Source organism: Lissotriton vulgaris, chromosome 7, assembly GCF_964263255.1.
Source record: "Lissotriton vulgaris chromosome 7, aLisVul1.2, whole genome shotgun sequence".
Classification (NCBI taxonomy): Eukaryota; Metazoa; Chordata; class Amphibia; order Caudata; family Salamandridae; genus Lissotriton; species Lissotriton vulgaris.
The window spans coordinates 771894403-771966491 of record NC_141695.1 but is presented as its reverse complement, the minus strand read 5'-3'; positions in this window follow the sequence as shown (position 1 = coordinate 771966491).

The following is a 72089-nucleotide window of genomic DNA, read 5'->3' as shown; positions in this document are numbered from 1 at the left end:
TTACCTACTGTTGCACAGACTGGAGTGGAAATAGTAAATTTAACCCCTTCGAAGTCCAACGCTTTCACTAATGTTGCACAGACTGGAGTGGAAATACAAAATGTAATCCCTCCGAAGTCCAAGGCTTTCCCTCATGTTGCACAGACTGGAGTGGGAATAGCAAATACTACCCCTCTGAAATCCAGCGATTTCCCTACTGTTGTACAGACTGGTGTGGGAATAGTGAACCTGACACCTCTGAAGTCCAACAGTTTCTCGACTGTTGTACAGACTGGAGTGGGAATAGAAAATCAAACCACTCCGAAGTCCAACCCTTTCCCTACTCTTGGACAGACTGGAGTAGGAATAGTAAATTTGATCCCTCCTAAGTCCAACACTTTCCCTACTGTTGATCAGACTGGAGTGGGAATAGAAAATTGAACCACTCTGAAATCCAATGCTATTCTATTGTTGCACAGGCGGAAATGGGAATAATACGTGTAACCCCTCCAATGCCCTAAGCATTCATTGTTATTGTACCGATTTGAGTGGAAATAGTAAATTTAATTTTTCTGAAGTCTACTACGTTCCCTACTGCTGCAAAGACTGGAGAGGGAATAGTAAATCTTATTCCTCCGAAGTCTAACGCTTTCTCTACTATTGCACAGACAGGGGTGAGAATAGTAAATTTAACCCCTCCGAAGTCCAACCCTTTCACTACTGTTGCACAAACTGGAGTGAGAATAGAAAATCGAACCACTCCGAAGTCCAACGCTTTCCCTATTGTTTGCATAGGCTGGAATGGGAATAGTAAATGTAACCTCTCCAATTCCCAATGCTTTCATTAGTGTTGCACAGATTTGATTGGAAATAGTAAATTACATTTTTCCGAAGTCCATCACTTTCTCTACTGTTTCACAGACTGGAATGGAAAAAGTAAATCATACCCCTATAAAGTCCAACACTTTCCCTACTGTTGCACAGACTGGAGTGGGAATAGTAAATGGAACCCCTTCGAAGTCCAACGCTTTTACTAATGTTGCATAGACTGGAGTGGGAATACTAAATTTAATCCCTCCGAAGTCCAACTCTTTCCCCACTATTGTACAGTATGGAGTGGGGATGGTACATGTAATCCCTTCAAATCCCAGTGCTTTCCCTACTGCTGCAAAGACTGGAGTGGGAATAGTAAATCTTACCCCTCCGCAGTCCAACGCTTTCCCTGCTACTACACAGACTGGATTGGGAATTTACCTCTCCAAAGTCCAAACCTTTCCCTCCTGTTGCACAGACTGGAGTAGGATTAGCAATCCCTATGAAGTGCAGCATGTTCCCTACTGCTGCACAGATTGGAGTGGGAATAGTACATTTTACCCTTCCGAAGTCCAACACTTTCCCTACTGTTGCACAGACTGGAGTGGGAATAGAAAATCATACCCCTCCGAAGTCCAATGCTATCCCTGTTGTTGCATAGACTGGAATGGGAATAGTAAATGTAACCCCTCCATGCCCAATGCTTTCATTACTGTTGCACAGGCTGGAGTGGAAATAGTCCATTTATTTTTTCCGAAGTTCAACACATTCCCTACTGTTTCACAGACTGGAATAGGAATAGTAAATCTTACCCCTCCGAAGCCCAGCACTTTCCCTACTGTTGCACAGACTGGCGTGGGAATTGAAAATCAAACCACTGAGAAGTCCAACCCTTTTCCTACTGTTGCATAGACTGGAGTAGGAATAGTAAATTTGATCCCTCTGAAATTCAACACTTTCCCTTCTGTTGCACCGACTGGAGTAGGATTAGCAATTCCAACGAAGTGCAGCATGTTCCCTACTGCTGCACAGACTGGAGTGGGAATAGTACATTTTAACCGTCCGAAGTCCAACACTTTCCCTACTGTTGCACAGACTGGAGTGGGAATAGAAAGTCAAACCACTCCGAAATCCAACGCTTTCTCTATTGTTGCATAGTCTGAAATGGGAATAGTATATGCAACGCCTCCAATGTTAAATGCTTTCATTACTGTCGTACAGTTTTGAGTGGAAATACTAAATAAAAATTTTCCGAAGTCCAACACATTCCCTACTGCTGTACAGACTGGAGTGGGAATAGTAAATCTTACCCCTTTGAAGTCTAACACTTTCCCTACTATTGCACAGACTGGAGGGGGAATAGGAAATGTAACCCTTCTGAAGTTCAACACTTTCCCTCCCGTTGCACAGACTGGAGTAGGAATAGCAATCCCTACAAAGTCCAACACTTTCCCTTCTGCTGCACAGACTGGAGTGGGAATAGAAAGTCACACCCCTCCGAAGTCCAAAGCTTTCCCTATTGTTTCACAGACTGGAATAGGAATAGTAAATCTTACCCTTCCGAAGTCCTGCACTTTCTCAGTTGTTGCACAGACTGGCATGGGAATAGTGAATCTTACCCCTCTGAAGTCCAACACCTTCCCTACTGCTGCACCGACTGGAGTTGGAATAGTAAATCTTACCCCTCCGAAGTCTAACTCTCTCCCTACTGTTGTACAGGCTGGAGTAGGAATAGCAAATGTAATCCCTCCGAAGTCCAACACTTTTCCTACTGTTGCACCGACTGGAGTGGGAATAGAAAATCGAACCACTCCGAAGTCCAACTTTTTCCCTAATGTTGCATAGGTTGTAATGGGAATAGTAAATGTAACCCCTCCAATGTCCAATGCTTTCGTTACTATTGCACAGATTTGAGTGGAAATAGTAAATTTAATTTTAGTACATGTAATCCCTTCAAAGCCCAGTGGTTTCCCTATTATTGCAAAGACTGGAGTGGGACTAGTAAATGTATCTCTTCCGAAGTCCAACGCATTCCCTCCTGTTGCCCAGACTGCAGTGGGAATAATAAATCTTACCCCTCCGAAGATCAGCGCTTTCCCTACTGTTGCACAGACTGGCGTGGGAATAGTAAATCCTACCTCTCTGAAGTACAACACTTTCCCTACTGTTGCACAGACTGGAGTAGGAATAGTAAATTGAATCCCTTCGAAGTGCAACACGTTCCATCCTGCTGCACAGACTAGAGTGGAAATAGTAAATCCTGCCCCTCCGAAGTGCAATGCTTTCCCTACTATTGCACAGACTGGAGTGGGAATAGAAAATCGAACCACTCAGAAGTCCTATTTGCAGCAATGCGTCCCTTAGGACGCTGCCCCACTCATATTCTGGCCCCCGGGCTCGCAATTAAAGGTGAGTAGTATTTAAATTATAGAGAAAATACATAAACTTTTTCAGTGCAGAAGGTCCTGGGGAAGCCAATGCAGCAGATGGGTTGGGTTTATATTGACAGACAATATTTGTCAGTTAAATGGGCAGCACGCTGTGCTCACCTGGCCCCAAGTGCGCTTCTCGGTTTGGACGGCTGCCTTTTGCCAGCCAGCTCGACATGCGCACTGGCGGCATCCCCACCTGCACATCAGTGAGCCCTGGGTGATGCAAATCCACATCTCCCTGGCTCAGTAATTAGCGGTGAGGCCTTCCACAGTATCTATACTATCTATGTCTGAGGTAGCACATAGGCTTATTTCATATTCCTGCTAGCCGATGCTCATAAAACAGAAGGTGCACCTGTGCATGGGCAGCAACTGCGCACGGTACTCTTGCGTGAAAGCACTCCTGGGGCCAAGAAAGGCACTTCTGAGTAACCATATTTAAATGATGCTGTGACAGGGCATACAGTTAAGAGTGGCAAATAGTGCAACAAAAGTTTAAGGCACATTGTTGCTGTCATGTTGAATACTGTTTGATAAGCTATTAAGGCCACAGTAAGGAGAGAGGCTTCCTTTCATAGCTCGAAGCAACGTTCCACCAGGTGGCGAGCAGCTGGCTTGGCTCCAGTAAAGAGTAGCTTTTTTTCTTTTTTATTCACTACGTTGTTCTAAAATAGGTTTATCAGGCCCGTCTGGTGGTGGAAAGTTAGTCAATCAATCAATCAATCAATCAATCAATCAATCAATTTACTTTAATCAATTATTTAAAATTATAAAAGAACAAAAGACAAAATACAAAATCCCCATCCCATAAAAACATTTGAACAATCTATATAATACAATGATTGTGTATCTAATTAAAAAGAGCAAAGTATATCATGGTAAAAAATAAACTCATAGAACAATAACATTAAGATTTATACACTGTTACACTAAGACATCTTTTTTTCTTGATTCGGACAGCAGCAACAAGAAAGCAAGCAACATTGAAGATATCCTAGGGGTAACTCAATAAAGGGATTAAAAACTTCCTCCAGATATCGTAGTAGTAATCACAGAACATCATAAAGTGCAAAGTGTCCTGTACGGAGAACTTATCACAATGCCAGGGATCCGCATCCTCTGGTTTACACCACCTGGGAAAATCGCCCATCGAGAAGTGGATCAAGTTGAGTCGGAACCTAGTCAGGAGCCAGCGATGAAATGGCTTAGTCACAGACTAGATAGGGTTCAATTAACAAAGTGAGATTTAGTCAAAAAATGAGCCCTAACAGATTGTTTCTGTAGCTCCAATTCTTCCCGATCCATCATTAATATATTTAGGAAATTCATTTTGACCCACTTCACATCTGCCTTACAGATCCTTTCGGGGGACTCAAATAATTCTTGCCGCCCTATTTTAAAAAAGATATCCTTGACATATGACAACCACTTGATGTTTTTAGCTTTATCCAGTTTGACACTATCTCTCAAGATCAGATGGTTGATGGTCAGATCTGGATTAAGCCAGGTTTTAAGTCAGCACAAAAGTGGAGCTAAGCTCAAAATATCTGAAACATAGCCCTGCCCTAATTCTTAATGAATAGCAAAAGTAGATGTTGATTGAGGGACAGACAGAAGAATGCAGAAAAATCTGTTTTCAACTCTCTGTACCCCCGGCTGTGATTTAAATCCCCATAAAGAGGAGCCATATGCCACTATGGCCAGACATTTTGATCAATATATCTTGAGGATAGCCTCTACGGGCCTAGCCCCCAAACGCTGGGCGAACTCTAATAGGGCTGTAGTGACAGTCATTTTTTTTTGCTTTATCATGAGGAACCCATGAGCCTATGTCATCGAATAATACCCCTAAGTATGTGAAAGAGGTAACCCTGGATCTTCCACCCCATTACAATAAAACGATTTTGCTTTGCTAGGTTTTGTACCAGTCAACATAATATGTGACTTCCCAGTGTTTATAACAAATCCAAAGACTGCACGTAGGCTCCAAAAGCATCCAGAAGGTTCTGGAAACCTACAGCAGTACGTGCTAAAAGGACAGCATTGTCTGCGTATAGGAGGACCGGTATTACACACTCTCCTACACGACGAATGTCCGGGCTTGGCCCCATTAAGGATTTGTCAAGAGCATTGATATAAAGTGTAAGAAGTAGGGGTGCCAATATACACCCTTCGCGAACGCCCCGTTCTGATTTAAAAGACCTGATACTTTTGCCATCCTGGGAAATCCTAACAGATGCGAAAAGGTCTCAATGGCGATCTGCCAAAAAATATACTGAACACGGGTCAATGCCCATTTTTAACAAGATACTCCACAACTTAGACCTGTTGACCAGATGAGGTCAAATCCATGAATGCCATGTGCAAAGAACCTTCTTTCGCCACAGTGTCTTTACTAATAAGAAAATACAGATTAAGTCACTGGTCCATGGTGCTTCTGCCTTGCCTGAAGCCATACTGCAAATCAAATAAAATCTTATTATCACCAGCCCAGTCTGTAACTTTATCTAAGACCACTTTGCCCAATATTTTTACCGCCAAATCAATCAGTGATATAGGTCTATAGCACCCTGGGTCCCCTCTCTGACCTTTTTTAAAAACTGGGATGATAATAGATTTGCTCCAGGATGCCGGAAACACATGCATACCAGAAGCATCAAAAACGTTAGCTAATAATTTTGCCCAGAAATTTGGGGTTTACATTTATATAGATCTGCAGGGACTCCGTCAGGACCAGGAGCTTTATTACTGGAGGCCTCCTTTATTGCTTTCTCAATGTCCATCTCACTAAACACAAAAGGGGCTATTACCTGCCGAGGTGGTAAACTTACAGCGGTGGATGTTATTACAAGGGAGCCATAGATTGCCCCAAAGTGGTCCAGCCACTGTGCCTCTGTAATATTACATTCCTGCACATCATTTTACATAGTGGAGAAAAAGGGGGCGTTAACAATAGACCTAAAATTAGAACTGTCCGTTAAAATCTTTACAGACAAGAAGGCATTCTAGGCCTCTGACTTAATCTCTGTTTTTCGCAAGTGCACTGCTAACTTATACTGGTTCTGGAGACTCGCTACCAGTGCCCTATCACGGGGTACACTTTTCAAAGCTAAAATTAGGGTGCTGTGGGCTCGTGAGCACTTATTATCAAACCACCTTATTCTGCGGTTCTCTTTTATTTTAGTATTAATAGTCAGGTCAACTGCAATCTGTTTACAAATACCCTCAAAGGCTTTAAATACCAGATCCTTTCAGTTAAAGGAGTAGGAACATATTGCAAGATTCCCTTCAGCCTTCAAGCAAAGGTCATTAAAAAAGGAATCAGGCATCACTTTAGCCCACTTGAGCTTCCTCCCTTGATAACACGTTTTCATGCAGTTTACTCCCTGGTTTATATCCCCGAACCCAAGATACCGACACTAATATCCAATATTAGTATAACATGGTTATGATCGCTATAGGGCGACAACCTAGCATTATAAAATACTACTTTGTCTAACCACCCGGAGGACAAAAATATATAATCAATGATAGTGTCTTTACTATTGGATTTAAACGTGGGACATCGCTCTGCTTGACCAAAAAAACCTGGTTCAAAGAGAACGGCTTCAGCCAAAAGGTCCTCTAGGGCCTCTCCTCGACATGAATGTTCAAAATGGGGGGGTCACCGAATAGCTATGTCCTAAATGATCATCCAGAAACTATTCAATTCACACAAGTATATATTACATTCGCCCATTAGTAATATATAATAAGAAGTGGATTGCTTCGACCTATAGTCGTCTAAAAACACTTTAAGAAAACACAAGTGTTGGTTCCTTGAATCAGATTCCTCAGGATTATAAAAGTTTACCAATAATAACTTTGAGTGATTGGGGGAAGTTATTTCTACTACCAAGCAGTTTGAATAATCAACCTCTACCTGTTTTAAAGAGCCCTTTAGTTTAAGGGAAAGGCAGGACGAGCAGGTTGAAAAAATGACCTAAACCCATCCACCCAAAAATCAGCCCCTGTATCCCAGGTTTCCTGTAGCGCTATTATATCATAAGATTTATTAAAATCCAGCCAATTTGGATCATCTCTTTTCGACCTAAGCTCTGCTATATTCCAACTACTTATAATACAGTTCAGTGAAATTTCACCTCCTGTATCGATTATAGCAGAGCCCTTGGGGGATGTTGCAGGAGTACAACCCTCTCTTGTTCAGTCAATCATTCTCATCCAAATGAGCTAGAGGCGAAAATTTATTTGAAAGGGGTAAACCTCCCTCATCAGGACAGGACAAACGGGGTACCAAATTTAACGATGTTCTGCCTCCTTATTTATATTCTGAGACCCTGATATAGTACTTGTTCTGCAAGGGAGCCGTATTAGGGGCTGAAAACAGCCGGTTGAAGCTGCCACCCTTACTCCATCACAGACTCTTTTAATACTTGCCGGTGGGTAAAAAAAGCCCAATGGTAGTGCCCTAATATCTCCCCCAAACACTGTAGAAGCATCCCAAAACAGCTGTAGAAAACATCCCGTTTGTTAAAATTAACTATGATGCAGTCACCAGGTACCTGCTTGGGACTATTTCCAACCCAGGCCACCCTTCTAGCCTTTATAATATGAGCAGAGATCTCAGATTGGCCAATACAATAATGCTCACACCAATGTTTCGTCTTACCTATCAGGGCCGCCGTTGATTCACTGTCAGGGTCCCTAAGAGGTGGAACCCCAACAAGAACCACAACAAAAGGGGTCGCTTCTGGTGTGAGAATAATTCTACCGCTATTATCACTTATTATGTTGGCTTGGGGGACATGATTCTCACTAGCTGTCACCAATGGACCACTGGGTTGCAAATAATCTAGGTTGTGGACACTCTGGCAAGACTTCGCCTCTAATACTCCTAACATTTGATTGTCCACCAATCTAACAACAGGATTTGATATGGGTTTAGATTTTACCTTTCCCCCTGGCAGTTTATTTATTTATTTATTTATTATTGCTATTTATTAAGCGCAAACGATTACCCATAGGCGTCTCGGCGCTAATGACTAACTACGGACTCTCAGGAAGGTACCGCTAGGGAATTATTGGTTGAAGAGCCACGTCTTTAACTGTTTGCGGAAAAGCCTGAGTGTGGGACTTGTCCTGATTGATTGTGGTAATGTATTCCATAACTTGGGAGCGGACATCAAAAAGCGGGGGTCGCCCCAGGAGACTGTTTTTGTGCGGGGGACCACTAGTTGATTCAAAGTAGTGGAACGGAGTTGTCTGGAAGGAATATAGGGAATCAGTTGGTTCTTGAGAAACTGCGGTCCTTGGTTGTGGAGTGCTTTGTAAACTATACATAGAGTCTTGAACTTAATCCGATTATGGATCGTCAGCCAGTGATAGTTCCTTATTATGTCTGAGATGGGTTTGAATTTAGGAGTTCTAGAAAGGAGTCTGGCAGCCGCATTCTGTAAAGTTTGCAGTTTATTAGTCACATGGATCTGAGCATTTACAAAAAGACCGTTACAGTAATCCAGGGAGGATAGAACTAAGGAGCTTACTAGAGTTTTTCCAGCTGTGTCAGGTAAAAAAGGAAGAATTTTTCTTACTAGTTTAAGTTTATGACAGGCTGTAGCTGCCGTTTTATTGGAATGGGCCATAAAATTGAGACCTTCATCAAAGACCACTCCCAGGTTTCTTACTCTGGGAACCGGTTTAGGAGGAACGCCAAAGGATGAGGGCCACCAGACTGATGACCAGACTGGCGAGAGTAGTCCAAAAATGACCACTTCCGTTTTTTCGGAGTTAAGCTTAAGACAGTTGGAAGCCATCCACTCTCCAATTGCTAGCATACCTCCTTGAAAATGTTCTGCCACCCTGTCTCCGTCACTGTTTATGGGTAGGACCAGCTGCGTATCATCTGCGTGGGAGGTTAGGCTCATCCCGTGGGCTATGATGACTTTAGCCAGGTCCGACACATAGATATTAAACAGTGTCGGACTTAGGGATGAGCCTTGAGGAACCCCACACGGCAAGGACAGCTGAGATGATTGAAAAGACCCCAGGGTGACCGCCTGAGTTCGCCCCGCCAAAATGAGGCCAACAGGTCTTTTGCAACCCGTTGGATACCCATTTTTCTGACACGGTCGACCAAGATCTTATGATCGACCGTGTCGAAGGCAGCGGATAAGTTGAGCATCACCAGGACAGCTGTACCTCCCTGATCCCGGATGACTCTGATGTCATCGGCTGCTTTAATTAGCGCTGTTTCTGTACCATAGAATCTACGAAATCCAAATTGGGTACTGTCCAGCTGATGGTGTTTCTCGATGAAATCAGAGAGCTGTTGATTCATGGCTTTTTCAGCTACTTTTGCTAAGAATGGGAGACTCGCTATTGGTCGATAATTTTTTAGTTCGTCCTTATCCAGAAGTGTTTTTAAAAAAAGTAGTTTTAAAAGGGTCTTTTTCAGTATATCGGGGTAAATCCCCGATCTAAACATGGAGTTACAGACTTCTGTAATAACCATAACAAGAGAGTCCATCACCGGGGGCAGTACTTTAAAAGGACAGGGGTCCAGGGCTGATCCGGTTTTAATGGATGTTGGGGTGATTGATTCCCTAGATTTTCCCCCAGATAATTAAACCCACTCTCTATTGAGGGATTAGGTAACAAACCTATTTTTGTAGTAACTTGCTGGGCATACTTTGTATCCCTTAAAAAGGAGTCCAGCCTCTCACATTTCTTCTTTAGGTCCATAACACAAGTGTTAAGAGTGTCAATGATATCTTTAGAAATACCGGTTAGTTTGGACTCAAACGGCTCACTGAAAATCTCTTCTATCAAATTCCGTAAAGTCAATTGAATATTTTCATCCAGTTTAGGTGACGTTTTAGAGGGACCCTTTTTTACTCCTTTTTGCCGTTTACTTGTTTTTCTGTTAATGCCTTTTCTCACCTCAAGATCCCCATTTAGGCCCGTATAGATTTTTTAATAACAAGATTAGTGGTTTCTAGAACAGCAACCTCTGGCAGAACAGTCTCAGGGAACTGGGCTTCACTCCTTGATATTGGGGCACTAATCAGTACCACCGGTTCCAGTGGAACAGGGATATGTGATGGGTGTTCAACTACCACAGGCCCCTCTCCACAAATTTGACTTGGTCCAGGCCCAGCTCCTTTTCAGCATTGGCTATCTCTTTGTTCAGGGCTCCCACAGCCGAAGTCAAATATGATATTATTGATGGGGTCTGGGGATTTTAGCCTTCAAACCCCCCTGTTCCAGATTACCCAAATGTTTGTGCTTACCCATTTGATGGACGTTAGGGGGATGGCCCAGACCAGCCTCTTCCAGGCTCTAACAGGGCGAATGGGCCGGCCCGCGCGCATCCGTGCTGCAGGAGGGCTGCGCTGAATTTGAGCTCCTCTGGCGCCCTGTGGTGACGCCTTCCCCTGGCACCACACAATGCCTGCTGGGGAGTGTAGTTGTTATCCGCTGGCTGTTCCCCTCACGGCTGGAGCCAGTGGCAAAGCAGCACCGGGGAAGGTTGAGTCAGTTGTTCCCCTCACGGCAATGAGAGAACCAGGGTGAATTGGTGTGCAAGGGATGAAACAGCCGTTCCCCTCACGGCGTGAAAGAGCAATTTGTTATGCGTATCCCGTGCTGTGGGATGGCTGCGCTGAATTTCACTACTGCTACCTATATGGATTATGCATGAACTGCCTTACCCAGAATGCATTTGATTCGAAGTCCCATCAGGGCGGGATATGAGGTACAAATTCAGCACAGCTGTGGCAGCTTGTGTACTGAGCCAGTGAGCAAGGGCATGTCGCACGAAACGTGTGGCGTTTTTTGACGGAGGAATAACGTGTCTGCAGCAGAAAATAAAGAAAGGAATTTCCTAAAACTGTGTTGGCATTTCCAAATTAAGGGCAACCTTCTTGTAAGCATATATATACATCTCGTAACCACAATCCTGACGAGAATTCCTCTCCTTGCGGAAAATCAGGTACGGACCACAAAGTACTTCAATTATCCAGTGCTTTATTGTGAATTCGGCAGCATGATGCGTTTCGACCGGGTTTGCCCGGTCTTGATCACATGACGTGCCAGGACCCATAACATCATTATATAGCGACACCTTGAGAGCAGTCCCTCCCACTCGCATAATGAAGCTGAACAACATACTACTGATGTGGCAAGTCTGTATGACTCGGACTACATGGTAACATTTTATCCCTATTCATGTAAATAAATATATGCAGTTAAATATAAATAATTACAATATTGAGTGGAAATAGATACATATAAATACCACCGACAATAAGAATACAAAAAATTGCATTTCATATATAGGGCAAGTGCCCACTAATGCGGTAGTATCAGTTACCATCAATCCAACATGACATGCAGGGCCATACCCAATGTTACCCTGATGGCAAATATATCTGTTGATCGAATAAAGTGCAAATTCTGTCCCAAAAAAGTGCTTGTTCTTGATAAGGTGCTCGTGATAGTAAAGTAAATCAGGGCCAACTATTTCCTCATAGTTGATCCAATTGCTAAAAAATAATGATAATAAACGTGAATGGGTGGCTGGACAGTTTCTCAGACCCTGTTTCTATGCTTGTAAAGTGCTAGTGCAAAATACATAATATACACACATGCATCAAACCTAATCACAGAGACCATCTTCAATTTCGTACTGTAAGTTCATCAATTAGGGAGCAGATTCAGATTTTAATCAATGTGCAAAATGAGCAGTGCAAATACGCATACTTTGATAGGTTTATATGTGGCCACATTACCATGGTATCAGACAATTTTCACAAATCAAATGAATACACCAATATATACAACTCTATAGACTCAACTTAAAATCGCCTGATATAAACCCCCAAAACACTGAGTAAAACCAGTAAAACCGATAAAACAAGGTAAATAAGGTTTAAAATCCGTCCAAAATTCATTGAGCTAAAAAGCTGAAAACTATTAAAAGCCACAGATCCTATACACTGCAGAAAGATGTAGATGCAGTATTACAATGGAGGGATATAAACGCACATCATATATACATAACTTTAAAACAAGTTATAAAAAATTGTTCGAAAATATTTTTAGAAAAATTATGCAAATCCATTCCAGTATTAAGGCCATTTGACATCTTGGTGTCAAGCTGTAAAATGTATTGAGTTTCCAAATGCCGTAACTTCTTTTCCATGTTACCACTTCTTATTGACCTTAGTACTGCATCAATCACAAAGTAGCACAGATCGTTTAGATTGTTTTGATGGACAAGCTTAAAATGCGGAGCAACCCGATTGCTGGGGTCTGAATTTACAATTGCATGCAGGTAATGCAGAATGCAATTGAATACTTGCAGCTTAGTGCTTCCTACGTACTGAAGATCAGAACACAAAACAATAAACCCGGCTCCGTACTACTGTACACTCCTACTAGTCATGGAGTAACGAACAGTCAACTCTTTTATCTGTCCGAATGGAATTTTTATTAGACCATTCCTGTTTCTTTAAAAGGTAATCAAAACAATTTTTTTGGACTAAAAAAGAAACATAGACTTATCAAATTCACACATGAACTTACATGCATATACAATTCACAATAACATACACTTAAAGAAAAAAATGGACTTAGAAACTGTGAAAAAATTATTAGCAACAGCTTGCAACATGACAAAATAAGCAAATGAATTCATACATTAATCTAATGCAAAACAAATTTTTAGGAAAGTTTACATCATATACAAAATTTAGTAATAAACATGAACATATCCAATGTTATGAACCACATATGTTATTCCAGCTCCAGCGTCAAAAGAGTATCTGAATAATGTACCAATCCTTTATCCAATAGTTTCCTTCAACACTCGCCGCATTCAGAATTAACAAAATGCCTCCCAAAATGCCAACGCGTTTCAAGACCCAGGCGAATAGTACTGGGACTATAATCAGGGCTTCATATGAATGGACCGGATATTCCGTTTTCTAGAGTTGGAGCAGCAGCTCCAGCTTGTTTACTCCAAGAGTTTTGGTCTTTTCTGCCACTGGACTCATTTATGTTACTGCCTATGAGGCTCCCTTAACTTTACCAGTATTTATTTCTTTACTGCAGAGTATAGGCAGGACTGAGTTCCTTGTAGATTTTATTTTTACCGCATCTTCACCAATTTAAAAATTCTGGATGCAATGGACTATCCTTTTGCTCAAAACAGGCGTGCTTTCTCTCACGTGTATTTATTTTTCACTCGCAAATGAGAAGGAATATTCAACTTGTGCACCATGCTGGCTGTGACTCAACTCGAGTTGAGTCACAACCAGCATGGTGCATGAGTTGAATATTCCTTTTAGTTTTTGCGTGCACCATGCTGGTTGTGACTCAACTCAACTCAACTTTCTTTCTTTAAGTGTATGTTATTGTGAATTGTATATACGTGTAAGTTCATGTGTGAATTTGATAAGTCTATGTTTCTTTTTCAGTCCCCAAAAAATTGTTTTGATTAACTTTTAAAGAAACAGGAATGGTCTAATAAAAATTCCATTCAGCCAGATAAAAGAGTTGACTGTTCTTTACTCCATGAGTAGTAGGAGTGTACGGTAGTATGCTGCCGGGTTTATTGTTTTGTGTTCTGAATTTCGAATAGCCCTACCTGGTCCTTGTCCTTTGGGCTTAACCCCTATAGGTTTACGTACTGAAGATGGCATGAACATTCAAGTACGTACACTGCATACTCGGTTTTGCAGGTGAACATCCCCTTGATTTTGGATGGGATGAGTGTAAATGCATCGGTGTACTCCTATTTGTTGACCCCAAACTTGCACGCCCTGCAGGAGCTACACTTATAGAATACTGTCCTGTTGGAGAGCCAATGTCCAGTAGTACACACTTCCGGACTAGTTTTGACCAGCGCATCCCTCATAGAGGGTGCCTACCTGAAGGTAATAGCTGGTACTTCATTCAGGATTGAGGAGAGAGTAATGTCAGTTCTAAGTATAAACCAATTCTATTGATAATATTCCTGACTTGTTTCTCATGGCGGCTATAACCGCACTATCCTCATTCTGTGGATTCTCCTCTCTCCTAATTCCTGAATCATGGGTAGTACTGGGCAAGACTGCTTCCCTACTGATCTTATTTACTTTTGTTAAAGCAGTTTGCAGGTCTTTTGTTTAATAGCCCCGAACCTGAAATTTTTGTACTGATTCTGCTAGACATTGTGCGAGATCTGTGTTATTGATGTAAATTCTTTTGACTCGTAAAAACTCCCCATACTGGATGCTTTTAATAAGGTGTCTGAGGTGGGAGCTGCTTGCATGTAATGTCGAGTTCCCTGCTGTTGCCTTTCTGTGAAGTCTAGTTTGAATGGTGTTGTTATCAATATAAACCACAACATCTAGGAACTCAACCCTCTCATTGCATATGGTGGCAGTACACTCAAGATTTAGATTGTTGACATTGATAGCATTGACAAAATCCTGTGCTAATTCCTTCGATCCACACCAGATTCTACACACATCATCAATGAATCTCCACCATTTAATAACATGGGTGGCGCATTGCTCCCAGTGAGTGTGTCTGAGGACATGCTCCTCCCACCAGCCAACATGCAAACACGCATAGCTGAGGGAGAAACATGCCCCCATAGCCACCCCACTTAGTTGCTGATGCACCTCCCTGTTAAATAAAAAGACTTTATTTAGCAAACACAGTTCAATCATTCTTAGTAACATATTGATGTGCTTAGAGATGTATGTTCCGGTTAGATAAAAACTTTTTATCGCATTCAATCCATCAGTGTGTGATGAGTACTATATAAGGAAGATATATCCATGACTATGAAATAATAGCTTTCATTCCAGGCGACTTCTTTCAGTTTACTTATGAACTGGCCTTTATCCTTAATAAAAGATGGAAGATTTTCCACATATTCATGTAGATAAAAGTCCACATACTTCAAGAAGGCTCTTTTGAGCTGAAATGCTCGGTCTGTCAGGCATACATATACACATATATATATATATATATATATAATTAACTATTTTTCAATGTATTTAATTTACAGTATAATGTTATATAATAGAATATTTAAGATTTACTTTTTTGAACTATATAGATATTAATTTATATATGTTTTCACCAATATTAGTGTGAAACTTTATATTTTTTTCAAAATGTTTGTACTTACCATTATAATTATAGGGACACAATATTTTGGTTTCATGATATTGTTGTTTTTAATATTGTGTCAGTGATCCATAAGAGCGTCAATTTTTTTCCAGTGATATTATGCCTTTCTTCAGGGTTTCCTACATTCCATAAGTAATTCCCATGCAAATTCCCCTTATCAATACCTTGAATGCTTCCCATTCTGGGGTCAGGTTCTTGGCTGCGCCTACATACTTGCTAAAAAATATGATTACAGTTCTGAGTGCCTCTCTGTGCTGGGTGTCAATAAAAACTGCTGATACCATATGCCACATGTGGATTTTACTTATGTGTACCCTCCTGCTAACACCAACTTTAGAGGACCATGGTTTTAAAGTGTTTTACTTCCATATTCGGTGTGAAGAATCTCCCCCTAGAATAGAGAATGGCGTATGTAGCATGTGTATAACACAATAAAACACATGAGTCTGAGTAAGAAAGTGAAAAATGAAAACAAGAAACAAATTAACTTAGCTTAGATGGGATATTCCTTTTAAAGGACGATTTACCTCACCCACCATAGGTGGCATGCTTCATCATCAGGAACCTCCTCACACAGTGATGCCTAGTCACAGTGTGGGCTACCACTTCCTCACTGAGAGAGAGGGGCACAGCAGATGTTTTCAGAGGTATATTAAATACCCTTGAATGAGCTGGGGGTAGTGAGGTAACCAGAACATCGCAGAAATATAATGTGATGGTTAAAATTGGCTACAGGTTATGCGTACACCTTTATTTGTGCGACCCTCTGTCATATAGCTACTTCTTTTCTATATACTTTGTTAAGTTAGCATGAGCCTATTAAATGTGTCAGGATTTGGAAACAATATCGCGCCTGCCCAATGTTAAAACTACATCGCCCAGAATTCCCTGTACTTTCTAGTGGGATAAAAGAGGGGGCGTGGCCTTTAGACATTGCACGTAATTTGTTTTCTGGTGTGTTCCTGGAGACGTCCTTGTTGCTGGATCCAGAGAGACTTCAAAGGAACTTAGGAGAAAAGGGTAGGAGTTTCCACAAGCGTTGGGGACGGAGTTCTGCCGGTTGCTGTGAAGAAACACGGGCGGATTGTGAGTAGAACAGTCTGCGCCGTGCAGATAATTGGCGTTTTTGTTCTTCCCCGAACTAGTGGGGAGAAACCTCGAAGGAGAGACACAGCAAGCTCGTTTGGAAAGCACGAGACAAATCAGTTCGAGTCGTGCAGGTGGACACGGTAAGTGTTGCTGTTTAAACGCGATACTCCATGGACTTAGGCTGGAGTTGTTGAACTTTCGAAAAGAAAGCCTGTTTGAACCCTCGAAAAAGAAAGCCTGTTTTTATATCAGAGGCAAGTCCCCTTTTGTTAGACCCGGGGAGTTTGAGATAACAAAAGTGAAATTTGGAGCCTGGACATTTAATCGAAAGCATTACCGTGTAAGCTGCTTTATTTTAGTTGCATCAAAGGAAATGGGGAAGATTCGCTAAGTGCCAGAGCGGAGGATAGTGGGGTAGCTCCCTACATTTTACCGTATCTGGAGGGTTGTTAATTTGTTTGATGCTAAGAGAATATTGTAATATAGCAACTGGATACAGAGCGGAGGATTGTAGTGGGTCGCTACATCACATCGTGTTCAGAGAATTGCAGCTTGGATTGAATACTGAGGTTATCCAAACAGTTTTCTTTGGAGACAGTCGTTTTGGGAGAATCACTTATTAGTTTTGAAGAATGTTTTTATTTCTGGGTGGAACTCAGTTGTGGATATGATAAAGACTCTTCATTTAAAACAGGAGGGTAGGTTCTGTCTAGGTGTGGCCTCTAATATACATATTTCAGTGAATGTTTTTCCTTGGCAATAACCTGTGTCTTTCATTTGTGTAGGGAACAGTTTCCTCGTGATAGTACTTGATGCTAGTCAAAGAGGGGAGCAGTGTTTTCAATAAGACAGGTGAATATTTTACAACGTGATGATAGCGAAAATGAAATGAGAATAGGATTAGGGTATGTGTTATAAACTTGTGTGTTTTCTCGTTTTGTCATGTGCTTATCTAGGTTCCTGATCGATACTGTGACCTTATGCCCCTATTCGGCTATAAATCCATTTATTCCCTATATTGGCATAACCGTTCAAGTACGATTTTCTGAAAAGTCATCTCTGGCCTCACACGAACAGAGCCACATTCCAGCATGACTCTCTGCTACTTCCTTTGCGACCAATTAGTGCAATGACAGAGCAGCAGTCACTATCTGATATTCCTAGATAACACTCCGAGTTCTTCAACAAGATAAAAACTTAGCAAACCTGGAAATCCCCGCTTGCTATGTTTTGATTAGTAATGGAACTCTAATGAGCAACTGATAACTGTCACTTCCTAGTGACATCTTTAATTGACGTCTTATGTCCAGCAAACTTGCGTCAAACCCGGCACCTGTCAGGTATAAATATTACCAACGTTGCCTTAAGCAATGAGCGAACATGTTGCTGATGCCAGCTGCCTGCATGACCCCGTGTTGGTAAAAACTAGCACTCTGTCGCTGCAGCCTGCTATCCTGTGGTGGTGAAGCTACTGATTACCATTATCGCCGCTACAGCGCGAACTATGGTGCAGTACGCTTGAGGAGCCGAGCAGCCGTCCTCTGCGAAGACATCCAGCCCAGCTGCCCGCAGACGCTGTCACCCCTCCTTCCTCGACGCGCTGAGAGAAGCCGCTGCCTTTCTCGTGCAGAGAAATCCAGTCCCGGCGCTTCCAGTTTACCCTCGCAGGTGACTGGGATATCGAGAGAGACCCCTGAAGGAGATACCAATCCTCCATCATTCTATTCAGAGGTATGGTGTTGACTAAACCCTTAGACGAGAATTCTTGAAACAAACCTTGGCAAAACCAACTTAACTTAAGCTACTTACTTACTCCCCTTCTCACGTGTTAGGCTTAGGTCAGGCACACTGGGGTAGGCTTAGTTAGAAGCACCAGTTGAGTATGTTAGCCTAATGTATTTATGACTGTATATATGTTTTATTACTTTTAAACCATTGTATGGCTAAGAAACCATATCAATGCTTTTACAGTTCTATTTCGCAATACTTATCTTACTGTACGTACTTTTTATAATAACAGTTATTGCAATTGTGGCAATTCATTTCTCTTGTACGAGAAGAAAGACTGTTCAATAAATGTTAACCTTTATTGATACACGCCCGTCTCTCTATTCTCTACATACCGTGAAAGTAAACTGCACTAGACTGACTGAGTGAAATCTGTGTCTATTGTTTCACACGACCCTAGAGATCGACTCTTGATCTGAGGAGCAAAGTTGTCATGTTGCACGGTTGTTGGAAAGCTGAATCCCTTCTTGTCTGTGCCAAGGAAGCTGATCACTTCCTATGCAGAGAAGAAAGTTTCCAGTGACCTCTGAGCTAGTTGGTAACACAACCCAATTAAGTTTAGCATAGTCAGTGGAGGCCTGGAATATAAGCAGTTCCACGTCGATACTACTGTTTATGTTATTCCAATGCGCAGGGCCTAGTGGGAAACTAGGAACTACACTACATGGCGCCCAACGTTTGGTAAGGCGATAAACTAACGCAAGACTTGTAGAGTAACTCAGTCGTGCATATTTCACACCCCTTTCTCCCTTAAATACTCCAATAGACGTCTGGAGTGGGTGAAAGGTTAAAATCCGCCCGACCTTAGTAGGAAGAGATTCCTATGTAAAGCTCTGGTTTATTCAACGTTGAAGGATACAGTGTTCCAAAATATTGTGCACCTAATCTTTGTCTCCTTGGAGACCTACTCTGCAAAAACTGCATTTTTAAAATGTCAGACAATGAAGAAGCAGCTAGGCTGGCTTCCATACTAATAGAGGAGGACTCGAGTCTCCTACAGGCAGACCCGGATGCTATTATCATCCCGGTCCAGTTAAGAAGATCTATAACTTTAAAACTTATAGAAAACGGACTGCCACCTCAAGGTGGTACAGTAATTTTCGTGATAGAGGCTCACGAGTATCGGCAGACAGAGGTATTCTATTCATGGATAAACTTTCCAGCGGTAAACGCTATAACACAAGAGTTTCACTATTACAAAATAGAGGAACCTCCGGGAGAGTATGCTCCTTTTGAGGAGATTGAAATCCCACTTAAATTTCAAGAGCACCTGCTCTGGTTTAATGGCGCCCTAAAACACAATGATCACATAACTAGGCTCGGTCCACTAGGTAGACCAGGAGCCACGTGGCCGGTTCTAGCCAGCTACACACCACATCCTGACATTATAAGAATGTCTAGAGAAGAGCTGTTAGCACAGCTAAACACATTAATAAAAATACATAGGCAATTAGTCCAATATGTAATACGGACTGCAACAGTGCAGCCAGCTGTTAATACACCACAGCTGACCCCTCATCAGGGGAACACAAATAAAATTACACCACAGAACATACAGTCATGTCTTGGTAAAACACCCGTAAAACGGGAACAAATTCCTTTCTGGTTAGCCCAGAAAATCACTCAAATAGAGGCAGTATTTCCTGATACTACCCCTATTGAGAAACACAGAATCTTGACCATCTGCCTTCCTATGGGAATCGCACCACACGTGGAGGACTGCGACACTTGGGGTACAGTCTTTGCTTCCATTTACACAAAAACACACGGTGTTCCGTCTATGGCGGTAATACCAGACGTGCTAAAACAGATTCAAAATGAATTCGGTCCAGAACCAGCTTTAAATCTAGGTATGAAATTACTGAAAGACTTCAAGCAGGTCACGGCTATATTATTAGCCAATGTAAAGGGAGAAGCAGCATCTGTGGCGATTCGCCAGAAGTTGAGGGAAACAGATATAAAAGATCCTGTTGAGCTTGCAAAAATCATAGAAAAATGCTATGAAGAATTAGGTAGAGACAGCTTGGGTGGAAAACCGGTAAAGCCCCAACTGCTCGAAAATCCTGAAAAATTATTTATTAAAAATAATTTAAATACTCCTAAAAAGAGCTGGGATGGAAATAAACAATCCACTCCCAAGGAAAAAGTTTTCCAGTCCAGAGGAAGGTCTCCTCGACGGAGGGAAAGAACTCCGACTCGAGAACGCCAGTCTCCCCAACGGGAGCCCTCTGAGAAAAGATATAACCTTAGAAATAGGGATAATATAAAAAAACCTGATAGATATCAAAGTATTGATACACGTCCCTCTCGATCTCTTCCACAGAATTCGGAAAGAAGAGGACGGTCAGACCCAGGAGAGCACACCAAGTCCAAAGACAAGGAACCTGCTCAAAATAAGAAATCTCAATTTCAGAAAAAGAAGGTAGCCAGTATTAGAGTAATCAACCATGCCGAGAATACTGAGGACACAGTTGAAAAACGGGGAGTGGGCATTGACAATGTTGGACAGTGCAGCAGAGATCAGTATAGCGCGCAAGATCTTGATGAGTCATCTGGAGACAGTGGACACGAATGAATACATTCAGGTTGAAACTGCCGACGCCAGACTTAGCGAGCCCCATAAAATATACGAAATAACATTGCGTATGGAGGGTGATAAGACTAGGAAAATTAAGGGTCTATTTTGGGATAAGCTCTCAAAAGGCTATGATATTCTGTTAGCTGAAAAAGATTGGCCCCCGGAGTTTGTCAGGGAGTGCCCTCGTGGCGAAGAAGTGATTATGCCTGCCTTCTCGAATCACATACCGATTCACAAAAAATACACATATGCAAGGAAATGGGCTGTAGCCCAGGCACCTGCATTGTATAAAAATCATGTAGGATGGGATGAGGATTCACCTCCTCACAAAATCCAACTAAAAAGTGAACCAACTGCCCAACGGCAGTATCCCATAAAGCAAGAAGCTAAAAAACAAGTCAGGGAGATCTTAGATCAACTTGAGTACCAGGGGGTGATTGAAACATGCACCTCTCAAATGAACAATCCTTTGTTTCCTGTCTCCAAGCCAGACAATTCATATCGTCTAGTGTTGGACTACAGACATCTTAATACATGTTGCAAAACCTTTGCAGTACAAAACTCGCATAGTGCAGCCCTAATGAATAATATAGTTAGGAAAAAATACAAAACGACATTAGACATTTCTAATGGTTTCTTTTGTCAAAACATTGCACCAGAAAGCAGGTACTTGACCGCTTTCTCCGCATTTGGGTCACAGAAAAAATTCTGTCGACTCCCACAGGGGTTCAAGAACAGCCCAGGACTATTCTCAGCTAGGGTAACAGAGTTACTACAAATCTATGATGATGAGGCATTATCTTACGTAGATGATATTTATCTCACAGACGACGACTTGGATACTCACTTGAAAAGAGTGAACACCATTATACTTGGGTTCGCAGCAGAGGGTTACAAATTCAACTTTAAAAAGTCCCGAATTGCCCATCTGACAGTACTGTTCTTAGGGTACGAATTGTCAAGTGAAGGGAAAAGCCTAGCGGACAACTTCTTAGAGAAGTGCGCTGTACTCCAAGCTCCAAAAACGCTGAAGAATTTACAATCAATACTAGGTTTTCTGAATTTCGGAAGAACTTACATCCTAAATTACGCAGAGAGGGTTAAACCTCTCTACGAACTAATTAAACCTGATTTAAAACAAATCAATTGGACTCAAAAACACACAGAAATTTTGAGATCACTACAAACAGACATGTTAGCAAAAACTAAATTAGATACACGTGACAACACACGTGATCTTGTAATCCGAGTCATCCCAGGAAGATGCGGATTCACGTACCTAACCTCTAATGAGGGAGAAAAGGTACCAATTTCAATTAAATCTCACTTGTACACACAAGCAGAAAAAACATTCAGTCGCACAGAAAAAACTGTGAACGCAGTGCAAATCGCATTAGCAAATGAACGAGAACTAGCACACGGCAAACGGATTAATATCCTTACAGCGGAATCCGCCTTCGAGGCGCTATTCAGCCCAGTAAACCTGCCTACAGTGTCACTGGATCCAAAATGGATCCAGTGCATAGATTCTCTAGGAGCGGAAGACGTGAAATACTATTTCGCCCCGCAATACAAAGAACTGAATGATTTAGAATATGAAGAAGAATATCCTCTGCCAATCGAAATCCTGCCTCTCCCACAATACGCATGTATAATCTATACAGATAGCTTTGTACAGCATTTCAACGTAGAGAGAAAATCCTACGATGCAGCATGTGCGATTATTAAAGGTCGTTGGCTGTGCGGTAAATTCAGACCGAAAGTAACAAAAACTGAATCAGTAAAGTACTGTTCGGTTCAAAGAACTGAAATCAGGTCTTTAAAGATGGCGCTCGAAAATGCAGAACGCGAATTCCCCACACTTATCGTGTGCGATTCTCATTTTTGCGTCAATTCTTACAACAACAAACTGCAGAGTTGGATCGAAAACGACTACAAAGATGACACAGGTGCCACAATAAAGCATAAATTGCTCTGGAACGAGGTAGCTCTTTTACACAAAGAACTACAAAAGACTCACGTGATTCACGCACAGAGTCTTCAGCGTGATGGCGTTCACGTTGCAGGGAATTCATTGGCTAATACAGCCACCGCGGAAGCAACTAACCCGGCTTCCGTAGCCACAAAAAAGCGTACAGATAAGTACATAGACGGGGAAACCATGCTGGCAGTAAAAACGACCGTAAAAGGCGACTGTGCAGCACTACCCGTAAACTATCCACTCAATTATGCATACATCATCGATGCAAACTCCGTTCCTTTTGCTCGAATCCCTGGAGTGGGGGACAGAGTAATTCCAAACATGAACAGGAGAATATTTTTAATAGCAGACGCACACATGGGTTTGGGTCTACGGCACAGAGAGATCAAGGAATCACTAACTGAATTACAATCAGTATTCTGGTGGCCGGGAATGAGTGTAGAACACCAAATATATGCAAACAACTGTGAAAACTGCAATAGGGATCGCAGTAGCGAACCTTGCTACCGGCTACCAGTCAGAAAGAGCGTAACGCTGCCTACACCCCATCCTGCGTCCTATTAATAGTTAAGACGAAATACACTTAAAAAAATGAGGCCTCCAGCACTCGGCTGACGCTAGAACGGTTATAAAAGATTTGCGAGTCCATATCGGCACATACGCAATTACCACGTTCCATTCTGACCAGGGTCCTGCTTTCAGCTCGCGAGCCTATAAGGAGGCCATGGCCAGCATGGGAATTGGGTTGTGGTATTCTTGTCCGTCGCACAAGTGTGATAGAAAGAAAAAACCGGGACATAAAGCAATCTATAACAGCGAAGGTATTAGGTTCAGGCGCTGGGTGGGTCAAACATTTAATAAGTGTCCAGACTAGTCTTAACAACATGCCAAGAAATTCTCTAAAAGGTTTCAGCCCATACGAACTATTGTTCGGAATTAGAATGAACGTTCAGGACCTCGATAGTCAGATGTCAGTGGTACAAGCAGAAACAAAGCAGTTTGAAGTAAAAGACCGTTTGGCTGTTTTACAGGAACTGAATGAAACAAGAAAATCATTAAGCAACATAAAGTTAAAGCAACAGCCAAATACCACTGACGAGGCACCACCCGCAACAGCCCCAGCAAGGCCTGTCTGGATTCCAAAGATTGGGGATCTAGTCAGAGAAAAGATCGCGGTTAAGAAGGAATTTGGGCCTTCTTACAGAAAAGCAGTACCTGTCTTAGCAGTCACCGGAACAAGATCAGTTGTGCTACCGCCCCTTGCTGGTAAAAAGGAGAACAGAGTCGTGTCCATCGACCTGGTAAAACCACAAGCATGTGGCCTATAATCAACAGTAGGCCCAGTGGACTCCCAAGAAACAACAGAATACCCAAACTTGCAACAATCCAAGAGGTTCAAACTGAAAGACTCATCACATTCGATCAGCCTGCAGTGCACAATGAAGGACTATGCAATAATGCCATGGAACTCGTGCCTCTTGAAACACAGATTGAAACAGTTCGTCAAGAAACAACACCAGTCTACAATGATGTGGCATCAGAAAGTGCTACCGAGAGACAGATTGAAAGAACAATCCCATCAATTGACAGAACTGCCTCTGGTTATTTCATCAACTTCGACAACTTCTCTGAAGATTTAAACGACCCCGAAGTGATGCCAGAAACAAAAAAGTCTTTTAAAGAAAAAGCAACGGAACTCTTTCATCAACTGAAGGAAATCTACCTAATTTCCCCTTGGCTAGAGTTCTGGTTCGGTCTAGGTGTATTTTTCCTCTTGCTTTGGCTCATCATGGTACTGTGTTTGGGAAAATTCATTGAAGGAAAATATATTACAATGGACACAGCAAGTCAGAACATCAACCTAGTCCTGAAACCACACAGATCATCCCACGTGAAGCAAAGAGAACTGTCAACAGTAAATGTCACAGCAATTCCAATACCTGGTGGGGTAGTATGGGAGAAAACAGACTATGAGATCTATGGTCCGGTCGAAATCCTGAAGTATCCTCATCAACTGAAGGTTTCCTTAAGTGACTTTGTGACACCAAGTACATTCTCTGATGATTGGGACTTTAACAGTATTAATGACATGATGTCTGATTTAGTAATGTCAGCTAGATTCACAGATCATGATTATTTACAAGGTTCATCTAGTTATGAGCAGTTATTCTGTTATACCCACTATGGGGATCATTACTTGCATAAATCTGCACAGCCTAGAAATGTTTTTATGTATAATCAATGGGAACATTGTTCTACACCACCTAAAAGCAGTTCTAAAGCATTTTTTGAGAAATTCAAATATTTTTCAGGGTTTAACACCAGTGATGCAGAAACGTTTTATTATAAACTGTTAGATAAAACAGGAATGAAAACAATGCTGACAAATTCTAAATTGATATATTCAGAAGCATTTTATGACAAAATGATGACATTTGGTTTTGATTATTGGAAAAATAATATTGAAACGAAAACAATTTGGGGTACAAAAGATTGGCAGGTGCAAGGCATAGAAGCACTATTTAGAACCTGCATGATACCAGAACAAATGTTATTTTTAAATGACACTGTACACCAAACATCTTGTCTTGGCCTAGCCAAGAACAAAGAAATGAAAACACCGTCTATACCAAAGCCAATAGCTGAGAATGCAACTGCAGATAATGAGTTAGACGTGTCACACATTTTACATTTCAACAGAACACATCCTGATTGGAAAAAGTGGTTAATCTGGCCTACAGACACAAATAGCTGTCAAGATAGATTCCTGAATAAAACACAGGGTTTAAAAATGACCAGATTAGACTCGAGATATTCCCAGAGACAACATCCAGGAATTATAACAACATACAGTGTAGGGAAACTCTGCCTAGAATGGCTAACTACATCCACACTGGCTGAAATTAAGCAACACTTGTCTTTATTAAAAGATGGTGCTGATTTGCGCGATTTCATTCTTGGACCACGCAAACAGCGTCAAAAGCGTTTCATAGCGACCAGCATCTATGCTGCTTACAACGAGGCTTGGAAAGTAAAGCAAATTGAAACTGCTGAAAAGATACGAGAAATTGATCGTATTAATTTGGAAAAATCACTTTCTGTGGTAGACAATGGGTTAATGACTCTGTCTTCCAGAATATATTCTTTGGACAATATTGTATCCTCTGCCTTTGATGTGATAGACAGAGATTTGCTAATGTTACAACATGGCCAGTCTCAATTACGCTCTATTATAGAATTAGGCTGGACGCTGCAAAATCTTCGTTCAGGCTATGTGCCTTGGCGTTTAATCAACACAACGTCATTATTTTCCATTTTTAACCTTACTGATAAACAGATCAGTTTGGCACAGAAAGGAGCAGACTATACAATCTTGAGCATCGAGAAACTCGAGAGATTACCATTGACAATGTCAGAGAGCCCTGTCATTGAATGGATAATACACGGAATTATCACAATTCCGATAACAACTTTCCGCTTTAAAAAATGCCTTGAATACATACCTGCTGGCCAGTATGAACAATTGGGTAAGGGATATGTTAAATCCGAATGGAAATTACCATACACTCATTCTTGCTATAGTGACAGCGACAAAAATGTATTTCTTAGTGGTGACAACTGTAAACACTCACTAAGCGGTATACTTTTGTGTCAGGGTATTAATTTACACGGAGCATGTGATGGCAATTCAAACAACCTCTCATGCCACCAGCTAGTCACACCTGCAACTCAGATAGAGCCCTTCTTTATGCAACTCGCAAACGGGAGTTACATTCTAAGAACGGATCACAGGTGCTGTGGCCTCGCGCCCGGAAAAAGTTATCTAGTACAAGTAACGTCCATGGTCAAATGTTGCATGCAAGCATTGTTCCCGAGCGGGCCTCCAGACTTAGTGACTCCCCTCTGGCCTCGTCTGAATCTCTATTCTATACGAATTGATACATTAAGCAAAATGAAATCTGTGCTTTTACAGACAACAGTGCCTATAACGTCATCTAAAGAGACGTATGATCTTCTAGTCGCAAGGACGGCTACTGAGGTCCATGACCTTTTATCAACAAATTGCCCCGTGCATTTCGTACAAATGCTCGACCAACTCCTTAACATGTCTAGTGCAACAAGCATCCCAGGCATATTTAAGACAGTCTTTACGGGACTGCTAACACCCTTCCAGGCAATTTTGGGAATCTTTCCTAATTTTGTGCACTCCATCTTTGGTGGTATTCCACTATTTTTGGGACTCATCGCAGGGATTCTATTTTTGACCATCCTGCTACGTTATGGCAAGCCTCGGCTCAGACATAGCTCCCATGGGAATGGAAGAGACAATCCTAGCAATGCGCTACAGGGACAGGATAACTAACGTCCTCGGATTGGCCAGGCTAAGAGATCTAAACATGACCTGGTTCCTTTCATTCAGACCGATATGGCAAAATTGCATTTTACCTGTGCTACGGTGTATGCTTTGCGGCGAGGAATGCGTGTTGGACATCTGTCTTTCACTTCCATCAGCAGTACCAATGGACGTCGATACTTTGCTAAGTCCAATAACGGCTCACGCATTGTGTTGTCCCCAGCGGCTACCAATCCTGATGACGGCATTCGTGGAGACTCCTGTACTACAGCCAAGTGGTAACAGTGGAGCGAGTGACAAAAGCAACATCATCCAGGTACAACGTTCTGTGAGCATTGCTGGTCCCGACTATGATGACAGCAATCATTCTCACACCTGCCAAGTTACAGCGCTATCTAATTTGGTTGAACTATCACCTGATTTTGTAGACCAATTCTTTGCGAGCCTGTCTGATACGATGTTCTCACCAACAGAGAAACAATAACTTTTGAATAGCTTTCCGACACACGGCGTTCCCATGAACTCTGAATTCGGCCTTCAGTTTTGATCAACATAAAACTGCCAGGAGCTTTGGTAAACTGATTTTTTCTTTGAATTGGACAATTTTTAAAAAAATATTGACCCTCTCCTTTTGGCACGAACAATTCTTTGCTTAACGTAAAAACTATTCTTAGAGAACAGAAGCTTCACACTTCTATTTCTAAAAACACATCTAGAGACATAACAACATAACACCAGCCTCTAGCACACATATTATTACAATGCATTTTTATGTGATGATTTATCTCGCATTTCTACTGTCAGAGATACTTCATGTGTAATTCTTTATGCATAATCGTTCATTGATTTCATATGCAATAATTTTTGAATGATTACTATGCTTTTAAAACTACGTACAGTACCTAAATTCCATGTATTACAAGTACGCCTGTTTCGAATGCATTTATGTATTTTGGGGTGGGCTATGTTACACCATGTTACACATGCATCTAATTGCTTAGTTTTAGTAATTTTGATGGACATGAATTCGTGGAGTGGGTGTCATGTGCTTATCTAGGTTCCTGATCGATACTGTGACCTTATGCCCCTATTCGGCTATAAATCCATTTATTCCCTATATTGGCATAACCGTTCAAGTACGATTTTCTGAAAAGTCATCTCTGGCCTCACACGAACAGAGCCACATTCCAGCATGACTCTCTGCTACTTCCTTTGCGACCAATTAGTGCAATGACAGAGCAGCAGTCACTATCTGATATTCCTAGATAACACTCCGAGTTCTTCAACAAGATAAAAACTTAGCAAACCTGGAAATCCCCGCTTGCTATGTTTTGATTAGTAATGGAACTCTAATGAGCAACTGATAACTGTCACTTCCTAGTGACATCTTTAATTGACGTCTTATGTCCAGCAAACTTGCGTCAAACCCGGCACCTGTCAGGTATAAATATTACCAACGTTGCCTTAAGCAATGAGCGAACATGTTGTTGATGCCAGCTGCCTGCATGACCCCGTGTTGGTAAAAACTAGCACTCTGTCGCTGCAGCCTGCTATCCTGTGGTGGTGAAGCTACTGATTACCATTATCGCCGCTACAGCGCGAACTATGGTGCAGTACGCTTGAGGAGCCGAGCAGCCGTCCTCTGCGAAGACATCCAGCCCAGCTGCCCGCAGACGCTGTCACCCCTCCTTCCTCGACGCGCTGAGAGAAGCCGCTGCCTTTCTCGTGCAGAGAAATCCAGTCCCGGCGCTTCCAGTTTACCCTCGCAGGTGACTGGGATATCGAGAGAGACCCCTGAAGGAGATACCAATCCTCCATCATTCTATTCAGAGGTATGGTGTTGACTAAACCCTTAGACGAGAATTCTTGAAACAAACCTTGGCAAAACCAACTTAACTTAAGCTACTTACTTACTCCCCTTCTCACGTGTTAGGCTTAGGTCAGGCACACTGGGGTAGGCTTAGTTAGAAGCACCAGTTGAGTATGTTAGCCTAATGTATATATGACTGTATATATGTTTTATTACTTTTAAACCATTGTATGGCTAAGAAACCATATCAATGCTTTTACAGTTCTATTTCGCAATACTTATCTTACTGTACGTACTTTTTATAATAACAGTTATTGCAATTGTGGCAATTCATTTCTCTTGTACGAGAAGAAAGACTGTTCAATAAATGTTAACCTTTATTGATACACGCCCGTCTCTCTATTCTCTACATACCGTGAAAGTAAACTGCACTAGACTGACTGAGTGAAATCTGTGTCTATTGTTTCACACGACCCTAGAGATCGACTCTTGATCTGAGGAGCAAAGTTGTCATGTTGCACGGTTGTTGGAAAGCTGAATCCCTTCTTGTCTGTGCCAAGGAAGCTGATCACTTCCTATGCAGAGAAGAAAGTTTCCAGTGACCTCTGAGCTAGTTGGTAACACAACCCAATTAAGTTTAGCATAGTCAGTGGAGGCCTGGAATATAAGCAGTTCCACGTCGATACTACTGTTTATGTTATTCCAATGCGCAGGGCCTAGTGGGAAACTAGGAACTACACTACAGTTTCAGCAATCCCTTCCCAGCTGTCCCCTTCCTTCCCCTCCTGTTTATTATTTTGCTATCTTTTTTTTTCCCTCACTTGATCACTCGAACACCCTGTGTACTAATTAGGGTGTTGGTGCGGTCGGGAGGTGGAATTCATATTGCTTCAGTCGGATTCTGCGGAGCTCAAGTCTGACAAAATGTTTAAACGCCATTTTTCTTTTTGCTTCATTTTGCACACAACACATAATTGTTATTTTAGCTTTCAACCCAGAAGAGGGTTGTGATTTACTTGAGAAATAATATGTTATTGCTCTGATATCAGCTTTGCTTGGTACACTGTCTGCACAGTGAGTGCTGAAGTTTCCAAGGATAATTCGACACAGTGTTGTTGTGAGGTCTGATCTTCGCACCTTCCTAGACATAACACACATGCTGCTGCCAAAATCTGGCTCTAAGCGGGTTTTATATTGCTTTGCTGAAAACACACTACACACACTTGATGGTGCTTCGCATGCAGAGAGCTGGTGGAAGATGATGTGATCCTCTGCCACTAAGATTTTGAGGTATGGGCCCGCCCTGCTAAAACCCAAAAGAGACCTTCATAGATATAATATACTATGCTAATTAGGGAGGGTGAGAAATAGGTGTTGTTAATTCCTATTCATTTCAGCATCTTAGTATGCTGTCAGCGTTTGCTTTTTATGGACTAGTAACTATGCTGATAACTTTGTTTCTTATAATATGTTTGCTTGTATTATATAAAATACTGCGTTTGAGAACCCTGCATTAGTAAATAAATATTTCAAATATGCACGTGTCCTCATTTACTCCACGTTCTGATTTGAAATGATTATGTAGCGAAAGAGTGTTCATGTGTTCTACGATACCTGAGGTAATATAAGTTCATGTTCTGGTTTGTCTAAACATTGGGAGTTTGTTATGACCAATGAGACACTGTAGCTAGCTCGGTAAGGGGATTTTGGGTACTGAGGTGAGTTTTGGGCCATCCTAATTCACTGAGGTTCCAAATCTCTATGCACAGTCTGTAGGAGAACGGAATTCCCGCTACATGGCGCCCATACGTTGTTGGCCTTATATCATGACACTCGATTAGTATATCATTCAATCCTTAACCCCTTCACTGTCGTTTCCGGAAAACGGTGGTGTAGGAACAAACCTACCTATTTGTGAAGTAGGTCTATTCAAGCTTGAATCTTTCTAAAACGGTATCCTTGAATTACTACCCAGTTGTGCTACAAAGTTTCCTTTGTTTTTCTACATTCCTGTGCTGTCATGGCTGCCGTGGACATTCCGCAGCATAGTCGCATTGCGGTGCGCGATCACTTGCGGATTTACAGTGTCCCTTTGGAAGGCTTGGCTGTGATTATGGTGGTGAGTGCGGATGCTGCTTACCCATACGAAGCGTTTCATTTGTGGGTGACATTTCCGGAGGTGGACGCTAATTCAGGTGTGTTCCACACATACATACACTCCCTCTGTTGTACCGAATGAATATACTCCGTACAGGGCACAGGAAGTTCGTATTGACGTTTGGCATCATCGAGTTTGGTTTGGTGGCACCCTACCCCATACTTTGACCGCTCCGAGGTTAGGCCCTTTGTCCATTCCAGGCGCGAGTTGGCCTGTTTTGGCTGGATTTACTCCTCATCCTCTACACGGCAATTGTAACCTAGCGGAACTTCGTAGACTACATGTAGTCTCTATTGCCGTGATTAGAGCCTTAGTGCACCACATTGGCCGTAATCTTCCGGGTGGAGCCCCGGGGGGTGCGGCGCTTCTGGCCGGACAGGGTGGTTTGAAATTCAGTCCCGTCATGGTCAATGCTGTAGTGGGCAAGAAGCCACAGGATAAGGATGATTTTCCTTTCTGGCTTGCCGAGAAATTTGACCAGCTGGGAGCGGTATTTCCTAATACGACTCCTGGTGAAAAACACTGGATTCTAACGCTTAGTTTGCCGAAAGATTTGGCCCCTGAACTCGTTGACTGTGAGACCTGGGGTAGGACTTTGCAGCGGTCTATGCAAGGTGCTACGGCACCCCGTCTATGGAAGTGCTGCCTACGGTCCTTAAACGTGTTCAAGATGATCACGGACCGGAGTCTGCGGTTGAGTTGGGTATGTGCCTGTGTAGCACCTTTGGTGTGGTTTGCGATCTCATCCTTGCTAATGTCAAGGGGGATGCAGTGAACTTTCAGGTTGCAAACGCTTTGGCGGCGCTTCCCGATGCCGAGAAACCCCGTCAGTTAGCGAAAATTATTGTGGCGGCTTATAAAACCGCGGGTCGCAATAGTAAGGGTCTTAAGCCTTTTTCTGTTAAGGAGAAAAAGCAACCCCAGGGACAAGCTTCGGAAACGGAAGTTCAGCCCAAGAAACAGAATTGGCCTAAAAAACAGAAACAGGGAAAGCAACAGCAACAACAACAAATACAGGTTTCTCGTCCTGCGTCTCCGTTGCCTGCGCTATCTGAACGTGTTTATGACTTGCACGATCGCGATATGATTAAATCTCCTGATCGATTTCAGGCTTCTGATAAACGCTCTCCTCGTTCCTTTCAGGACTCATCGGCCTCAACGACCGGTGGTGGAGGGGGCGGCAGGGGTTGGGGTGGCCAACAAGGACGTGACCAGCCCAGCCCGAAAAACCTGGCAGGAAAGCAGGAAGGCTCGACGCCGAAGAGACCGCAGTTTGCCAAGAAGAAAGTCGCGGCCTTAACAGCGCATCGATATGCCACAGATAGTGAGAACGCGGCTTCGGAATCTGGCGTGGGCTCTGACCTTGCTGGACAGCGCGGCAGAGATTACCATAGTGAGAGAGGCCCTGCGTCCACTACTGAAGGTGACAGCGACTGATATTTATGTTGTGATCGAAACAGCTGATAGAAGAGTTGCTCCCCCTGATAGACTTTTTGAAATTGTCCTGTTAATCGAGGGTGACATACAGCGAACCATAAAAGGGGTATTTTGGGAAAATCTTTCTTCTACATATGACATTTTGCTTTCGGAGGCTGACTGGCCCCCACCTTTTGTTCTCACAGCTCCGCAAGGGGAGGAGGTAATCCTCCCCAGTTTCACGAACACAGTCTCGAAAGAGGATGCGCTGCATTTTGCAGAAGAGTGGGCTCTGGCTCTAGCACCGGCTGTGTACCGCAATCAATGTGGTTGGGATAAATTGTCCCAGAGCCACGAGATTCTTTTACGGTCTCAGCCGCAGCCTTAACCTCAATATCCCATACGGCATGAAGCCGTTTGCCTATGGGCTATAAGAATAGTCCTGGGATTTTTACTGCCCGCATAGTCTCTCTTTTGGAGAGAATCGACCCGGATGCTTGTTCATATGTGGATGACATATATCTCACAGACGACGAACTTTGGGAGCATCTGTGTCGAGTCAACGGAATAATTTGTACCTTTACAAATATGGGTTACAAGTTTAACTTTGCAAAATCGCACATTGCAGAGTACACAGTGTTGTTTCTGGGCTACGAGCTCAACAATGAAGGTAAAGGTTTGGCTCCTCACTTCCTGGAGAAATGCGCACAGCTGCGCGCTCCGACAACACTGAAAAAATTACAATCTTTACGGAGCTTCTTGAATTTCGGGAGGACTTACATTCCGGAATATGCCCAGCGTATGCTTTGATATAACCTTCTTTTTCCAAATCATGCTGGCTGCCTGAGCATTCAGCTGTACTGCAATCTTTGCAGGCTGATCTGCCCGCTTCTAAATTCTTACAGACTCGTGATAACCAGACCAACCTGGTGATGAGAATTATCCCTGGGATGGTGGGTTTCACGTACCTATCTTTTAACGAAGGAGATACAGTACCTATTGCTTACAAGTCACACTTGTACACCTCGGCTGAAATGCGATTTTCCAATGTGGAGAAAGTTTTAACAGCTGTGCAGATGGCAATTCTTAAGGAACATGCCCTGTCACAGGGAAAACGCATGTTGGTTGTTACCCCGTGTCCTGCCTTGGAGGCAGTTATGAAAGCCAGTGTACCAAATTCCGAAGCTTTGCACCCTCGGTGGATTCAATGGGCTGCATCCTTCACGTCCCAGGATGTCACGTTTATTTTTGACGACTCATTACGGTCGCAGGAGTACTTACAGTATGAATTTGTTCATCCGGCTCCTTTAGCAATGCGACCCTTGGAGGATTTCCATTGCATCATTTACACTGATGGTTCGGCGCAGGTTGCGTATGGCTCTAAACATGCCTACGTTTCCGATTGCGCCGTTGTGGTCGGTGCCATGGTGAACGATGAGTTCAAGTCCAGTGTCGTGCACACGCAGACACTAGGGGACTGCACCACACAATTAGCAGAACTTCGTGCTCTGATGCTCGCATTGGAGTACGCTGATCCTAGTGAGACGACTTTGGTTGTAAGTGATTCTTACTACTGTGTCCAGTCTTACAATGAGAACTTGTTCTTTTGGATTCATAATGACTTTCGTGATTCCAATGTGATCTGGGTCCGAGTGGCTGAACTTAAGGAGAAGTTGCCACTTGTGTTTGTGATTCATACTCTCGGCCATCAGCGTGTTGGAGTCCACGCTGTCGGTAACTCACTTGCTGATGAGGTGGCGAAGTCAGCGGTGTCAAAATATTTAGTTGCAGCAGTTACATGGTCCAAAAGTAAAATAGATGATGACATCTTGGCGGCTGTAGCTGCCACTGAGAAGGGAGGTAAATATCCTACGGGGTTCCCTTCGAAGTACACATACCACTTAAGTCCCGATAAGGTTCCTTATGTGAAAATTCCTGAAGTTGGAGAACGGTTGATTCCCAACTTGGATCGCAGGGCTACGTTGATTGTAGCGGCGCATGAAGGTGTGGCGTCTGCGCATGCGGGCGTCTCGGCCACTGAAACTCAACTACAACAACGTTTCTGGTGGCGGGGACTGTACAAACAGACCCGCGATTATGTCCTTCAATGTGACATATGCCAGCAGATTAAGCCTTCGACTGCTGCGCGTCCGCCTCAGACACAGTTGTAAATATCTAATAAACCACTGGGTTGCGTTTATTTAGATCACTGCGGTCCTTTTTCTTCTGATACTGCGGATAAGTACATCTTAGTAGCAGTTGATTCATGCACAAGCTTTGTGTGGGTCTGGCCCCATCGCAGTGCTGATTCACGGACTGTCATAAGAGATTTGCGTGTCTTTGTAGGGATTTTTGCCTGTGGTAACTTCCATTCGGATCAGGGTCCGGCTTTCGCCTCTAAGGCGTATAAGGATGCTATGATTTCGTTGGGGGTCCAAGTCAAGTTTTCGTCTCCATACAGACCTGAGGGTAATAATGTAGTGGAACGAATGAACCGTGACTTAAAGCAATCTTTGACAGCACGAGTTATAGGCACTGGCAGAAACTGGTTGGCCCATCTCAATGGCGTGCAGCGTGCTCTTAATAATCTCCCTAGAAGGTCTCTGGGTGGGCGGACCCCGTACGAAATGCTCTTTGGTATCAAGATGTATGTCCCTGACCTTGACGGTCTAGACTGCGTGGCCCACGGCCTTTGACGTAGATGAACATTGCAATGTTTTACAGGATCTACAAAAGACCAGAGACAGTCTTGCAAAGGAATATTTGCCCTCCACATCGGATGATTCGTTGCATATCCCGGTAGTTGGCTGGCTACCCAAAGTTGGAGAACTGGTTTGAGAGAAGATCGATAACAAGAAAGAATTTGGTCCTTCCTATCGAGCACCGGTTCCCATTCTTGGAGTGAAGGGCACAAGAACAGTCATTTTACCACCACTTCCAGGTCGTAAGGAAAACAGGTTTATCTCAATTGACAATGTCAAGATACACAGGGTGGCCGAATCTTTATAGTATGACACCGGCGGTCTCCTGTCCTTCGATTGTGAGAAATTCTGTTTTGGCCACTACTTCTAATGCTGAGCCAGAATGGCCCTCGAGATGCCTGCTGTTTCCAATCCCTTATTAAGTACTTTCCCTATTAATAACATTGATGACCTAGATTACGCCTATCCTGCTGGTTTGTTGATGCCTGATTTACAAGCACGTTTGGCCACGGAATCCAGATTCTCATTTGACTCTGTTTCAGTTAATTAAAAAAAACGCTCACATTTTGCAGTTTATGCCGCTTTATTTAAAAAACATTTTTTGATCCCCCCTTGGACATATATTTGGCTGGTGCTTTTTTCAGTATACCTTTTTATGTCAATTGGTTTTGTGTTTTATTTTTTCCGTCTAATCGATGGACACTATGTCGAGGAGAGAACATGCATTCGGCATCTTAATGGAACTTTGGCCCCCCTTTCCTCGTCACATTCTGCACACAGACTGAAGAGAGACTTGAGTTTTGTTAACATCACTGCTTGGCCTGTTCTTGATGGGATTGTGTGGGATGCGGTTAAATTTCAAATCCATGGCCCTACTGAAGTGGTTAATGTCCCTAATGTACTCAGAGTGAACATGGGGGATGTGGTGAAACAAAACATACATTCTGATGATTGGGATAATCAGGCCGTAGAATCATTATTCTCTGATTTGAAATATTATGCTGCCTTTGATGCTGAAGATTTATATTTAGAATCTGCTAATTATGGGGACTTATTTTGCCTTCAACATTTTGGTAACCATTTTCTGCATAAAACGAGTTCCAGAAGGGGTACTTTGATTACACACAGTGGGAACATTGCCCAGCACCTTTACAAGGCAGCTCCAGTACGTTTTTGAAAAAGTACACTTATTTTACTGACTTTAATCAATCAAGTCCTGAGTCCTTTTATTTTAAAATGACACAAAAGTCCATGTCCAAAGTTAGACTTACCGATACTAAATTGTTGTATTCGAAGTCCTTTCTAGACAAATTAGCTGTAGAGGGCTATGAGCTATGGAAGGAAACCATTGACCTTAAATCGGTTTGGGGTTCTAAAAGTTGGCAGGCACAAGGCGTTGAGGCTTTGCACCGTGCATGTCTCATCCCAAATCATATGTTGTTTCTAAATTCTACAATTTTCCAGACAACATGCTTTGGATTGGCTACTTCCCAAAAAATTAAATACCCCTACTATCCCTGACTTGGAAGAATATTCCGGTTGGAATAATTTCACACAGTTTTCCATTCGAGAATTGCAATCACTGTTGCACAATTCATCCTTTAATATATCCAGTTTGGATCCGAAGGGTAGGCTGATGTGGCACAGGAGTTCTGATTCTTGTCAGCGTTGCTTTTTGGGTTTGGCTGAAGGTTTTACACAAGTCAGACCTGATCCACGACCATACTGTCACCACTTACTCAGTAGGCAAATTGTGTCAGAATTGGCTTCAACATTCTACATTAGCTGCAGTTAAATTACATCTATCCAAGCTGACTGATGATGTGGATTTGAATGATTTCATAAAGGGCCCGGCTAGTGGTAGATCTAAAAGATGGATTTATGCGATTTACAATGAAATCTGGAAAACTTCACATGCTTGCATTTGTCGATAACAGTATTAACATGCTTTCTTCCCGCATTTACACGTTGAATAATATTGTATCTTCTGTTGTTGATATTGTACATGATGAAGTGTCTGTGTTATACCATGGTCAAAATCAATTGCGTTCTATTATGCAATTTGCGTGGGCCTTGCAGATGCTTAAGGCTGGAAGGGTGCCTTGGACTTACATGAACGTGTCCTCTCTCTTTGCCCCATTTAATTTGACAGGCAAACAGGGCATGCTTTCAATGTGTGATGCATCCTTTTCCATGTTGCACATTGAGAGGTTGGAATCTTTACCGTTCTCTGTAGCTGAAGCCACTGCTGCAACATGGCTTATCCACGGATTAATCACATTACCTTTTGCCTTGTACAAATTTACAAATTGAATGCAATATATTGCGATAGGTAGATATGAACCATTAGGTAGCTCGTTTCTCCATGAGACATGGTCGCTTCCATTCACTTATAGGTGCCTGAAAGACGTAAAATAAGTTTATCTTAAGGGGGAGGAATGCACAGAGACACCTGATCATTCATTGATATGCAGACACATCCAGTTGCACCGTTCTTGTAATCAGGACCGGCCGAATTTAGCCTGTGTTTTCAAAGGTACTCCGGTTCCCGCAATCGTTCCAACATTCACATTACTGGTGAACGGTAGTTATTTACTGTTGAATAATGAGGAATGTTGTGGGTTAATTAAAGGTATTGCTTATGTGGTAACAATATCAGAACGTGTGGTCTGTTGCAAAAACGTTCTGTATCCTCCTACACATGAGAATTCACATGTTTCCATCAGGCCACGCATCCCAACCTTGAAAGCAGAGTTCAATGGTATGAGTAGAATAAGAGCCCCTTTGTCTCAAAAAGAGGTGGCCCTTAGTTCGGCCCGAGAAACATTTGTCCTTCACATAGCTAACACGCGCACAGAGGTGCAGGCGCTTTTAAATACTGATTTGCCTTTACATTTCAGCGAGCTGTTTCATCAAATCTTTAATGCCTCCTCCACTTCTGGCCTCGCTCACTTTTTTAAAATAGTTAGCAGTGGTCTCTTGACTTCCTTCGAGAAAATATTTGGAGTCATCCTTGACTTCTTTCATTCTATATTTTCAAGCCTATTTGGTGGAGTCCCTGTTTTGCTAGCGTTGGCTGCAGGGGTTTTGGTGATATTTTGCTTTATTAAACATGGATGCCCGTCCTGTGTTAGAAGCCGCACAGCCCCACCTACCACTGTTTCGCAACCGGATGCTTGAATACTATGGCACCATGCCGCTTGCGACTTTGAGCACGGCATTTGGATTATCGTTTCGGTTTTCCTATTTCACATGTGTCCAGCCTGTGTTTCACTGCCTGAGCTGCGATTTTGACTGGGCCCTTGATTTGTGTCTTTGCAAGACGGTGTCTCCTGACGTCGATTTTAATCATCTGATGAGTCCCGTAGTTGCTCACGAGTTGATTTGTTCTGGCGAAAAGATTATGGCCTTGGCAGCGATGCATGGACTAATGGGTCGTTGGGACATACTCGCCTCAGCGCATGAGTTCTTAGCACAGAGCTTTCTTGAGAACCCACCGAGTTGTCCTCTGATGATGCTAGAGGATCCAGTGCTGGAGGAGCACGTATGTTCTTTCCCACTATTTAATTGGATGGCTGAACTGTTTTCGGATGATGACAGTGATTTCATGCTGGAGGCTGTAGCTGCATATTTTGCATATTCAGTCCTATCCTGAGAAGCCTTCGGAACTTTTGCTAATAGCACGTTCCTGGTTGCAAATTTTTTTTAAGGGTGCTTTTGCGTACAAACATTTTATTCTTCACCCCTGACCTATTGACTTGAGTGTAAATGTGGGCTTTAGGTTGAAAAATGTAGAACTTGGGCCTTAAGTTGAAAAATTTAGAACTTTTTACCTGGGCCGCTGTAAGGCCATCACATCTGCTTTTGAAAATGACCTTAGTTCATTATTTTTGAGCTCTGCTTTCATGTTATGCACCTATTCAGGCCTTATATTACCTTATTTTGACCGTGCTCGGATCATTGGGGGGGTGTCATATAGCTACTTCTTTTCTATATACTGTGTTAAGTTAGCATGAGCTTATTAAATGTTTAAATGCCATTTTTCCTTTTGCTTCATTTTACACACAATACATAATTGTTATTTTAGCTTTCAACCCAGAAGAGCGTTGTGATTTACTTGAAAAATAATATGTTATTGGTCTGATACCAGCTTTGCTTGGTACACTGTCTTCACAGTGAGTGCTGAAGTCTCCAAGGATAACTTGACACAGTGTTGTTGTGAGGTCTGATCTTCGCACCTTCCTAGACATAACACACATGCTGCTGCCAAAATCTGGCTCTAAGCGGGTTTTATATTGCTTTGCTGAAAACACACTACACACACTTGATGGTGCTTTGCATGCAGAGAGCTGGTGGAAGATGATGTGATCCTCTGCCACTGAGATTTTGAGGTATGGGCCCGCTCTGCTAAAACCCAAAAGAGACCTTCATAGATATAATATACTATGCTAATTAGGGAGGGTGAGAAATAGGTGTTGTTAATTCCTATTCATTTCAGCATCTTAGTATGCTGTCACCGTTCGCTTTTTATGGACTAGTAACTATGCTGATAACTTTGTTTCTTATAATATGTTTGCTTGTATTATATAAGATACTGCGTTTGAGAACCCTGCATTAGTAAATAAATATTTCAAATATGCACGTGTCCTCATTTACTCCACGTTCTGGTTTGAAATTATTATATAGCAAAGAGTGTTCATGTGTTCCACGATACCTGAGGTAATCTAAGTTCATGTTATGGTTTGTCTAAACATTGGGAGTTTGTTATGACCAATGAGACACTGTAGCTAGCTCGGTAAGGGGATTTTGGGTACTGAGGTGAGTTTTGGGCCATCCTAATTCACTGAGGTTCCAAATCTCTATGCACAGTTCTGTAGGAGAACGGAATTCCCGCTACACCTCCATCAGTATTAAAATGAAGGACACTGCAGGAAGGATTAAACCTGCTGGGGTTTGTCACCAAAGAAGGTCAACATGTTTCACCCATTAACCCTAAGGCGCTGTGGAATTCATCAAACCTAAAGTTATTGTGCTTATGTTTGAGGTTGTGCTAAAAAAATGACAATATAATGTAATACAAAATCATCCATTGGTCCTCTGTGAATCCAAGAGAGGGATCCACTGGTGGTCACCTGTAAAAAATATATATAAAGATATATATATTAAGCATGGGCGGAAAATCCGTTCCGCTCGCGGATTTTGCGGATTTTCGGGAAATCCGCAATCCGCGAGATTTGCGAATTTCCCGCAAAATCCGCAAATCCGCGAGCAGCTGATTTTGCTCGCACTGCTCGCACTGTTCGCGTGAGTTCGCGCCCCGCGAATAAGTGCAAAATTGCAGAAATACGATCTTAGCAAAACTGAAAGTAACTACTTACCACCAGGTTCAAAAGTTCAGGCTCATCATTAGTAGCCATTTCCTGTAGTGCTTCCTGAGGGGCCCCTCCAGAGTTCAGTTGCCAGTTGAAACTATTATGTGACCCTGCTCTGAACCTCAGAATAGTTACACATATGCCACAAAGGTCCTGAATTACAGCTAAGGGAGACAAGCAGGAGCCAGGCTGGAAGTTAAAATCCATTAATCAGCCCCTAATTCATTATTGTCAGTTGGGGCAGGGCAGGTGTTGTAACTAATTTTGCAACAATGAAAGCACTTAGCAAGTGCAAAAGATCACTAATCAGGGCGCACTAAGGAAGCAGGTGCCAGCTAAAAAAATATTCTGTGACACATTAATCAGCCCCAAATTAATTCAGGTCACTTGAGGCAGGGAAGGTGTGCTTTGCCGAAAATAATGTACACTGGACAACCAGAGGGTGTGGTGATGAAACAGAGGGTGGCATGGGTGGGCCAGAGGGTGGCATGAGTAGTCAGAGAGTGGCAGTGGTGACAGAGAGTGGCAGTGATGAAGAAGAGTGTCCCAAACAGGCTGGACACGTAGAAACAACAAGTTCGCGAAACTTGCGACCCGACAGGTAAGTTCGCAATTTGCGACATTGTACAAAACCCTCGCGAACTGGCAGAAACCCGCGCAAACACAAAAAAAAAAAAATCCGCAAATTCGCGAGAATTCGCAGATTTTGCGGATTGCGAATCCGCAAATCCGCAAAATTCGCGAACGCGAGATCCGCAAAATTCGCTCATGCTTAATATATATATAAAGACAACTAGGTTATGGTTTCAAGAGTACTGGTTGGTGAAGCTAAGCCACTAGGCTAAGCCACTCAATGCCCTAACACAGTGAAGTGTACTTGACCCTTTCTTGACACATATAAAGCAGGCCCACTTAAAACAGTAGAGTGAGAGACAACAGTATAAGCAGAGTACTTTATATATCGAAACAGACTTGCATACAATAAAACCATAAGTAAGGCTTACCCACACTCATCGGGTGTGGTGCCTCAACTTTGCCCCTGCTGTGGGGCTCAGGGTACTCTCTTTCCCATAGAACATTATAGGAGAGAGTAGTAGAGACAAAGGATGGGGGTATAAAAATCTCAGACCAAGGGAGGTATATCAATAGAAAAAATTGATCAGTATAGGTGCTTAGAGTTGGGTCAGTCCATAGATTACGCAGCCACATTGATTGGCTCAGCGATTAGATCCCCATGTCTTTTATTCATTGAATAGACTACTTTTACATTTAGGATGACCTAACACTAAGCTCGTACATGTGTCAAGTTTTTGTACTGATCCTTCGAATGGCAGATATGCACATATGTCCTTGTTGTGGTTTCTGAATACTTTATTGCCTACAGAGACAAGACAGCAATCCTTTTTTTTCTTTATGACTGTCCTGACTGGTTTTGTATACATCATGTAAACAACTGTGCTCATCTCTCTCAGGGAGGGAGTTATAGCCTGCACTGTGACTAGGCATCACTGTGCGAGGAGGTTGTTGATGATGAAGTATGCTACCTATGGTGGGTGAGGGATAGTATCCTTTAAAAGGAATATCCCATCTCAGCTAAGTTATTTGGTTTCTTATTTTCATTTTTCTCTCTCTTACTCACACCCATGATGTGTTGTATTGTGTTATATAGTGTATAATTGGGGAGTCAACTCCTGCTAGTCTTTAAAACTCTCTCGGCCCTCCTTTTGTATTTCAGATATGTAACATGTGCACATTTGAGTAATCGTCAGAATGCATTGTGCACCATACATCAGACAACTCTAGTTACTAATCTACACATTTAGTGGCTGAAAGATCAGACTGAGTCTCTGAAAGTGTTGGCAGGGATCTCTCTGTATCAGTAGTTGGGGCTTAATTGAAATTGCCTCTCCAAATCGTCTTACACTCTGGGTCATTAACAAATAGTCTAGACACTAGTCAAGGAAGTCAGGTTTTGCAGTAACCAATCTAATCAATCATCTATCCAATTTGCCCTCTAATATTGTGAACGCTCCTGAAAGCCCAACCAGATAAGAAAAGCATAGTGCGAGTTTGTAGTGCCAAATAACTGTCCCTTTCCACTTATTAGGCAGCTTCTCTATTTCGTCTCTGATGAGGTGTATCTCCTGCAGGAAGCAATATTAATATCTCTTCTTTTGATGTCGGCATACATTTTACTCCTTTTCATTGGACTTCTCATCCCTTGCATATTACAAAATATCAAGATACCAAATAATACTTATGAGTACTGACTATTGATGGTCATCAAGGAACAAGAGACGAAAATGTTTATCTATGAATGGAAATGGTCTAGGTTAAGGTCTTCTCCCCAAACCTTTATCTGACATTCCTTCATTTACTGTACTGTACCGCTGTATCTACTTCCCTACTGGTGTCTGTTTGTCTGTATTTGGCAACAAATGTTGAAGATGTAACATACTGAACTGTTTCCCCCCCAGGGCCTAGTGTCGGAGCATTGATGCCCATCTAAAACTAAAGATTAATGTGAAACCTCAGCACCTGAGACTCAGGTAAAGTGGTCGTTTGGAGAATGGCCTCAGGTAGAGTCCCGCACCCTCCACAGGCATTCAGCCACAGTGGCTTGTTGCCCTACCCTCTATCCTCCCCTAAGCTTCTTCCATGTGATGGTGACTCACAACCTTCAGCTGCTAGGCTTAACAATAAAAAAAGAATAGAGCCCTTAGCTACAGACATTAATGTAACATCATTCATCTCACTAAGAGTTATTGTTCACATTCAGACCAGTGAATTTCTGAAGCAGGTAACATTGATGAACTAAGGATACAATTTCATCTGCTGTAATAGGCCACGGTTGGCAGTGCAGGGTCCTTGGTCTCAGCATCCTTCTCGTCTGGTCAAAATGTTTAGAGGCATTGCTGCAGGTACACTATGGGCCATTTCTATGTAGAAATGCTGTGGTGGTCCGTCCGATACAGTCTTGTCCAGTATCCAGTTCTCGAACAAGGCCACCATGTTGTGGCCTCCCACCTTTTCAGTTAGTCCTACTATCCTTATATAATTGCAGTGGGATCTTTCCTCTGTGTCTCGGATTTGGCTTCCAGAATACAGATTTTCTTTTTCATTTTAGATCTGCTGACACTGTTGGCTGAAGCTCATCAAGATTTTTTCATTGGCTGAGATTTTCTACTGGCTTCTGCTGATTCGCTCGCAGTAAATTGATGGCTACAGCCCCATGCCTAGATTTGTTTCTCCAGCACTTCTCTGGGTGCCCTCATTGCAGTCAGGCTATTGTCCAGCTTATCATGCTAGCGTCCGGAATTGTGCCCCCAACTAATGGTGAAGTACTGCCAATTAGCTCTTCCTCAGCAGTGGTGCCATCAGGTTTAATAATCTCTGCTTACCCATTTTCTCTTCTTCTCGCAGTGTACTTTACCAACCTAAACCACTATGAACATAACCAGCTCTATTGTTTTCAGGCCATCCCCCGGGCATCAGACACTTGAGTAGCGATATTGGCAATTTTCCTCTTTGCACTGTTAGTGACAGGGTCTCTAGTTGGTAGGGGTTCGCACCCTGTCCAATTAGGGACCCTGGCTCTAGTCAGGGTAATTAAGTTACACTCTAAGTATAACCTATGCTCACCTCCTTTGTAGCTTGGCATGAGCAGTCAGGCTTATCCCCAGAGGCAATGTGTACAGTATTTGTGCACATATACAATAATACAGTGAAAACATCACAACTGTACTCCACACTGGTTTAGAAAAATAGACAATTTTTATCTGAGTAAAACAAGACCAAAGCAACAAAAATAATCCAACATACACAAAACAGAATACGAGTTTTCCAACATTAAATCAAGTATGAATTTTAGAAACAGAATAACTCCAACGTGGCTATCTGGTCACTCTTGACGTTGACTACTCCACAAAGTCATTCCTGCCTTGGGGAGTGAGGACCGGCCTCAGGGGTCACTCAGACCATGGTGCAGTACATTTTAGATGCCAGATATCAAAGACGTTGCAAGAGGCAGGGGAGGTGAGGCATCAGGGTGGTAAGGCGGCGTCAGTTCCTACTGCTATGCAGGTCGTTGGCAATCGAGTACAGTGCATTGCATGAAGAAGGTGGGGAGTCACCGAAGCAGATGAGGCGGCGGTTCCTGGCGGTGGGGCAGAGTCAGGTAGTCGCTGATGCGGGGGGATTATGAAGGTACAGTGGAGTTAATGCAGCAGTTGCTGAGATGGCCCCTGGTTCCTTACTGCAGTTTGGGGTCAATGATGCAGCCTGAGGGCAAGCTGCAAGACTTCGGGTGTATGGCGTCATGATGGAACCACTGGGCATTATCTGTGGTGCTGTAGTTGGGGCAGTGCATCACAGCGTTAATGGTTCGGTGCTCGAAACTTCTACAATGGTGGTTCTTTGGAGGCGCTGCGTAGTTGTCGGAGTGTGCATTGTAAGTCACTTTTGTTGCATCATGTGTGGGCCTTGCCTTCGATTAGGGCAGCGGCATGGTGTCAAAGTTACAGACAACCGCTGGTTCTGAAGGTGCATGCATCCTATGGACAGGCAGTCACCGAATGGTTAGGTAAGAACATGCCAACTTTCTAAAAGTTATATAAACAAGGAGTAGGCCCTTCACTCGGCTAGAATGGGTCGGTAACTACTAGACATGCCATAGTTTCTAGCCGGCTATTTCAAGTGCTGATACTTATTTAAGCAGACTCTGACCAAACTGTTTATTAAGATGGTCATCACCATTTATTCATGATTATTTAACATTTTTCATTTTTTTCATAAATATTTGAATGACAGAAAGCAAAACACTTAAAATAATAATGTGATATCAAAACAAATCATAAGGTAATAGCCAATTTGCAATCAGTTGTACAGATTATACCAGTCAATAGCAACAAACGACAATAACCTCTTATTTTCAATCTGCATTGTTTCTGTCAAAAGAAAGGTAATGTAATGATTTAGCCGGTAGTTAGATTGTGATGCTTTCACTATATGAAATACTAATGGGGTCATACATACTTTGTTCTGAAACCGCTTGGGCGGTTACGAATGAGCCTTTTTTGTTTTCAGAGGAAAGGACAGGCCTGTCATTCAAATATTTATGAAAAAAATGAAAACATTTGAATAATCATGAATAAATGGTGATGACCATCTTATTAAACAGTTTGGTCAGAGTCTGCTTAAATAAGTGGCAGCGCTCGAAATAGCCGGCTAGAAACTATTGCATGTCCAGTAACTTTCTAAAAGTGGCATTTTTAGACCTGCAATTCAAAAACCATCTTTACTGAAAGATGTACTTTTAAATTGTGTGTCCAGAGACAGCAAACACCAATTTCCTATCTGCTCCCGATTGGCAGATACACTTGTAAGATTTTACAAGGCAGCTCCAATGCTAACCTATGGGAGAGATAGGTCTTGCTGTAGTGAAAACTACACCTCTAGCAGTTGTACACTACCAGGACTTGTGAAACCCTTGCGTACATGTCCTACCTTTTAAATACACTGCACCCTGCCCATATAGCTACCTAGTGCCTACCTTACGCGTTCCTTACATGTACTAAAGGGTATGTTTGGGCCATGCAAGTTTTTGGACTTGCTAGTCAGCAGGGCAGTCTGATACTGCACATACAGGCGCTGCTATGGCAGGTTCGAAGGGCTACTCAGGTGGGTGGCACAATCCCGGCTGCAGCCCACTAGAAGCATTTGAGTTACCGGACCGTGCACACATAGTGCACTGTACAAGGGACTTACTAGTAAATCAAATAGGCCAGTCATGGAGAAACCAAATGCCATTTCATTTTAGACATAGGGCACATGCACTTTAGCACTGGTCAGCAGTGGTAAAGTGCCCAAAGTAATAAAAACAGCTAAAACAAAGTTCAACATATAGTCAAAACCGCAGTTCAGAAGCAAAAAACTGGAGAAATCACACCAAGAATGCCATTTCTAACACACCCCAACCACAAAACACAAACTACTGGAGGCTCCCGAGCTCCAACATACAATGAAGAACTTGCAACCATAACATTACTGAAGTCCCCATTATCAAGCAGATTTTCTTTAATTAAGCCTTTTTGAATTAATAGGATTTCAGCAATAATTTCGCAGCATCAGCAAAATCCACCATGAAATCTCTACCAGACATAAATAGATGCTGTGCTAGACATGTGGCCTCTCAAAATATTTTTTAACAAAGCTATGGAGCTTAAAGTCCTATGTACTTCTATGAGTGAATACAAAGCCTCTTCCTGAAAGTAAGCCTGACCCATCTTGCTGTATGTAAAATAACACTTACTGCCACACATGTAGGATGAATAAGTGCTAGGCACTTCTGCTTTCAATTGTTGTTCTTCATTTAATCTTTTCTACCTTTCAAGCTATATACCAAGGACAGCAATGTCTGGAGAAAAAGACTGACAGGTTGATCAGGTAATCTCTGTCCTATACTTTTGTAGGATGGAGAACCACTATCAAGCCACCCAGTCTCTTGATAGGCATGCTCAGTGGTACCTAGCAGTGGTTTGTGTCACCCGCCTGAGCTTTTCTGAGCTTCAACCCTACCTTTGCCCCCTATTTTGCACCCTGTGGTCCTAATGGAGCTGTGCCTTCGGTATACCCGGCAGGAGATGTTGCTGAGGAAGGTGAATGGACCTTTCATATCCTTATCCCTTCTGTAGTCTATTTTTCATCTTTCTTGAAACCCAATTGTCCATCTTTTCTGCCTTCCACTCAGTACTTTGGGATTACTTTAAGGGGTCATAAAGCATTATGCAAATTATCAACATAACATAACTCGGAAGGGAAGTAAGAAAAGACACTCTCCTGCACCTGCCTTTTGTGGCTTATGGAGGGGCAGAAACTGGATGGAGCCGCTGTCTGTTCTAGTCACTCCAATCTGAGAGAACAGTCTGCAGGGCTCTGGTGTAAACTGGTCTGGTGAGTTAAGAGGACCTTTTTTGCATTGAACTTAACTTTGAAGGCCTGTAGGACTGTGGGATGGTAGGGGGTCGAATTAAATAAACCATATCTAAGACTAGCTTCGGAAATACTGTTAGGATTTGTACATCGACAGCCATGTTTTGGGTTTGCCTCTGAAATATCTGGGAAGACTGCATGCGTGTCAGTCACATGCCAAACTCAACTCTGAAACGTTAGTAGGTTTGGGATTGAATCAGATCATCATTAAAAAAGTCATAGGCCTGGGACAGATTTAGTCAAATATCTGGTATATTAATAGGAATGGGGACGAGTCAGTCGCCTCTCAGACCAGCTCTTCTTACACTTGCATCAAAGCCAATTAAAGTTCACATAGAGAGGACTGTTATGTTATTACTTATACATCGCATGGCTGCCCCAGCAATGGGGCGTCCCAGCACTAAAAGAGATAGAAGCGGACAGAGAGAGAGTAAGGCTAAAGGTTGGAGAAAAGCCACATCTGAATCATTTTCCTGAAAGCCCAATGGTCCTGCATGCCACGGGCAGCAAAAGGAATGGAATTCCAGAGGGCAGGCGCCAGTGCCCTGAAAGAGCTCCTCCCTGCTCTTGTCCTGCGCATCCACAGGACACAGGCCATGTGCAGGTCGGCAGAGCACACGGCTCGGACCAGAGCGTACACCAAGCACAGCTCTCTCAAGACTTGCCGACCCAGGCCATGCAGAATCTTGTGTGTGGTGCATAGGGTCTTAAAGTGGACTCTCTGTTCTATTGGCAACCAGTTAAGCCGTGGAAGGAGGCCAAAGGCATGGCACTGCTTAGGTAGTGCAAAGAGCGTACGGGCAACCGCATTCTGTGCTGTTGAAGTCGTTTGGTCATGGCTTTGTTGGCACCCATTAATAGCCCATTGCAGTAGTCAAGTCATGACAAAACAGTGGATTGAACAATCATCTGTCGGATGGGTTCATCAAAGAATCCCAAAATGGGTTTCAGGCCCATTTTGGCTGACTGTAAGGAGGACTGTATGCATGCTCCCACTGCCCACCGCCTCAAGACTCTGCAGTATCTTATCCAGCTACACTGCCCCCTATTCTTTGGAATTTTCAGCCAATCATATGACTTCAAAAACCCAAAATTTGATGGGAGTAATGCTTGCAAATACTATAAGGCAAGCCCGTCTGCGCCCGTCTCACCCGATCGGGACCCAGTGCCAGGAACCCTGCTGTTTTAAATAATGGAAGGCACTGTTATACTACTGAGCAGCTTAAGCTATACAGAGAAGGGCCTAGAAGTAAGTGCATGCACTCCATGCTACCCAATAATAATGTCATCCAGTGTCCGCGCTGTGTTTTTAAACTCTGTCCCTCCTCACAAAGCCCTAACACACTACATGATAAAAAGGAGCTTAAAATATTCTTACTTAATTGTCTCTCCCTCCCTAAGCACGCATTAGAAATCCATCTATTGTTAGAAGATGAGAAACCAGATATATTATTCCTAACAGAAACATGGTTGAACAAAGAGACGTATCACGCCATTGTACAGGCGCTCCCATCCAACTATGCAATTCTGAGGCGTGACTGTGATGCAGGTCGATGAGGGGGTATTGCCATTATTTATAAGAGTGAATTTAAGTGACGTATCACCGCAAACCCTATACCCGACTGTTAAAGCATTTCTTTTTCTATTAGGACATCCCATGTATCTATCTTCTCAGGTATTCAAGTATGTCGGCCTCTAGGCCATCTTGGACAATTCTGTCAGATTATGCCAGATATTGTAGCCAACCTCGCCAGCTCCCTACCCAACTTCACATTATTGGGAGATTTTAATATGCATTTTGATGACACACAACCTTCCACTATGTCAGAACTGGTTGAAGGGCTAGCGGCCTTTCAGCTCCATCAAAAAGTAGTCGGCCCAACCCACTCTAAAAACCTCTTGCTGGACCCTATATTTTCTAACATTCAAAATCTTCTGGTCCCCAAACCTATTCCACTGCCATGATCCGACCATGTTTTACTCCCTTTCACCTGGGTTGGGCAGGATATTAGGACCCCAGCAGTGGGAACTAAAAAGCCAACTCAGACTTGGTCTAAAATTCAGCTGGAATTATGGGTGACAAATCTGCGGAACACAAGACCAATGTCACACCCTAATCCTACTATTGCAAATGACAATCTCAATATATGGCTTGCAACCTCACTCAATATGGTTCTTCCTAAAACAGATACCCACATAAAAACTGGCACCAATAGGAATCCCTGGTATTCCCCTAATGTTCGGAAACTTAAACAAGCATGTAAAATAATGGAAAGAAAATGGTGAAGGGACTTCTCACCCGCTAATTAAGCTGAATACAGGGAAGCTATAAAACTTTACAAATCTGAAATAAAATCTGCCCAAGGCTGTTATTACCAAGACAGGATTACATCTGCCGTAAACCCCCCTCGTGAAACTTTCCACATTGTTAAAACTCTTTCGACCCCTCCGCCCCTCTCCCTATTTCAGATAACGCTCAACAACGGTGCAACCAGATAGAAGAATTTTTACTCTGTCAAGATTCAAACCATCTACAGGACCTTTCCACAGGTCCAACAAATGGGACCACCAACAGATACAAAAAAGGAACAGGACCTGTTGGAGGAATACCCCCCATTAGACCCAACCTCTTTGCGGAAGATTCTGAGTCACCTCAAATCTGGCTCCCCAACAGATCCAGCCGCCCCTACCATTCTAAATAAGATCATCAATACTGTTTCTCCGGTCATACTGGATCTGATTAATGCCTCTCTTCTGACATGAATGATACCCCTGCTTTGGAAACAGGCTATGGTCAAAGCTCTTTTAAAAAAACCTAGTCTGGACTCGGAAGACTGGGCAAACTATTGACCAATATCTCTGCTACCGGGAATAAGTAAAATAGCCTAGAAACATGTGAAATTAGCTCTCTCTGCATTCCTGGAAAAGAACAACCTTCTCCACCCCTCACAGACAGGATTTAGATCACAGCAGCGCACGGAGACCGCATTCCTGTCAGTAGTGGAAGAAACTAGAAAAATCCAGGATGGCGGAGGCGGCACAGCACTTATTTTGTTAGACCTCAGCGCAGTCTTTGAAACAGTGAACCACTCTTTGATGATCAGTAGACCGAAAGATGTAGGAGTGACTGGAATAGCACTGAAATGGCTGCAGTCCTTACTGGAAGACAGATTTTTCTCAGTCTTCAATGAGGAAATCTCCTCAAAACCACAGCCCCTTACATGTGGAGTTCCTCGGGGATCTGCCCTGAGCCCCACTTTATTTAATATTTATATGAGCTCCCTGCCAGAAATAGTTACCCCATTTGAGGTTCAGATTGTCACCTACACCGACGGCACTCAGTTGGTCGTTTCCCTCAATAATTGTGACAGTTCTGGATCGGGCATAGCCTCTTGCCAATAAAAGGTCTCCAAATGGATGGATAGCTCTTGTCTGAAGCTTAATGGGGCTGAGCATATGCTCCTTGGCAATTCCGCCTCAAGAGTCTGGGGGTTTGGCTTGACCGTAACCTTGATTTTAAGGAACAAGCCCGGAAAGTAGCAGCTAGCTGCTATGGCCTCCTGAGGATGATTAGGAATAAGCATGGGCGGAAAATCCATTACGCTCGCGGATTTTGCGGATTTTCGGTAAATTCGCAATCCGCGAGATTCGCAAATTTCCCGCAAAATCCGCAAATTCGCACGCAGCGGATTATTTTTCTTTGCGGTGTAAGTTCGCAATTGCGAACATGTAGGTGCGGCGGGCAGCAACAATCTCGCACTTGCGAAATTACAAAAATTGCAATTCTGCACAAGAAATCTACTAGCAAGCAGCATAGACCTTCTGAACATGATTATTTTTATCAGAATAACTCCTCAGGTTGACATTTGCCTGCACTTTTTTAGATTTGAGGCCTTTTGATTTTCTTTGGATAACTTTTGGATTAGAAATCAACTTTCTCATATAAGCTTGGTGGGGCATTAAAGTTGCTGTAATGCTGCTCTGCAGAAAAACGAGTTTTGCAAAAGTGAAAGCAGGTTCAAAAGTTCAAACTCATCATTAGTAACCGTTCCCTGTAGTGCTTCCTGACAAGGGCCCCTCCAGAGTTCAGTTGCTGGTTGCAACAATTGTATGACCCTGCTCTGACCCTCACAGCAGGCTCATAGAATAGCTACAAGTAGGCCACAAAGGTCCTGGAAAAAAAAATTGCACTGCAACAGAAAGCAAATTACAGATAAGGATGCAGGTGCCAGACTGGAATTTTAAAACAGTGACACATTAATAAATCAACCCCAAATTAATTCATGTCAGTTGAAGCAGGCAGGTGTGCTTGCTTTTCCCCCCATAATCTACAGTGATGATGAACCAGAGGGTGGCATAAGGCATTGATGTACCAGAGGGTGGCATGGGTAAAACAGAGGGTGGCAGGGGTGAAACAGAGGGTGCTGGGAACCTATGATGATGAACCAGACGTAGAAACAACATAATCGTGACCGTTGAGAGCCGACATGTAAGTTCGCGATTGCGAACTGTTACAAAACCCTCGCGAACTGTCAGAAATCCTTGCGAACTGTCAGAAATCCTTGCGAACACAAAAAAAAATCCGCAAATTTGCGAGAATTCGCGGATTTTGCGGATTGCGAGTTCGCAAATTCGCAAAATTCGCGAACGCCAGATTCGCAAAATTCGCCTATGCTTAATTAGGAAGATCCTCCCTCTGTTGCCTTTTATGGCCAGAAAGCTGTTAGTTCAGTCATTGATCTTGTCACGGTTTCATTATGCCAATGCTCTATATCTAGGATCTCCCTACTATACGACCAAAATACTACAGACAGTACAGAACTGTGCAGCTCACCTGCTCTTGAACATCCCTAAACGTCTCTCAGCTAAACCTGCTCTGGCCTCTGCACTGGCTCCCAATCCAGGAGAGAGTCTAGTTTAAGGCCATGTGCATTGCACATAAAGCACTCTCTGGAGAAGCATCCCCGATGATTCATTCCATGACCCATCCCTATCAGCCCAATAGAGCTATGAGATCTGAAAGTAAGCATTTGGTGACAGTCCCAAAAATAAAACGGACGAGAAGTGGAGGTCGTCTTTTTTCACACAACGCTGCTAAGATATGGAACCACCTCTCCCTCCAAATTCACATACAAACCAATTACTCGGATTTCGTAAGCAACTGAAACCCCTCCTTTTCCCTTGATATCTTGGGTTCGGTATCTGCATCACTATCAGCCCTGGGATGCCCTCGGGTAACCAGGCACTTTATAAATGCTACCTTATTCATTCATTCTAACCACTGGCAAACCCTGGGGTATTCCAACCTGTCATTTTTTTGCCCACCATTTCACCTCAGATTACACACAGCCACATGCTCACCAGCTTTAGTCCTGCTCGATTACAAATAATAAAGCCAAAACTTCCAAGCCAGGACATCTCAGAACCAGAACACAAGCAACAGAAGATCAGATTCAGCATATGGACCTCTTCAATTGGTGTAGCTTGGTGCCAGCGGCACAGTGAGCAAGAGACCAATGTCTAGGCACACCTTTGGCCACTTAGGGTGTTACATCAAACACACAAAAGGTGATTGGAGGAATTCTTGTAAATAGTATAACCACTGCTAATTGCTCATTGTAGAATTTCATCATATAGCTTTTGTGTCCACCATGCCACATCAGCCATTTGAAAATCAGTCTTTTTCCTGCGCCAATAGGAACAGTTCTGCCCATACTGCAAACCCAGATCTTCAACCACCCAGTACACAAGAAATCCAAGGCAGGTTTTGGCCTATTTGGGCCTCTTCAGTTGGGTGCAGCTTGGATCCAGTGGCTAAGTGAGCAAGTGAGCTACATCTGGACCTGCCCTTCTGAGTGTTTGAATCATATGACAGCAACATCAATCTACATACAAATGGATCAATGCACTTTGCTCAAGCCATTATGCATTGCAGTATGACTCGTTCTGTGACGGTGGAAGCGGAAGCTTTGTATACTCTGCGTTGTTTCCCCATCGTCCACTACTGTAATATTGATTAAGTACCTTTTACCCTATTGGCAATATTACACCTCCGTGACAAGAAACGGGAGTAGACTTTTGTTTATTTACTAATCACCAAGCCAAGGGGGCGGAGGAATGGGGAATACAGGAGGTCAACAAGTACAGACTTTGAGGGATTCTTTGGGGCTGGTCATTTTAATTGGCATACACTTTGTGCCAAACAGTAGTTATTAACGAATCAAAAAAGAAATGTAATGTAGACCTTGAATTCTTGGATGATTGGTGCTGCTGCTGTAAAATCTGGTTAATAGATATCACCGTCTACATGTCTGGTCTGTCTCGCTGCTGTCGCCCGTCCTTTTATCCCATAGAGCCTTGGACATAGAGGCTCAAGGACAAAGAGTCTCAAGTTCATTGACTGGTCAGTGAACCTAAGGCAAAGAGAGCCTCAGAGAAAATGCTGGTAGAGCATGGAAAACAAGGGGACATAGAGATACAGGGAGAGGATGTGATGTTATGGCCAGAACTGAAGACTGAGTAACGGGGGAACCAGGTTGACTCAACTTCCTGATATTCTGGGCAAATTCCTTAATCTCCTTTAGCCTAATTTTTTTTATGACATTGTGTAATATAATCTAGTGCTTATGTAAAATTCTCCAATGCCATTGGGCTATATAAAATTGCAAAACAATAAAATAAAATACTGGTACTGGAAACACAGGGATAGATGGATGCTCGCAAGTGGTACAGAGCATTGGGGCAGAAAGCAGACACAACAAAAGAGACATGTTGATCCCTTCAACAAGAGAAAGAGTGAAACAATCCCATGTAGGACAGAAAAAACAAGAACCCAGGTCGACTTGTTTCCATTCTCATCTATCTGAGAAATAATACATCCCAGGCAAGAAACAGAAGATTCACAAACATTGCACTAAAAAGACTGACTCGTAGCCATCTGAGTCGTTTGAAGACCCAGTGCCCCAATACACCAGTAGAGCCACAGCTGACACAGGTTTAAGTGGAAGGCCTCAAGACTCAAACTCCCACAGCAAATCACCACACAAACACCCCACTACACACGTTTGTTAGAATGAAGGTTGCAAAATCCATACCTTTTTCCTGGAAACCTCAGTGAAAATAATGCACAGATTCCAAGCCCCCAAACTGTTGTTCTTTAGGATGCGTCATTCAAATATGTGACATATTCTTCCCCAGCCCTACAGGTCTCACAGAGACATCGGTCTGACATGTGATTCACAGTATTTGGCCATATTAGTCTTTCCAGACAAAATTCCATGTCAGCGTCCTATCGTATCCTATATCTTTCCTTGGTGCATTTCATTAAAATGGCCCCTTAAAGATAAAACGAAGACAAAACGAAAATCCAGTCTCAGCAAATATGAGGATTGCATGCGCTCCTTTGTTTGGGTACATCAGGCAAAGTGTTTGAGACATAGTACGACACCATTCACTGGCTGGTCCCTTTAAGGGAGGCAAGAACATATTTGTAATAGTAACCTAATCTGCAGCAAAATTGTGATTCAGATCCTCAAATCCCTCCCTACATAACTACCTCCTCTGTGGTGCACATTTCTGACATACCAGCCAGTCCTGCCAAATGCCAGGGCACATTCCTCCCACCTTTCCCCTACTGCTCTGAATATTACTTCTTTACGAAAAACAACATTCCTATTTAAAGGGGGGCGTGCACGCGCTTAGGAAGGGTCCCCAGAGAAGCTCAATTTAGTCTTTCGGAGTGTGCAATGCTCTTGTGCCCCAGGCACGGGCACCTGTGTCTTGATGAGAGGCGATGAACCGTAGGAAAAAGGCAACCGCTGGGATGTGGTAGAGTCAACAGAGAATGGGAGCAGGGCGGGGCTCTGTAGAGGAAGAAGGAGATGAGAGAGAGAGTCGACAGAGGGCGCTGTGGGTAAGGGCTTGTGAGAGAGGCTGGCAGTCATCAGAGGCGAGTGTGAAACAAATTGAATTATCAGAGAAAAGTGGAAGTAAACTACTCACAGCGAGGCTGTTCTAATTAGGGACTAGGCAGAGGGAGGGGACAGACAGGGGCATAAAAGGGGGCTGTATGAGATGGTTAAGAGCCAGGTGGACGAGTGGGATTCACAGTAGAGAGGTGGAAAATAGGGTATCACAGGAGAGAGGCGGAAGACATGGACTCACCAGAGGGTGGTGGAAAAGAGGGCCTCATAGGACGGAAGTGCGTAGATATGGATTTACCAGAGGGAGGAGGAAAAGAGGATCTTGCAGTATGTAGGCGCCCGGTGCACTTGCTCCCACAGTGGCTTGTAATACTAGTTGGTATTTCATTTGACCACTTAGCTGGCGTTATTGGTCTAATGGGGGAGCAGTGGTGGGTTGAAATACAGTATTTCAGTTTCCTGCTCTTTTCCTGTTGCGCTGTTCTTTCATGCTTGGCCTGTATTGCCTAGACTGAATTAATATGGCCAGCCGTTCTGAACCTGGGCTCAAGCCTGGTGCTAAGATCCCCCTTTCTGTAACCTCTACCAGGCAAGGTGTTGGAGGTCGGACAGTGACCATGACATGTGATCTTGAACCTAAGACTGCTTGGCCTCTTTTAGTGACTTTGAGTTCTTGGAGTCTCAAAACCCTAACAAATATTTGACACAAAAGCAAAACTAACAAAATGATAAACGGAATGCTGAACAATTCAAACATTCACCCCCTGTCACAGATCTGGGTTTAATGAATCATTTTTTTGCGCACCATGTAACCCCAGTTTGGACCCTGCCATGCGCAAATCAGGTTTGACCCTGCTCTCCATGGGAACAGTCTGGTCCAAACTGCCAGGCCAGGTCCTCTCTGGACCAGAAAACAAGCATCCTGGGACCGGTTTTAGGATATTACCCCTCATTAGCCAGGCTACCTTGAATCCAGTGACATAGTGAGCACGGGAGCAATGCCTGGGCATACCCTTCCCACATAAAGCGACTATAGCAACTCAAAAAGATGATGGACGGAATGCTGAACATTGTCAGACATTCACCCCCAGTCACAGATCTGGGTTAAATCCATAGTTTTTTTGCTCTCCATGCCACTCCGGTGTGGACTCATCCACATGCAAATCAGTCTTAACCATGCTCCCCTGGGTAACAGTCCAGCCCAAACTGCCAGGCCAGATCCTCCCTGAATCGGTAACAAGCATCCTGGGACTGATTTTGCTGTATCAGCCCTTACCAGACAGGCTAGCTTGAATCCAGTGGCACAGTGAGCACGAGACCCATGTCTGAGCATACCCTTCCCACTTAGGGTGAATATTTGAACCGGCACGTAAGCACCGACCAGTTAAATAATTTTTCATTTGATGATTCATGAGATATAAGGCTTTTTAATATTTCTCAGAGACCCTAAACTTAACAAACTGGTTGTCAGAGCCCTGTACCTCAGCCCACCAAAATATTTTAGCTGCTACCGATTGATTTTTATGACAAGGGTATGTGAATATCATAGTCACTTGAAAGCATTGCAAATGTCAACTGTGAATGGAAAGTTTAGGATAGTAACACCTACCATGGTAGCTGCAACTGTAAATCAAAAGCCAAGACAGACTTTGAGCATTGAACTGTATACTGCCTTCCATTGTCCAAGAAGAACTAGTTCTCTCGCTAAATTGACTCTTTCCAGTTTTATGATAAACACCTCAGCAGGAGCCAGAACAAACCTGCTGACAAACCTTTCCACATACCCACACCTTTACCAGACTCAGCAGGCGTTTGTAGACAGCAGTTAAGTAAGTGAAGGACCAGAGTGCTCCTGATTTATTTTAGTTTTGACAACACAGTATTGCATTAGGGTGAACTTGTTTTCCATGAGGTTGTGTTTGTGGTCATATCTGAGCAGATGCAAGGGCTACACACCCCAAATGTTCATCATTGTACTCTATTTTTCTATTACTTTATACAATAAACATCTTTCTTTAAATGAATACTGGGCAATGGCTGGACAGAACTATCGTGTGATGTTGTGTCTGAATCCAAATTTCCACATTTCCAAACATCGGCAGCGAAACCCTTGACTGTTCAACCACAGCCACTGCGTCAATTAAACTAAGAATTATTGAGTAACCTTTGCGAACCACACAATCCAGAGATCTTGAACAGTATGCAAAAGATGGTGCCAACATTGATACTGCCAAAAAGCTCTACAAGTCCAGGGTCCGCAGAAGAAGCTTCAGACTCATGTCATGGATACGGATCTAATATTCTGTTGTCATAATATTGAGAAACCAGCAAGTTTGTACCTTTGAAAGGAAATTAGCACACTCTTCTCAACTCCCATCTTTGACTTATGCCCGCAAACCCACTCTAGCAGATTCAAATTCTAACCACCACCCCTCCCTATCAATCCCTGGACATCCACATGAAGCACATGGACCTGGGTCTACTTCGGGTTCAAAAGTCCGAATAGTTGGCATCCATCCTGAAGTGAATACTTTAGCAGAACAAGCCAAGGATAGGTCAATACATGAGGAAGAGGGACAAGGCGGAGAAGTATCAGGATAGTACTTGCCAAGAAAAGAATCCGGTAGCCCTGCTTGAAGAGGCATCCCCTCAGTAAAAGAAATGAGTGTATGAGGTTGAGCTTAATAAATGAAAGTGAAAGTTTGCAAAGTTACCTTCTGAAATGACATCTCTCTCTTCCCGGTTAGTCTCCTCCCCATTTCACCAAGCTAGCAGACAACTGAGCAGCCTGGTTGCATGTGTCCACTTGACTGGTTTCCTTAGGACTAGAATGGTGACACATGAAGAGAAAACAGCAGCTCTACTGAGCCAAGCACCTCTCAGTGGGAATGCGCCACACATGGAGCGTCAAGTGCAAGCTGAAGAGTAAGAATATGGGTTTTGAGTTGAACCCTGCTTTTCCCATGAAGCGCTTAAAGAGACCTAGAAAAATATGTTAATTGGAAAGTCTGGGGACGCTTTGAGAGTAAAGATCTGACTAATGCCCTAATTACGAGTCTGGCAGTCCATGGACCTCAAGACTCACGGGGCTGTGGCATTGGCGGTCCCACTACCACTGCACTGCATGTCCAACCGCCCTATTAGGACTTTGGCAGTCAGACCGCCATTGCACCACCGCAGCCTCCAGGGAACAGCTGTTCCCTGGGGTCCCGCGGTGGTCTGAGGGCCCCAAAATGCCTGGTGGTGCCCTGAGGCCCCGCCAAGCATATTACGACTTTCCTCACCACCAGCGGTGTCATGGAGGTTCTCTCCCCCGCTTGCCCCTGTGCACGGGGGTGCATACAAGGGGGGACATTCTGTGCCCCCCCTGTATTTCAGCACCCCCAGTTCCTGCTCAGAAAGAAATGCATGACCTGGTGCATTTCTTCCTTCACAGGAACATGTGACGGCAGCCTAGCGATGGTGCTGTTTCAGATTTACAATAAGCCTTCCAAACAGCACTGTCACTCACCCACCTGACTACAAAAAAACTTGTACTCTGGCGGGCAGGCAGCAGTGATTCTTGGCAGTGAGGTGCGTGGCGGTGGCGAGCTGTAAAAGGTGAGCAAAAATTACCCTCGATGCCCGGGCTGCTGGCGCAAGACGCCTCTTAGTTCCCATTCTGAATGATTACCAAATAAAGAGACGGGCGCTGGTAGCAGGAATCATGAACAGAGTTTATTACTCATGAGGAGAGCCTGTCATTTCGGACACGAAACACAGTGTCTTTCGGGAGGTGCTCTAACAAGTGAGCTGAGACATCTTCTTTTATACCTTACAAAACACTTGGCATTACAATCAGGACATTGTGACATAAAGAAAAGACATCCCTATAATCCTCGTGTCAATCCTACCCCACATATGTTCACAATAGGGACCCTTGAACTGTAGATAAGGGAGGGGGCAATGACGCAGCTGAGTGTTCCGCTGATTATTAGGAGATGTGCGCCTGATCGTATCCCAAGGGGTGGGGAAGCCAGGATCAATAGTGGGTTCTTTGAAGAGGAGTGACTCCATACCATAAGGGGCAATAAACAGTATCTTCCGGCTTAGGCGATGGCCTCGGACATGTGTGGACAGTCCATCGCGGAGGGAGGGTTTACTAACAGAGGGGTTATTCATAAAAGGAAAGGAGGTGTTGGTCAGGCGCGGCCGGGACTCCCAAGGACAGGGTCTTGCAGAAGAGGAAGGTTTATGACTTGTCCATGTGAGGGAGGAGGGGGGAGCCAGGGTGCGCACAGGGACAGAGTCGCACAGAGAGAAAGGTCTTGTGACCTGTACATGAGAGAACAGGGGCAGTCAGATACAGCTGGGGGTTTGCGTGGGTCAAGCAGGAGGGTTGCCTTTCATAGCAGGGTCGTGCAGAGGGAGAGGGTGTCATGGTCTATGCATGTGAGAGGGGGTTTAAGATACATGCAGGAGGGAAGCCGGGGATTCCAATGGGCAAAAGGCCATGGTGCCTAGAGTGGCTGTCACGTACATATGGGTACGGGCTTTTACTGGCGGAGTGATGCGGTCAATATTTTATGGTATTCATGGTGCTTACAGGGAGAGGAGTGGGAAAAGGGAAATGAACGCTGTTTATGTACATCAATTTTTCTAATTTTCCACAGTCGCCCCTTTTTACATTACAGAGTTCATTTTTGTACTTGATAGGGGTACAAATAAACAGGCGTAGTTGAAGAATTAGCATTTGTCAATACTAACATTTGGCATATAATCATGGACAGTTGATGGGATGGGCAGAGTGCAGCACATAGGAAATTGCACTTGTCGAGTTCCCATCATTTCAAAAGCACTACATAGCATAAATGTTTCTGACTTAAAAAATGTGACCAATGAACATCTTGACCAAGTAGTTGAGGGCGGAACTCAGTTCAATACACAAGATCTCTTCGTCACAGTGTCTTTTTAGCAGTGAGCCATCACTGGTAGGCTCTAGTCTTTTTAGCAGTGAGCCATCACTGGTAGGCTCTAGTCCGTGTCCTTTCGTTGGCACTGTTGAGCACCGGCGGTGGAGCTATAGGTCCAGCTCGGGTCCATCCTTACGCGTTGCAGGGTGCGGTCAGTCCTCTGCTGCTAGACCACAGTCCTGTTCCCTAACCAATCCTTTTAGTGGCGCCTTATGCTCGGCACCCATATTCCTGCGGCGTACCCCATTTCCACTTGGATGCTGTCCTTCCTTTCGACAAGAAGTCATGTGGAAAAGAGGGTGTGTGGTTTCGATAGTCGATGGGAGTGAGAGGGCGGAGTGGGGGCAGATTTTCCTGGGACACACCAAAGGGACCAAGGGAGCAAATGATAACAAGCAAGCAAGCCCATCAACCGGGCTTGAAGAGGGGGACGGAAGCTTCAGGCACCTGTGGGTAGGCGGACAAAAGGCTTCAGGACAACCCTTCATCCTTTCGTTTTACCACATTGGAGAGTGCTGTCTCGTCCCGTATTCCTGTCGTGCTGGGGCTCCACCTTTGGTCGATGTCGCAGGTGTCCCATGATCTGCGGCCAGGCTGTGTGTCACGTCCGACCCTTCTCCTCCGGTGATCGTATATCTTTGAAATAGGTACAAAACAAGCTTTAGAGAACTGGTCAGGGGAAGACATTTATGCACGTGAATTCCTCCCTCAATCCTACGTACTTGGGAGATACGCTCATCGGTCACAGTCAGAGGTTCATTACCAAGCAGTGCATATGTCAGCATTCCTACTGAGTTTATGCCAAGTTTTATTCATCGTCTACACATGTCACATATGGAGGAAAGTCAGACTCTTATCAACTGTGCATTTCATCAAACTCAACATTTCGGAACCTCCAGGGAGACTCGTCTTTCTAACCTGAGCCTTAACAGTCTAACATTTCCCTTCAAGGCTGGCTAACCTTTTCAAACAGGGCGGGGGCGCTATCATCGAGAGTCAGGGTAAAACAGGTTTTTCTCGAGGGACGACAGTTACTCATGGTCATCATGTTTATATCCGGGACAGCAGCTGGGGTCAATCAAGTGGGGCGGGGATGCTTCGGGCATTAGCGCTTGGGTGCAAAGGGGTGGGGCAATCTGGGCGTTGGAGGTCAACCTAGACGTTGGCGTTTGTCTCTAACAACAACAAAAAAAAAAAATAGGGTGCCATTGACATATAGTTCCCTTTTTAAGAGGGCCAGATTAGGGGACCTTAGTCGTCTCACCTGTCCTTTCTTTCTTAGCCAATTCGAGTTCGTTCATTTTGTAGAAAGGAGAGGTAGTAATATGGCAAATCACAATCATTTTATTTTCTGTCAATTTCACTGAACACCTTTGTGCTCACAGAGTATCCAATCAGACTAGTGCCAGCGGGGCACAAAGTATATACACAAAGGAAGATGGAACAGGGGGACTCTCGTAGAGAGTGAGAGTCGTCCGCAACCTAAACGAGCTATTCAGTACACATATGACATGTAGAGAGAGAGAGAGAGAGAGAGAGAGACAGATAGAGGGAGAGAGAGAGATCGAGGGGAGAGAGAGAGAAAGACGTGTACGGTAATAGGTCATTTAGTGCGCTCACAACACAGAACGACAGGGGTCAGGTAACACGCGAACACAGACAGAGGGAAGACATAAATCCGTACATTACATACACACAAACTTAGACAAGGGAAGACAGTACATGTGTTACATATAAAAGCGTTCACGACAAAACACAAAACAGTTGTTGGCCAAACGAAAATCTCCTTGCGCATGCTGCGCATTTTTAATATCCTATTTATCCATGGGCTGAGTTCTTTTTACCTTTCCTCCTTCTCTTCTCGTTGGCTATTTTTGCGAGCGCTCCCAATTGCCAATACTTACACCTCGGTCAGGCGGTCAGAAATTAACCCGGTCACGCTATTTACCCATGGTTGGATCTTAAACCATTTTTCAGTTTCTTCCTTTGGTGGGAAGTTCTCCAGGCTGAGGCAACAGGGGGTATTGGTCAGGAGAACAGTCAGGCAGCTTTTGTTATATCTACAAGAGGGTGAGAAGGAGGTGGTACATTTCGAACATCAACAATATTTCTAACTTCCCAGACGGGTGGTGCCTGGGTACCCTTACCTCAGGACTTTTCCTAGTCCTTTCCCTATCTAATTAAACGTCATAATCGCGTTATCTAGCGTGCTAATTTCGAGTCAATTTCCGTCATACAGTACCCGTCAAGTTTCTATGTCAGTCCATCCTCCCAGTCGTTAGGCTCTAACGGAGGAACAGTCATGTCTACGTCTACGTCTGTCAAAGCTTGTTAGCATAAGTACTATGCTCAGATCCCCTTTTTCTCCTTTTGTCGGTCGCTCGATCGTCGCTTTTCCATACTTCAGCCGACGTTCCGACGGGACCTGCAGAAGGGAGGAGAAGAAGGGGGGGGTGGGGGCAGCATTCAAAACACATCAGCGCGCATAAATCCGAAAATGTTTTTACCTACCACATACTCGACCTATCTCCCCGGGGTGCATTCTCTACCATCTCGGCGTTTAAGCCCAGAGGGACCAGTAGCGTTAGATAGATAATCATCGATGGTCTGCGTATCTACATGAATCACACGATCGTGGCCTTATAGGTCGTGTGCAAGGGTGGCGGTCAGGTGGTATTTCTGTGGTATCGCTCAAGGGCGTCTAAAAACACCTTTTCGGCTGCCTGCGATACATAGTGTAGCTGCTAAATACCGGGCCTTTTTAACCTTCAACCTTAATCATACTGCATGTATTTTGCCTATGTCGATGACAGTAGCCATACATTTCAACAACATTCATAAATATAAACGCTACGATAATATTTGCGTGTTCAAAGATTTTAATGAAAAAGGTTGGCGCACAAATACGGGCCTACAAACCAGTGGGCCGGCTACGGAGAATAAAGTCGGTGGTCTTTCATTTCGTAAAGTGCAGCAGTGAAATAAAATCATATCGAACTTTCCTACACTGCAAGTATAATGCATGCCAATAATTCAATTTTTCAATAATTTTATCTCGCTGTCCAACTATTACTCAAGATCTAATATTTACCAATTCATTGTCAAATGCTCAATCAGTTCCTGTTTCATACCAATTCATTGCTTCCAACACATAATCAATATCCATCTTATATCGCTTTCTTTTCCAAGCACATACTCAATATCCTTCTTATCTACTTTCATTGTCCAAAAACTGCATACATATCTCGGGGCATCAGAGCTGCGCGATCAGGGTGCAACAAGGTTTATTTAAAAGTCTAATTTTGTGTCGGCGCCATTTTGGGCGAGGTCAGGCAAGTCCCTGCATAGTCAGATTGCCTCCACTGACTCGTAGTAGGACCAGAACCTTCCGTTGGTGGTTTCAAAAGTTTTTCGCAATGGGTTAACAGTTTAGCAATATGGACCATCAGTCAAAGAGTGGGGAGGGCGGTAACAATTTTTCCTACCGGGTCATTCTGGTGTCCCTCCGGAACTGAACAAGTCTGTGCCTTGGCTGTATTTTAGCCATTTCCAAACTGAGGCTGGCGCTGGCAGGAGTGCGCCGATGTTGCGGTTCCCAGTGAGGGGGACGGGGGCGCCCATGCGGAGGGATCGGGGTGCCCCCGGCTCTCATAGAATCTTCAAAGTTGAGGAGAGAAGGCATGGGGCGTGTGCCCGTCCTGGGCAAAAGACCGCTTTTCGATGTTGACCCTCTTTAAGCAAGAGCATTGGGGTGTCGCTGGAAGCCTCCACCTGGAGGGAGGTGGGGGAGGGTCGTTCGCGCCGCCTCCCCCTTCCAGCGACCCCGCGCCGTTCTTCGGCTCCAGCGCTTCGGTATTGGCCGTGCCAGTCATTGAAGATGGGGGGGGGTCGGTGGCTGAGGCAAGACATTCCCCCCCCCCTTTGACATGTGGCGGGACTACCTGCAACTGTCCAGGCGTTGCCGTGTGGCTGGACTACCTGTAATCTTCAGGCGTGGTCATGTGGCGGGACTACCTGCAACTTTCAGGGTTGTCCAACCTCGCCTTGGCTCCGGTCCTCGTCGATGGCCAGATCAGGCAAGAGAGAGGGTGTGGGGGGGTGGTCGGTGGCCGAGGCAAGACAGCCCCCCCCCCCTGTGGCCTGCGGGGCAGCAGAAGAGGGAAAGGGGAGACCTCCATGATTCCTTGGGCCGTCCGCCCTACAGCCTCCCCCTTCGACTGCGGCCAGCCGAGCCCTGCACGCATCGAGGCCTCGCCTTCCGGATGGGCGTAACCGCGGACCTGTTGCACTTCGGGAGCTTCTGGAATGGGGGTAGGAACCTATTGAATTGTTTCTATTTCATGTGACCGTTATTTGGGCGTGGTGGGAAATGAGGCAGACATGTTGGGAGCAGGAATAGGCAGTGGAGCCTAGCTACCTCGTGGCTGTCTTGCTGTCGATTTTTCGCCATTTTATATTTCTTATTACGAACTGTTTCTAATGTTTCTTATTTTTTGTGAAGTCGAAAGCTCATCAGGGGGTTACTGACTTAGCCCGAATTCTTTTTATTTTTCCTTCTTTTCCTTAGCGTGTTTCGAGCTAAAGTTTTCTGTTAGTAGGGTACGGTGATCACTTCATTTTTATATGTCCTTTCACTAGGGGTACTCTTGGACGGACCAGGTGAGCTACCTCCAATAAATGGTCCGGGTGGAACTAGATTATCAATCAAAAGGGGAACATATATTCCTTCATTAGGGTATCATCCTGGACAGACCAAAGGATGTACTTCCACTTACTACGGTAGCCTCCTGGACGGACCAGATGATCTACTTCCACTAAATGGCCCGTGAGTGGGGAGCATATGTCCTCCATAAGGGTAGCCTCCTGGACGGACCATGCGAGCTACTTCCACTAAATGGCCCGTGAGTGGGGAGCATATGTCCTCCATAAGGGTAGCCTCCTGGACGGACCATGCGAGCTACCCCCCAAATAAACAATCAGTGGGGAGTGGGTAGGACTGACTAATTCACAAAGGGGCATAACCTACCCTTTACTACTTGCAAAGACTAGATAGAATATTTCTATTCCACGTTGTTTGCAGGTAGAAAATACCTCAAACAAAACAATTCCTGGAACAACAATGTCCAGGCAACCAATCAATCAGTGGGGAGAAAAACAGGCATGACGGATTACAACGGGGACAAATGTCTGCATTACCTGCCCTTCGCTATCTGCAAAGGGAAACAGAATATTCCTATTCGTCTCTGTTTGTGGACAGGGAAGATCTCAAAGAGCAACAATCGATTATTAATCGATTTCAAACAATCAGTGGGGAGAAAAGTAGGCATGACGGATTACAACAGGGACAAAAGTCTGCATTACCTACCCTTCTCTATCTGCAAAGAGGGACGAACGTTCCTATTCGCCGCCATTTGCAAACAGAGAATGTCTCGTTCTCAAGAAGAGAACCAATATTTCAAGTAGCATCCAAAGCTAAATGAACCAATAACAACAATATCAGTATTCAAATACCGATTCCAATACAATCAATCAATCAATCAGATGGATAAAACCATCCTACCAATCAGGCGCAAAACGCCCTACTTAATCTTACCCGGACCGGACCATACGGACAGTTCTTTATCTTCCTCCTCCAGCGCCCGATCGTTCTCTTACTCCGTGTAGCATTCCTGTGGGATTCCAGTCAGGACAATAGGTCGCTCAAGAGAGGTCCGTTCAGAATCGGTGAAGTTCATTCAATCGGCAGCCGGGCGAGGGCCCTCTCAAGGCAGGTATACTCCGATCATTTAGATATTCACCTCATCGTCTGGATCTCTCTTACTGGACCTTATGTCACTGATGGACCCCGCGTTGGGACGCCAATTGTAAAAGGTGAGCCCAAATTACCCTCGATGCCCGGGCTGCTGGCGCAAGACGCCTCTTAGTTCCCATTCTGAATGATTACCAAATAAAGAGACGGGCGCTGGTAGCAGGAATCATGAACAGAGTTTATTACTCATGAGGAGAGCCTGTCATTTCGGACACGAAACACAGTGTCTTTCGGGAGGTGCTCTAACAAGTGAGCTGAGACATCTTCTTTTATACCTTACAAAACACTTGGCATTACAATCAGGACATTGTGACACAAAGAAAAGACATCCCTATAATCCTCGTGTCAATCCTACCCCACATATGTTCACAATAGGGACCCTTGAACTGTAGATAAGGGAGGGGGCAATGACGCAGCTGAGTGTTCCGCTGATTATTAGGAGATGTGCGCCTGATCGTATCCCAAGGGGTGGGGAAGCCAGGATCAATAGTGGGTTCTTTGAAGAGGAGTGACTCCATACCATAAGGGGCAATAAACAGTATCTTCCGGCTTAGGCGATGGCCTCGGACATGTGTGGACAGTCCATCGCGGAGGGAGGGTTTACTAACAGAGGGGTTATTCATAAAAGGAAAGGAGGTGTTGGTCAGGCGCGGCCGGGACTCCCAAGGACAGGGTCTTGCAGAAGAGGAAGGTTTATGACTTGTCCATGTGAGGGAGGAGGGGGGAGCCAGGGTGCGCACAGGGACAGAGTCGCACAGAGAGAAAGGTCTTGTGACCTGTACATGAGAGAACAGGGGCAGTCAGATACAGCTGGGGGTTTGCGTGGGTCAAGCAGGAGGGTTGCCTTTCATAGCAGGGTCGTGCAGAGGGAGAGGGTGTCATGGTCTATGCATGTGAGAGGGGGTTTAAGATACGCGCAGGAGGGAAGCCGGGGATTCCAATGGGCAAAAGGCCATGGTGCCTAGAGTGGCTGTCACGTACATATGGGTACGGGCTTTTACTGGCGGAGTGATGCGGTCAATATTTTCTGGTATTCATGGTGCTTACAGGGAGAGGAGTGGGAAAAGGGAAATGAACGCTGTTTATGTACATCAATTTTTCTAATTTTCCACAGAGCCACCCACCCTCGCACCACCAAAAGTCGTAATTGGGCCCTTAATGGGCAATTTGGGAAATAAGTGTAAACTTCCAAACATCTATTTGACTTCCTGTCAGGGGACCACATTTTGCACACAACTCAAAATACATGCATCTGCACCTGGGTGACTCACTCGTTACGGACGCTTAACTGCTAGAAGTGCCTGCAAATAAAAGAAATGAATGAATGGATTGATGAATGAGTGGCCTACTACTGACAAATAAAAACTGGCAGAAAGAGGACTGGTAATTAAGCAGTGGAAGAAAACAATCAGTATTTCAGCTGCTTACAGAATTGTTGATTATTAAATAGAAAGGAGAGATGGGCTGGAACAGTGTTTAGTAGCAAGGAAGTAGAAAGACTGCCTGTGTAAGATTTCACTGTGTATGCAAGGGCTATGGATGGATGCCGATTGGTGCGGTGGTCAGTGGCGGCTACTCCGCAATGGCGGAGTGTCGCCCCACTGCCTGGCTCAGAGCCAGCATATAACAACTAAAACGATGTTCTTGCATTGTTTAATTTTGCATTGCCAGCTCCGATCCAACGCTGTAGGGAGGCGCGAGGCCGAGGGATGGGGGAGGAGGAATGCTATGTGAGCTCCACTCCCTAAATGCTCAGTGATTTTTGGCCGGCCTTCTCAGTCTGACCAAAATACACATGCGCACTTAGATTTTCTCCTGCGCGGCTGCATTGAGCCGCAGGGTTGGAGAAACCCCACAGACTCCCTGGCCTGAGCGGGCGTATATCTAGCCCGCTCAGGCAGCAAAGGGATTGGATGGGAGTCTTTCCTAGGGGCTACTGGGATCAGGAAGGAAGTGGAGAGGCGGTGCAACGCAATGCTGGGGGCCGGCAGCTAAAGGTACATTAAAAAAAGTATTTCTCACCCCTATCCCCGTGTGACCCCTTCCTCGCGCCCCCACCCACGTTCCCTCCACACGGCCTATTACCCTTTGTTTATTGTGGCCGCTATTGTCAGTGGTGCTGGAAAAATTTTCAGAGTGGGGGTTCTGGCATCAATGTTACATCACAGAAGTCACAGTGATTATCAAAAACCCAAGCGTGACAAAAAGAGCATGCATAGCAAATGAGGCACGCCCATTCAACTGGAGAGTGGTAAGGTTTTAGAATGTAGCCAGCGGTGCGTTTTAGATCCCACTGTTGCAAATAAATTATAAAGACTGGCATGGTAGTACACCGTCATGTATAGACAGCGCATTTTCCGTTGAAATAGCTGCAAGATTTGCACTGACTGACAAAACTATATGGCGCACAAATTATAATGCCTGGAAATCGTTTTAATATTTACCATGCGTACATCACCAAGTAAATTGTCGTGATTTGCTTTCATCCTATAAAAATCATTGTTTCCATCTCACTTGAGGATTACACAAAAGTGCTTCAGGGGTGCTTTCCTAATTGCCTGTATATTGTGAAATATGCGTACAATGATTTTACAAGCATTTGAATGAATGAATGAAATCTTTTAGTAGATTCTAAAATAGAAGTAGAGTCTATAATACAACAATTAAACAAGTAAAAATGAACACAACATGGAATCACAAAGGCGCACCACAAATTAATAAAAAACACATCTAACAGCTAAACAGGTATCTGGTCAGTCAGCAATTGTGAAAAACGAAGTGCAGGTCTGCATCTCTTAACAATTTTTTAGCAGCGGATTACAAACATTTTAAAGAAAACATAAAATGCATTGACGATTGCTCTGAACTTCATCACAAAAGCATAAAATAATTGACTCGTGATAATTGGCCCAGTCGGAAACACAAAAATGGCGAACCGTGTCAATTCTAAATTTGGTCAGAAGTAATATTTTCCAAGAACTAAAAGTTGATAGTAAGTAAGGTTATACTCCTTTACAAGTTTATTATAATGGCATAATGCCGTGCCATCGGTTGGCTAATTTGGAGTTGTATCTATAATGGTGCCTACGCTCCAAGAAATAATTTTGAAGCCAAGTTTTGCCACAGTTTCTCATGATAAGGGGTGTTGAGTATAAGGACGAACCACACATCCCCTACATTGCTGATTTTATATAATGCAGCCATTGAATTTTCATACAATTTTCACTCTACAGACAGTCTAAAATTACTGGGGTGGGGCGGCGTAACTCATGTAATTCCGTGAGATTACGTTAAATAATGCAGAATTACGCGGGGAGAGTAATTCTGTATTTAATACTCGTTTTGTAGCTCAAAATCCACTCTTGTATTCAAAACGGATGCAAGGATGCATTTTGCGCTAAGTAAATAGTGCTAAATTCTACAGAACACGAACATCAGTGTGAGCATTTTCTCGGTCTCCCTAAATGTGCTATTGCAGTAGGATTATTCTACCCCCAAATTACTCTTAATTACTCAAGCAGGAGTGATTATTATTGGTAATTCAATGTTCAAGAGTAACAAGGAATTACTGAAATTACTTTGAATACTCCGTGTGCAATTAAAATTACTCTCAGGCCTACAAATTACACTTTGGTTTAGAGTAGCGGAAACAGTCGCTAACATCGCTATCTCCTATTACCAACTTTTAGAGATATTCGCGCTAAGCGCGAATATCTCCAAAACCTAACACCTGCCCTGAGCAGTTCTTAGCCATGTTATTCAATGGGAGGTGGATAACATGGCTAAGAGCATTAGCTCGTTAATGCATGAACATCGCTGACTTTTCAGCGATATTCATGCATTGCGGTCGATTTTTATCGCATTTGCGATAAACCTTGATAATACCAAGGTTTATCTGCAATAAAAATCGCCGCAGCTCAGCGGTAAATTTTTGTCTCTAACCAAGCAATAGCCATAATTATCGTTATTGCTTGGTAATATGCCCCTATGTTTTATCATATCGTCGATATAGGTTAAATCTAGCTCTTCATGACCAAAGTAATGAGCGCAACTCAGAAGCAGAAAACGCAAACAATGACATAATCTATTCTCTATTTGGAAGGTCAAACTTTCATTTTAACCCCAAACTCCAGCTCCATACATAGCAACAGGAACACATTGTGCTTTATGTGGTTCAAGGAGCAGTGCGATTGGTTCACAGCCTAAGTTAGAATGGTTTAAAATTGCACCAATAGAATGCAAAATGTATTTTGTCTAACTGTGAGGCATGGTGACCAATGACATAACTGTGAAAGCAAGAGTCATTTGCGTTGTAGGCATTCGCGTTATATCCATGCGCTTGCAATAAAATTATATCACAAAGGGCATGTAATTATGCAATGTAGTGTGATGGCGTACTTTCATGAATTTTGCATAACAAGCATAATGTAAAATGTCCAAAATTATGCAAATTATGCCAACATAAATTTAATTTCGTTGGGGTCTAACAGGAACAACATGATAATAATACCTTTTAATTTCTTTTCTAGATGCAGAAGGAACCAATTAGCAACCAAACTTATCCTCAGCAGAAAGTGCATACATACAAACCTCAGGGTAGTTATCTTACTTATAGGAATGGAGTGTTGATGAACACACATAAGACACTCATCTCTAGCATGCTTTAATTCTCATCTTTATGAAGTTTCATACCAGAACACAGAAAATTGTAGAGGTAGGTAAGCTGTTTCCTTTCAGTGTTGTGATCCAAACATTTTCCATCTTGCCCGCTCCTCCATTTTAGCATATGTGCCGGCGTATACATACCGGCGTATAATATAAGTTAAAAAAAGTTTTAAAACATTGAGCTTTCAGGTTCGCAGACATCAAAGTCTCCCTGGATCTAATAATAGCATCCTTTAAACTCAAATTCTCAATGCCCAGGATCACACCCCATTTAACACTGTATTTACCTAGGTCATCCTTTCTACAGGATAACAATAATTGGTACAACACCCTGATTATACCCTGGCGTTGGACAGCAATGACTACTGAACTAGAGTCCGATCTGATTTGTTTCCGGAAAAGAAAATCTCTTAACTGTAGAAACTTAAAAAAATGTTTTTTAGGCAAATTATACTGTCATGATAATTCTTTATAGGACATCAAGGAGCCATCATTACAGAAAAGATCCCCAAGTTGGACAACACCCTTGACCCTCCAGCCCACAACAATGGTATCCCAGAAAATAGAAGGAAGAATATTTACATCATTTGTTGGGGTATACCGAGACAATTTCTCAACTAAACAGACCTTTCGTATTCTTTTCCACACATTGAAAGCTGATATAAGCACCTTAAACCTTGTGCACTTGTAATAGCTGCCGTCAATTTGTTTAAAGAAACATTGATGTGCCTCAGGACCCAGCAAAATCTGAAAAATAGATGGGGCCTCCGCAATGTTACCCACATCTTCTTCGGTTAATAAAATACTAATTTTTAACAAAAAACAAGCATAAAAGTAAAAAGCAAAGTCCGGTTTAGCAAGCCCAATGGGTTCAATGGGTAAAGTCAAAAATCTCATAGCTCATCTAGGTTTACCCGGGGCCCAGAGAAACTTAGAACAAATAGACTGTAAGTGCTGCAATTGTGCCACAGAGATTTTCAACGGAACAGCTCGAAACAAATACCACACCTTTGGTAAAACATTCATCTTAATAATATTGCTTCTACCAATCAAGGTAAATTGCATTCTAGACCATTTATCCAATGAATCTTGA